Here is a 67,840-nt window from a genome sequence, read left to right on the forward strand (position 1 = left end):
AGTGCTGGAGAGTGGTGTGTGACAGTGGAGTAGAGTGGTGTGTATGACAGTGGTGGAGAGTGGTGTATGACAGTGGTGGGGAGTGGTGTGTGTGACAGTGGTGGAGAGTGGTGTGTGACAGTGGTGGAGAGTGGTGTGTGACAGTGGTGGGGAGTGGTGTGTGTGACAGTGGTGGAGAGTGGTGTGTGTGACAGTGGTGGAGAGTGGTGTGTGACAGTGGTGGAGAGTGGTGTGTGACAGTGGTGGAGAGTGGTGTGTGACAGTGGTGGGGAGTGGTGTATGTGACAGTGGTGGAGAGTGGTGTGTGTGACAGTGGTGGAGAGTGGTGTGTGACAGTGGTGGGGAGTAGTGTGTGTGACAGTGGTGGGGAGTGGTGTGTGTGACAGTGGTGGAGAGTGGTGTGTGACAGTGATGAGGAGTGGTGTGTGTGACAGTGGTGGGGAGTGGTGTGTGTGACAGTGGTGGAGAGTGGAGTGTGACAGTGGTGGGGAGTGGTGTGTGACAGTGGTGGAGAGTGGTGTGTATGACAGTGGTGGGGAGTGGTGTGTGACAGTGGTGGAGAGTGGTGTGTGACAGTGGTGGGGAGTGGTGTGTATGACAGTGGTGGAGAGTGGTGTGTGTGACAGTGGTGGAGATTGGTGTGTGTGACAGTGGTTGAGAGTGGTGTGTGTGACAGTGGTGGAGTGTGGTTTGTGTGACAGTGGTGGAGAGTGGTGTGTGACAGTCGTGGGGAGTGGTGTGTGTGACAGTGATGGGGAGTGGTGTGTGTGACAGTGGTGGAGAGTGGTGTGTGACAGTGGTGGAGAGTGGTGTGTGACAGTAGTGGAGAGTGGTGTGTGACAGTGGTGGAGAGTGGTGTGTGACAGTGGTGGAGAGTGGTGTGTGACAGTGGTGGAGAGTGGTGTGTGTGACAGTGGTGGAGAGTGGTGTGTGACAGTGGTGGGGAGTGGTGTGTGTGACAGTGGTGGAGAGTGGTGTGTGTGACAGTGGTGGAGAGTGGTGTGTGACAGTGGTGGGGAGTGGTGTGTGTGACAGTGGTGGAAAGTTGTGTGTGACAGTGGTGGAGAGTGGTGTGTGGCAGTGGTGGGGAGTGGTGATTGTGACAGTGGTCGAGAGTGGTGTGTGACAGTGGTGGAGAGTGGTGTGTGACAGTGGTGGAGAGTGGTGTGTGACAGTGGTGGGGAGTGGTGTGTGTGACAGTCGTGGAGAGTGGTGTGTGACAGTGGTGGAGAGTGGTGTGTGGCAGTGGTGGGGAGTGGTGTGTGACAGTGGTGGGGAGTGGTGTGTGTGACAGTGGTGGAGAGTGGTGTGTGTGACAGTGGTGAAGAGTGGTGTGTGTGACAGTGGTGGAGAGTGGTGTGTGACAGTAGTGGAGAGTGGTATGTGTGACAGTGGTGTAGAGTGGTGTGTGACAGTGGTGGCGAGTGGTGTGTGTGACAGTGGTGGAGAGTGGTGTGTGGCAGTGGTGGGGAGTGGTGTGTGACAGTGGTGGGGAGTGGTGTGTGTGACAGTGGTGGAGAGTGGTGTGTGACAGTGGTGGGGAGTGGTGTGTGTGACAGTGGTGGAGAGTGGTGTGTGACAGTGGTGGGGAGTGGTGTGTGTGACAGTGGTGGAGAGTGGTGTGTGACAGTGGTGGGGAGTGGTGTGTGTGACAGTGGTGGAGAGTGGTGTGTGACAGTGGTGGAGAGTGGTGTGTGACAGTGGTGGGGAGTGGTGTACAATACAATACAATACAATTTTATTTAGGTAAGGTACATACATACAATAAATTTTTACAAGGATTGGTTGACTTATAGGTAGAGCTAGTACATACAATGCCTAAAGCCACTATTACGCAAAGCGTTTCGGGCATATGTGTGTGTGTGACAATGGTGGAGAGTGGTGTGTGACAGTGGTGGGGAGTGGTGTGTGTGACAGTGGTGGAGAGTGGTGTGTGTGACAGTGGTGGAGAGTGGTGTGTGACAGTGGTGGAGAGTGGTGTGTGACAGTGGTGGAGAGTGGTGTGTGACAGTAGTGGGGAGTGGTGTGTGTGACAGTGGTGGAGAGTGGTGTGTGACAGGGGTGGAGAGTGGTGTGTGACAGTGGTGGAGAGTGGTGTGTGACAGTGGTGGCGAGTGGTGTGTGACAGTGGTGGAGAGTGGTGTGTGACAGTGGTGGAGAGTGGTGTTTGTGACAGTGGTGGAGAAAGGTGTGTGACAGTGGTGGGGAGTGGTGTGTGTGACAGTGGTGGGGAGTGGTGTGTGTGACAGTGGTGGAGAGTGGTGTGTGACAGTGGTGGGGAGTGGTGTGTGACAGTGGTGGAGAGTGGTGTGTGTGACAGTGGTGGAGAGTGGTGTGTGTGACAGTGGTGGAGAGTGGTGTGTGTGACAGTGGTGGAGAGTGGTGTGTGTGACAGTGGTGGAGAGTGGTGTGTGTGACAGTGGTGGAGAGTGGTGTGTGTGACAGTGGTGGAGAGTGGTGTGTGGCAGTGGTGGAGAGTGGTGTGTGTGACAGTGGTGGAGATTGGTGTGTGTGACAGTGGTGGAGAGTGGTGTGTGACAGTGGTGGGGAGTGGTGTGTGTGACAGTGGTGGGGAGTGGTGTGTGTAACAGTGGTGAAGAGTGGTGTGTGACAGTGGTGGAGAGTGGTGTGTGACAGTGGTGGAGAGTGGTGTGTGTGACAGTGGTGGAGAGTGGTGTGTGACAGTGGTGGAGAGTGGTGTGTGACAGTGTTGGAGTGTGGTGTGTGACAGTGGTGGGGAGTGGTGTGTGTGACAGTGGTGGAGAGTGGTGTGTGTGACAGTGGTGGAGAGTGGTGTGTGGCAGTGGTGGAGAGTGGTGTGTGTGACAGTGGTGGAGAGTGGTGTGTGTGACAGTGGTGGAGAATGGTGTGTGACAGTGGTGGGGAGTGGTGTGTGTGACAGTGGTGGGGAGTGGTGTGTGTGATAGTGGTGGAGAGTGGTGTGTAACAGTGGTGGAGAGTGGTGTGTGACAGTAGTGGAGAGTGGTGTGTGACAGTGGTGGAGAGTGGTGTGTGACAGTGGTGGGGAGTGGTGTGTGTGACCGTGGTGGAGAGTGGTGTGTGGCAGTGGCGGGGAGTGGTGTGTGACAGTGGTGGGGAGTGGTGTGTGTGTCAGTTTTGGAGAGTGGTGTGTGACAGTGGTGGAGAGTGGTGTGTGACAGTGGTGGAGAGTGGTGTGTGTGACAGTGGTGGAGAGTGGTGTGTGACAGTGGTGGAGAGTGGTGTGTGACAGTGGTGGAGAGTGGTGTGTGACAGTGGTGGGGAGTGGTGTGTGTGACAGTGGTGGAGAGTGGTGTGTGACAGTGGTGGGGAGTGGTGCGTGTGACAGTGCTGGAGAGTGGTGTGTGACAGTGGTGGAGAGTGGTGTGTATGACAGTGGTGGAGAGTGGTGTATGACAGTGGTGGGGAGTGGTGTGTGTGACAGTGGTGGAGAGTGGTGTGTGACAGTGGTGGAGAGTGGTGTGTGACAGTGGTGGGGAGTGGTGTGTGTGACAGTGGTGGAGAGTGGTGTGTGTGACAGTGGTGGAGAGTGGTGTGTGACAGTGGTGGAGAGTGGTGTGTGACAGTGGTGGAGAGTGGTGTGTGACAGTGGTGGGGAGTGGTGTATGTGACAGTGGTGGAGAGTGGTGTGTGTGACAGTGGTGGAGAGTGGTGTGTGACAGTGGTGGGGAGTGGTGTGTGTGACAGTGGTGGGGAGTGGTGTGTGTGACAGTGGTGGAGAGTGGTGTGTGACAGTGATGAGGAGTGGTGTGTGTGACAGTGGTGGGGAGTGGTGTGTGTGACAGTGGTGGAGAGTGGAGTGTGACAGTGGTGGGGAGTGGTGTGTGACAGTGGTGGAGAGTGGTGTGTATGACAGTGGTGGGGAGTGGTGTGTGACAGTGGTGGAGAGTGGTGTGTGACAGTGGTGGGGAGTGGTGTGTATGACAGTGGTGGAGAGTGGTGTGTGTGACAGTGGTGGAGAGTGGTGTGTGTGACAGTGGTGGAGAGTGGTGTGTGTGACAGTGGTGGAGTGTGGTTTGTGTGACAGTGGTGGAGAGTGGTGTGTGACAGTCGTGGGGAGTGGTGTGTGTGACAGTGATGGGGAGTGGTGTGTGTGACAGTGGTGGAGAGTGGTGTGTGACAGTGGTGGAGAGTGGTGTGTGACAGTAGTGGAGAGTGGTGTGTGACAGTGGTGGAGAGTGGTGTGTGACAGTGGTGGAGAGTGGTGTGTGACAGTGGTGGAGAGTGGTGTGTGTGACAGTGGTGGAGAGTGGTGTGTGACAGTGGTGGGGAGTGGTGTGTGTGACAGTGGTGGAGAGTGGTGTGTGTGACAGTGGTGGAGAGTGGTGTGTGACAGTGGTGGGGAGTGGTGTGTGTGACAGTGGTGGAAAGTTGTGTGTGACAGTGGTGGAGAGTGGTGTGTGGCAGTGGTGGGGAGTGGTGATTGTGACAGTGGTCGAGAGTGGTGTGTGACAGTGGTGGAGAGTGGTGTGTGACAGTGGTGGAGAGTGGTGTGTGACAGTGGTGGGGAGTGGTGTGTGTGACAGTCGTGGAGAGTGGTGTGTGACAGTGGTGGAGAGTGGTGTGTGGCAGTGGTGGGGAGTGGTGTGTGACAGTGGTGGGGAGTGGTGTGTGTGACAGTGGTGGAGAGTGGTGTGTGTGACAGTGGTGAAGAGTGGTGTGTGTGACAGTGGTGGAGAGTGGTGTGTGACAGTAGTGGAGAGTGGTATGTGTGACAGTGGTGTAGAGTGGTGTGTGACAGTGGTGGCGAGTGGTGTGTGTGACAGTGGTGGAGAGTGGTGTGTGGCAGTGGTGGGGAGTGGTGTGTGACAGTGGTGGGGAGTGGTGTGTGTGACAGTGGTGGAGAGTGGTGTGTGACAGTGGTGGGGAGTGGTGTGTGTGACAGTGGTGGAGAGTGGTGTGTGACAGTGGTGGGGAGTGGTGTGTGTGACAGTGGTGGAGAGTGGTGTGTGACAGTGGTGGGGAGTGGTGTGTGTGACAGTGGTGGAGAGTGGTGTGTGACAGTGGTGGAGAGTGGTGTGTGACAGTGGTGGGGAGTGGTGTACAATACAATACAATACAATTTTATTTAGGTAAGGTACATACATACAATAAATTTTTACAAGGATTGGTTGACTTATAGGTAGAGCTAGTACATACAATGCCTAAAGCCACTATTACGCAAAGCGTTTCGGGCATATGTGTGTGTGTGACAATGGTGGAGAGTGGTGTGTGACAGTGGTGGGGAGTGGTGTGTGTGACAGTGGTGGAGAGTGGTGTGTGTGACAGTGGTGGGAGTGGTGTGTGACAGTGGTGGAGAGTGGTGTGTGACAGTGGTGGAGAGTGGTGTGTGACAGTAGTGGGGAGTGGTGTGTGTGACAGTGGTGGAGAGTGGTGTGTGACAGGGGTGGAGAGTGGTGTGTGACAGTGGTGGAGAGTGGTGTGTGACAGTGGTGGAGAGTGGTGTGTGACAGTGGTGGAGAGTGGTGTGTGACAGTGGTGGAGAGTGGTGTTTGTGACAGTGGTGGAGAAAGGTGTGTGACAGTGGTGGGGAGTGGTGTGTGTGACAGTGGTGGGGAGTGGTGTGTGTGACAGTGGTGGAGAGTGGTGTGTGACAGTGGTGGGGAGTGGTGTGTGACAGTGGTGGAGAGTGGTGTGTGTGACAGTGGTGGAGAGTGGTGTGTGTGACAGTGGTGGAGAGTGGTGTGTGTGACAGTGGTGGAGAGTGGTGTGTGTGACAGTGGTGGAGAGTGGTGTGTGTGACAGTGGTGGAGAGTGGTGTGTGTGACAGTGGTGGAGAGTGGTGTGTGGCAGTGGTGGAGAGTGGTGTGTGTGACAGTGGTGGAGATTGGTGTGTGTGACAGTGGTGGAGAGTGGTGTGTGACAGTGGTGGGGAGTGGTGTGTGTGACAGTGGTGGGGAGTGGTGTGTGTAACAGTGGTGAAGAGTGGTGTGTGACAGTGGTGGAGAGTGGTGTGTGACAGTGGTGGAGAGTGGTGTGTGTGACAGTGGTGGAGAGTGGTGTGTGACAGTGGTGGAGAGTGGTGTGTGACAGTGGTGGAGAGTGGTGTGTGACAGTGGTGGGGAGTGGTGTGTGTGACAGTGGTGGAGAGTGGTGTGTGACAGTGGTGGGGAGTGGTGTGTGTGACAGTGGTGGAGAGTGGTGTGTGACAGTGGTGGGGAGTGGTGTGTGTGACAGTTGTGGAGAGTGGTGTGTGACAGTGGTGGAGAGTGGTGTGTGACAGTGGTGGAGAGTGGTGTGTGACAGTGGTGGGGAGTGGTGTGTGTGACAGTGGTGGAGAGTGGTGTGTGACAGTGGTGGAGAGTGGTGTGTGACAGTGGTGGGGAGTGGTGTACAATACAATACAATACAATTTTATTTAGGTAAGGTACATACATACAATAAATTTTTACAAGGATTGGTTGACTTATAGGTAGAGCTAGTACATACAATGCCTAAAGCCACTATTACTCAAAGCGTTTCGGGCATATGTGTGTGTGTGACAATGGTGGAGAGTGGTGTGTGTGACAGTGGTGGAGAGTGGTGTGTGTGACAGTGGAGGAGAGTGGTGTGGGACAGTGGTGGAGAGTGGTGTGTGACAGTGGTGGAGAGTGGTGTGTGACAGTGGTGGGGAGTGGTGTATGTGACAGTGGTGGAGAGTGGTGTGTGTGACAGTGGTGGAGAGTGGTGTGTGACAGTGGTGGGGAGTGGTGTGTGTGACAGTGGTGGGGAGTGGTGTGTGTGACAGTGGTGGGGAGTGGTGTGTGACAGTGGTGGAGAGTGGTGTGTGTGACAGTGGTGGAGAGTGGTGTGTGACAGTGGTGGAGAGTGGTGTGTGACATTGGTGGAGAGTGGTGTGTGACAGTGGTGGGGAGTGGTGTGTGTGACAGTGGTGGAGAGTGGAGTGTGTGACAGTGGTGGAGAGTGGTGTGTGACAGTGGTGGGGAGTGGTGTGTGTGACAGTGGTGGGGAGTGGTGTGTGTGACAGTGGTGGAGAGTGGAGTGTGACAGTGGTGGGGAGTGGTGTGTGACAGTGGTGGGGAGTGGTGTATGTGACAGTGGTGGAGAGTGGTGTGTATGACAGTGGTGGGGAGTGGTGTGTGACAGTGGTGGAGAGTGGTGTGTGACAGTGGTGGGGAGTGGTGTGTGTGACAGTGGTGGAGAGTGGTGTGTGTGACAGTGGTGGAGAGTGGTGTGTGTGACAGTGGTGGAGAGTGGTGTGTGTGACAGTGGTGGACAGTGGTTTGTGTGACAGTGGTGGAGAGTGGTGTGTGACAGTGGTGGGGAGTGGTGTGTGTGACAGTGGTGGGGAGTGGTGTGTGTGACAGTGGTGGAGAGTGGTGTGTGACAGTGGTGGAGAGTGGTGTGTGACAGTAGTGGAGAGTGGTGTGTGACAGTGGTGGAGAGTGGTGTGTGACAGTGGTGGGGAGTGGTGTACAATACAATACAATACAATTTTATTTAGGTTAGGTACATACATACAATAAATTTTTACAAGGATTGGTTGACTTATAGGTAGAGCTAGTACATACAATGCCTAAACCCACTATTACTCAAAGCGTTTCGGGCATATGTGTGTGTGTGACAATGGTGGAGAGTGGTGTGTGTGACAGTGGTGGAGAGTGGTGTGTGTGACAGTGGTGGAGAGTGGTGTGTGACAGTGGTGGAGAGTGGTGTGTGACAGTGGTGTGTGACAGTGGTGGGGAGTGGTGTATGTGACAGTGGTGGAGAGTGGTGTGTGTGACAGTGGTGGAGTGTGGTGTGTGACAGTGGTGGGGAATGGTGTGTGTGACAGTGGTGGGGAGTGGTGTGTGTGACAGTGGTGGGGAGTGGTGTGTGACAGTGGTGGAGAATGATGTGTGTGACAGTGGTGGAGAGTGGTGTGTGACAGTGGTGGAGAGTGGTGTGTGACAGTGGTGGAGAGTGGTGTGTGACAGTGGTGGGGAGTGGTGTGTGTGACAGTGGTGGAGAGCGGTGTGTGTGACAGTGGTGGAGAGTGGTGTGTGACAGTGGTGGGGAGTGGTGTGTGTGACAGTGGTGGGGAGTGGTGTGTGACAGTGGTGGAGAGTGGTGTGTGTGACAGTGGTGGGGAGTGGTGTGTGTGACAGTGGTGGGGAATGGTGTGTGACAGTGGTGGAGAGTGGTGTGTGACAGTGGTGGGGAGTGGTGTGTGTGACAGTGGTGGAGAGTGGTGTGTGTGACAGTGGTGGAGAGTGGTGTGTGTGACAGTGGTGGAGAGTGGTGTGTGTGACAGTGGTGGAGAGTGGTGTGTGACAGTGGTGGGGAGTGTTGTGTGTGACAGTGGTGGGGAGTGGTGTGTGTGACATTGGTGGAAAGTGGTGTGTGACAGTGGTGGAGAGTCGTGTGTGACAGTAGTGGAGAGTGGTGTGTGACAATGGTGGAGAGTGGTGTGTGACAGTGGTGGGGAGTATGTGTGTGTGACAGTGGTGGAGAGTGGTGTCTGGCAGTGGTGGGGAGTGGTGTGTGACAGTGGTGGGGAGTGGTGTGTGTAACAGTGGTGGAGAGTGGTGTGTGACAGTGGTGGAGAGTGGTGTGTGACAGTGGTGGAGAGTGGTGTGTGTGACAGTGGTGGAGAGTGGTGTGTGACAGTGGTGGAGAGTGGTGTGTGACAGTGGTGGAGAGTGGTGTGTGACAGTGGTGGGGAGTGGTGTGTGTGACAGTGGTGGAGAGTGGTGTGTGTGACAGTGGTGGAGAGTGGTGTGTGTGACAGTGGTGGAGAGTGGTGTGTGACAGTGGTGGGGAGTGGTGTGTGTGACAGTGGTGGGGAGTGGTGTGTGTGACAGTGGTGGGGAGTGGTGTGTGACAGTGGTGGAGAATGGTGTGTGTGACAGTGGTGGAGAGTGGTGTGTGACAGTGGTGGAGAGTGGTGTGTGACAGTGGTGGAGAGTGGTGTGTGACAGTGGTGGGGAGTGGTGTGTGTGACAGTGGTGGAGAGTGGTGTGTGTGACAGTGGTGGAGAGTGGTGTGTGACAGTGGTGGGGAGTGGTGTGTGTGACAGTGGTGGGGAGTGGTGTGTGTGACAGTGGTGGAGAGTGGAGTGTGACAGTGGTGGGGAGTGGTGTGTGACAGTGATGAGGAGTGGTGTGTGTGACAGTGGTGGGGAGTGGTGTGTGTGACAGTGGTGGAGAGTGGAGTGTGACAGTGGTGGGGAGTGGTGTGTGACAGTGGTGGAGAGTGGTGTGTATGACAGTGGTGGGGAGTGGTGCGTGACAGTGGTGGAGAGTGGTGTGTGACAGTGGTGGGGAGTGGTGTGTATGACAGTGGTGGAGAGTGGTGTGTGTGACAGTGGTGGAGAGTGGTGTGTGTGACAGTGGTGGAGAGTGGTGTGTGTGACAGTGGTGGAGAGTGGTTTGTGTGACAGTGGTGGAGAGTGGTGTGTGACAGTCGTGGGGAGTGGTGTGTGTGACAGTGGTGGGGAGTGGTGTGTGTGACAGTGGTGGAGAGTGGTGTGTGACAGTGGTGGAGAGTGGTGTGTGACAGTAGTGGAGAGTGGTGTGTGACAGTGGTGGAGAGTGGTGTGTGACAGTGGTGGAGAGTGGTGTGTGACAGTGGTGGAGAGTGGTGTGTGTGACAGTGGTGGAGAGTGGTGTGTGACAGTGGTGGGGAGTGGTGTGTGTGACAGTGGTGGAGAGTGGTGTGTGTGACAGTGGTGGAGAGTGGTGTGTGACAGTGGTGGGGAGTGGTGTGTGTGACAGTGGTGGAAAGTTGTGTGTGACAGTGGTGGAGAGTGGTGTGTGGCAGTGGTGGGGAGTGGTGTGTGTGACAGTGGTGGAGAGTGGTGTGTGACAGTGGTGGGGAGTGGTGTGTGACAGTGGTGGAGAGTGGTGTGTGAAAGTAGTGGAGAGTGGTGTGTGACAGTGGTGGAGAGTGGTGTGTGACAGTGGTGGAGAGTGGTGTGTGACAGTGGTGGAGAGTGGTGTGTGTGACAGTGGTGGAGAGTGGTGTGTGACAGTGGTGGGGAGTGGTGTGTGTGACAGTGGTGGAGAGTGGTGTGTGTGACAGTGGTGGAGAGTGGTGTGTGACAGTGGTGGGGAGTGGTGTGTGTGACAGTGGTGGAAAGTTGTGTGTGACAGTGGTGGAGAGTGGTGTGTGGCAGTGGTGGGGAGTGGTGTGTGTGACAGTGGTCGAGAGTGGTGTGTGACAGTGGTGGAGAGTGGTGTGTGACAGTGGTGGAGAGTGGTGTGTGACAGTGGTGGGGAGTGGTGTGTGTGACAGTCGTGGAGAGTGGTGTGTGACAGTGGTGGAGAGTGGTGTGTGGCAGTGGTGGGGAGTGGTGTGTGACAGTGGTGGGGAGTGGTGTGTGTGACAGTGGTGGAGAGTGGTGTGTGTGACAGTGGTGAAGAGTGGTGTGTGTGACAGTGGTGGAGAGTGGTGTGTGACAGTAGTGGAGAGTGGTGTGTGTGACAGTGGTGTAGAGTGGTGTGTGACAGTGGTGGGGAGTGGTGTGTGTGACAGTGGTGGAGAGTGGTGTGTGGCAGTGGTGGGGAGTGGTGTGTGACAGTGGTGGGGAGTGGTGTGTGTGACAGTGGTGGAGAGTGGTGTGTGACAGTGGTGGGGAGTGGTATGTGTGACAGTGGTGGAGAGTGGTGTGTGACAGTGGTGGGGAGTGGTGTGTGTGACAGTGGTGGAGAGTGGTGTGTGACAGTGGTGGGGAGTGGTGTGTGTGACAGTGGTGGAGAGGGGTGTGTGACAGTGGTGGAGAGTGGTGTGTGACAGTGGTGGGGAGTGGTGTACAATACAATATAATTTTATTTAGGTAAGGTACATACATACAATAAATTTTTACAAGGATTGGTTGACTTATAGGTAGAGAAAGTACAAACAATGCCTAAAGCCACTATTACGCAAAGCGTTTCGGGCATATGTGTGTGTGTGACAATGGTGGAGAGTGGTGTGTGACAGTGGTGGGGAGTGGTGTGTGTGACAGTGGTTGAGAGTGGTGTGTGTGACAGTGGTGGAGAGTGGTGTGTGTGACAGTGGTGGAGAGTGGTGTGTGTGACAGTGGTGGAGAGTGGTGTGTGACAGTGGTGGGGAGTGGTGTGTGTGACAGTGGTGGGGAGTGGTGTGTGTGACAGTGGTGGAGAGTGGTGTGTGACAGTGGTGGAGAGTGGTGTGTGACAGTAGTGGAGAGTGGTGTGTGACAGTGGTGGAGAGTGGTGTGTGACAGTGGTGGGGAGTGGTGTGTGTGACAGTGCTGGAGAGTGGTGTGTGACAGTGGTGGAGAGTGGTGTGTGACAGTGGTGGGGAGTGGTGTGTGTGACAGTGGTGGAGAGTGGTGTGTGACAGTGGTGGGGAGTGGTGTGTGTGACAGTGGTGGAGAGTGGTGTGTGACAGTGGTGGGGAGTGGTGTGTGTGACAGTTGTGGAGAGTGGTGTGTGACAGTGGTGGAGAGTGGTGTGTGACAGTGGTGGAGAGTGGTGTGAGACAGTGGTGGGGAGTGGTGTGTGTGACAGTGGTGGAGAGTGGTGTGTGACAGTGGTGGAGAGTGGTGTGTGACAGTGGTGGGGAGTGGTGTACAATACAATACAATACAATTTTATTTAGGTAAGGTACATACATACAATAAATTTTTACAAGGATTGGTTGACTTATAGGTAGAGCTAGTACATACAATGCCTAAAGCCACTATTACTCAAAGCGTTTCGGGCATATGTGTGTGTGTGACAATGGTGTAGAGTGGTGTGTGTGACAGTGGTGGAGAGTGGTGTGTGTGACAGTGGTGGAGAGTGGTGTGTGACAGTGGTGGAGAGTGGTGTGTGACAGTGGTGGAGAGTGGTGTGTGACAGTGGTGGGGAGTGGTGTATGTGACAGTGGTGGAGAGTGGTGTGTGTGACAGTGGTGGAGAGTGGTGTGTGACAGTGGTGGGGAGTGGTGTGTGTGACAGTGGTGGGGAGTGGTGTGTGTGACAGTGGTGGGGAGTGGTGTGTGACAGTGGTGGAGAATGGTGTGTGTGACAGTGGTGGAGAGTGGTGTGTGACAGTGGTGGAGAGTGGTGTGTGACAGTGGTGGAGAGTGGTGTGTGACAGTGGTGGGGAGTGGTGTGTGTGACAGTGGTGGAGAGTGGTGTGTGTGACAGTGGTGGAGAGTGGTGTGTGACAGTGGTGGGGAGTGGTGTGTGTGACAGTGGTGGGGAGTGGTGTGTGTGACAGTGGTGGAGAGTGGAGTGTGACAGTGGTGGGGAGTTTTGTGTGACAGTGGTGGGGAGTGGTGTATGTGACAGTGGTGGAGAGTAGTGTGTGTGACAGTGGTGGAGAGTGGTGTGTGACAGTGATGAGGAGTGGTGTGTGCGACAGTGGTGGGGAGTGGTGTGTGTGACAGTGGTGGAGAGTGGAGTGTGACAGTGGTGGGGAGTGGTGTGTGACAGTGGTGGAGAGTGGTGTGTATGACAGTGGTGGGGAGTGGTGTGTGACAGTGGTGGAGAGTGGTGTGTGACAGTGGTGTGTATGACAGTGGTGGAGAGTGGTGTGTGTGACAGTGGTGGAGAGTGGTGTGTGTGACAGTGGTGGAGAGTGGTGTGTGTGACAGTGGTGGAGAGTGGTTTGTGTGACAGTGGTGGAGAGTGGTGTGTGACAGTCGTGGGGAGTGGTGTGTGTGACAGTGGTGGGGAGTGGTGTGTGTGACAGTGGTGGAGAGTGGTGTGTGACAGTGGTGGAGAGTGGTGTGTGACAGTGGTGGAGAGTGGTGTGTGACAGTGGTGGAGAGTGGTGTGTGACAGTGGTGGAGAGTGGTGTGTGACAGTGGTGGGGAGTGGTGTGTGTGACAGTGGTGGAGAGTGGTGTGTGTGACAGTGGTGGAGAGTGGTGTGTGACAGTGGTGGGGAGTGGTGTGTGTGACAGTGGTGGGGAGTGGTGTGTGTGACAGTGGTGGAGAGTGGAGTGTGACAGTGGTGGGGAGTGGTGTGTGACAGTGGTGGAGAGTGGTGTGTATGACAGTGGTGGGGAGTGGTGTGTGACAGTGGTGGAGAGTGGTGTGTGACAGTGGTGGGGAGTGGTGTGTATGACAGTGGTGGAGAGTGGTGTGTGTGACAGTGGTGGAGAGTGGTGTGTGTGACAGTGGTGGAGAGTGGTGTGTGTGACAGTGGTGGAGAGTGGTTTGTGTGACAGTGGTGGAGAGTGGTGTGTGACAGTCGTGGGGAGTGGTGTGTGTGACAGTGGTGGGGAGTGGTGTGTGTGACAGTGGTGGAGAGTGGTGTGTGACAGTGGTGGAGAGTGGTGTGTGACAGTAGTGGAGAGTGGTGTGTGACAGTGGTGGAGAGTGGTGTGTGACAGTGGTGGAGAGTGGTGTGTGACAGTGGTGGAGAGTGGTGTGTGTGACAGTGGAGGAGAGTGGTGTGTGACAGTGGTGGGGAGTGGTGTGTGTGACAGTGGTGGAGAGTGGTGTGTGTGACAGTGGTGGAGAGTGGTGTGTGACAGTGGTGGGGAGTGGTGTGTGTGACAGTGGTGGAAAGTTGTGTGTGACAGTGGTGGAGAGTGGTGTGTGGCAGTGGTGGGGAGTGGTGTGTGTGACAGTGGTGGAGAGTGGTGTGTGACAGTGGTGGGGAGTGGTGTGTGACAGTGGTGGAGAGTGGTGTGTGAAAGTAGTGGAGAGTGGTGTGTGACAGTGGTGGAGAGTGGTGTGTGACAGTGGTGGAGAGTGGTGTGTGACAGTGGTGGAGAGTGGTGTGTGTGACAGTGGTGGAGAGTGGTGTGTGACAGTGGTGGGGAGTGGTGTGTGTGACAGTGGTGGAGAGTGGTGTGTGTGACAGTGGTGGAGAGTGGTGTGTGACAGTGGTGGGGAGTGGTGTGTGTGACAGTGGTGGAAAGTTGTGTGTGACAGTGGTGGAGAGTGGTGTGTGGCAGTGGTGGAGAGTGGTGTGTGTGACAGTGGTCGAGAGTGGTGTGTGACAGTGGTGGAGAGTGGTGTGTGACAGTGGTGGAGAGTGGTGTGTGACAGTGGTGGGGAGTGGTGTGTGTGACAGTCGTGGAGAGTGGTGTGTGACAGTGGTGGAGAGTGGTGTGTGGCAGTGGTGGGGAGTGGTGTGTGACAGTGGTGGGGAGTGGTGTGTGTGACAGTGGTGGAGAGTGGTGTGTGTGACAGTGGTGAAGAGTGGTGTGTGTGACAGTGGTGGAGAGTGGTGTGTGACAGTAGTGGAGAGTGGTGTGTGTGACAGTGGTGTAGAGTGGTGTGTGACAGTGGTGGGGAGTGGTGTGTGTGACAGTGGTGGAGAGTGGTGTGTGGCAGTGGTGGGGAGTGGTGTGTGACAGTGGTGGGGAGTGGTGTGTGTGACAGTGGTGGAGAGTGGTGTGTGACAGTGGTGGGGAGTGGTATGTGTGACAGTGGTGGAGAGTGGTGTGTGACAGTGGTGGGGAGTGGTGTGTGTGACAGTGGTGGAGAGTGGTGTGTGACAGTGGTGGGGAGTGGTGTGTGTGACAGTGGTGGAGAGGGGTGTGTGACAGTGGTGGAGAGTGGTGTGTGACAGTGGTGGGGAGTGGTGTACAATACAATATAATTTTATTTAGGTAAGGTACATACATACAATAAATTTTTACAAGGATTGGTTGACTTATAGGTAGAGAAAGTACAAACAATGCCTAAAGCCACTATTACGCAAAGCGTTTCGGGCATATGTGTGTGTGTGACAATGGTGGAGAGTGGTGTGTGACAGTGGTGGGGAGTGGTGTGTGTGACAGTGGTTGAGAGTGGTGTGTGTGACAGTGGTGGAGAGTGGTGTGTGTGACAGTGGTGGAGAGTGGTGTGTGTGACAGTGGTGGAGAGTGGTGTGTGACAGTGGTGGGGAGTGGTGTGTGTGACAGTGGTGGGGAGTGGTGTGTGTGACAGTGGTGGAGAGTGGTGTGTGACAGTGGTGGAGAGTGGTGTGTGACAGTAGTGGAGAGTGGTGTGTGACAGTGGTGGAGAGTGGTGTGTGACAGTGGTGGGGAGTGGTGTGTGTGACAGTGCTGGAGAGTGGTGTGTGACAGTGGTGGAGAGTGGTGTGTGACAGTGGTGGGGAGTGGTGTGTGTGACAGTGGTGGAGAGTGGTGTGTGACAGTGGTGGGGAGTGGTGTGTGTGACAGTGGTGGAGAGTGGTGTGTGACAGTGGTGGGGAGTGGTGTGTGTGACAGTTGTGGAGAGTGGTGTGTGACAGTGGTGGAGAGTGGTGTGTGACAGTGGTGGAGAGTGGTGTGTGACAGTGGTGGGGAGTGGTGTGTGTGACAGTGGTGGAGAGTGGTGTGTGACAGTGGTGGAGAGTGGTGTGTGACAGTGGTGGGGAGTGGTGTACAATACAATACAATACAATTTTATTTAGGTAAGGTACATACATACAATAAATTTTTACAAGGATTGGTTGACTTATAGGTAGAGCTAGTACATACAATGCCTAAAGCCACTATTACTCAAAGCGTTTCGGGCATATGTGTGTGTGTGACAATGGTGTAGAGTGGTGTGTGTGACAGTGGTGGAGAGTGGTGTGTGTGACAGTGGTGGAGAGTGGTGTGTGACAGTGGTGGAGAGTGGTGTGTGACAGTGGTGGAGAGTGGTGTGTGACAGTGGTGGGGAGTGGTGTATGTGACAGTGGTGGAGAGTGGTGTGTGTGACAGTGGTGGGGAGTGGTGTGTGTGACAGTGGTGGGGAGTGGTGTGTGACAGTGGTGGAGAATGGTGTGTGTGACAGTGGTGGAGAGTGGTGTGTGACAGTGGTGGAGAGTGGTGTGTGACAGTGGTGGAGAGTGGTGTGTGACAGTGGTGGGGAGTGGTGTGTGTGACAGTGGTGGAGAGTGGTGTGTGTGACAGTGGTGGAGAGTGGTGTGTGACAGTGGTGGGGAGTGGTGTGTGTGACAGTGGTGGGGAGTGGTGTGTGTGACAGTGGTGGAGAGTGGAGTGTGACAGTGGTGGGGAGTTTTGTGTGACAGTGGTGGGGAGTGGTGTATGTGACAGTGGTGGAGAGTAGTGTGTGTGACAGTGGTGGAGAGTGGTGTGTGACAGTGATGAGGAGTGGTGTGTGCGACAGTGGTGGGGAGTGGTGTGTGTGACAGTGGTGGAGAGTGGAGTGTGACAGTGGTGGGGAGTGGTGTGTGACAGTGGTGGAGAGTGGTGTGTATGACAGTGGTGGGGAGTGGTGTGTGACAGTGGTGGAGAGTGGTGTGTGACAGTGGTGTGTATGACAGTGGTGGAGAGTGGTGTGTGTGACAGTGGTGGAGAGTGGTGTGTGTGACAGTGGTGGAGAGTGGTGTGTGTGACAGTGGTGGAGAGTGGTTTGTGTGACAGTGGTGGAGAGTGGTGTGTGACAGTCGTGGGGAGTGGTGTGTGTGACAGTGGTGGGGAGTGGTGTGTGTGACAGTGGTGGAGAGTGGTGTGTGACAGTGGTGGAGAGTGGTGTGTGACAGTAGTGGAGAGTGGTGTGTGACAGTGGTGGAGAGTGGTGTGTGACAGTGGTGGAGAGTGGTGTGTGACAGTGGTGGAGAGTGGTGTGTGTGACAGTGGTGGAGAGTGGTGTGTGACAGTGGTGGGGAGTGGTGTGTGTGACAGTGGTGGAGAGTGGTGTGTGTGACAGTGGTGGAGAGTGGTGTGTGACAGTGGTGGGGAGTGGTGTGTGTGACAGTGGTGGAAAGTTGTGTGTGACAGTGGTGGAGAGTGGTGTGTGGCAGTGGTGGGGAGTGGTGTGTGTGACAGTGGTCGAGAGTGGTGTGTGACAGTGGTGGAGAGTGGTGTGTGACAGTGGTGGAAAGTGGTGTGTGACAGTGGTGGAGAGTGGTGTGTGTGACAGTGGTGGAGAGTGGTGTGTGTGAGTGGTGGAGAGTGGTGTGTGTGACAGTGGGGGAGAGTGGTGTGTGTGACAGTGGTGGAGAGTGGTGTGTGACAGTGGTGGGGAGTGGTGTGTGTGACAGTGGTGGGGAGTGGTGTGTGTGACAGTGGTGGAGAGTGGTGTGTGACAGTGGTGGAGAGTGGTGTGTGACAGTAGTGGAGAGTGGTGTGTGACAGTGGTGGAGAGTGGTGTGTGACAGTGGTGGGGAGTTGTGTGTGTGACAGTGGTGGAGAGTGGTGTGTGGCAGTGGTGGGGAGTGGTGTGTGACAGTGATGGGGAGTGGTGTGTGTGTAACAGTGGTGGAGAGTGGTGTGTGACAGTGGTGGAGAGTGGTGTGTGACAGTGGTGGAGAGTGGTGTGTGTGACAGTGGTGGAGAGTGGTGTGTGACAGTGGTGGAGAGTGGTGTGTGACTGTGGTGGAGAGTGGTGTGTGACAGTGGTGGGGAGTGGTGTGTGTGACAGTGGTGGAGAGTGGTGTGTGACAGTGGTGGGGAGTGGTGTGTGTGACAGTGGTGGAGAGTGGTGTGTGACAGTGGTGGGGAGTGGTGTGTGTGACAGTTGTGGAGAGTGGTGTGTGACAGTGGTGGAGAGTGGTGTGTGACAGTGGTGGAGAGTGGTGTGTGACAGTGGTGGGGAGTGGTGTGTGTGACAGTGGTGGAGAGTGGTGTGTGACAGTGGTGGAGAGTGGTGTGTGACAGTGGTGGGGAGTGGTGTACAATACAATACAATACAATTTTATTTAGGTAAGGTACTTACATACAATAAATTTTTACAAGGATTGGTTGACTTATAGGTAGAGCTAGTACATACAATGCCTAAAGCCACTATTACTCAAAGCGTTTCGGGCATATGTGTGTGTGTGACAATGGTGGAGAGTGGTGTGTGTGACAGTGGTGGAGAGTGGTGTGTGTGACAGTGGTGGAGAGTGGTGTGTGACAGTGATGGAGAGTGGTGTGTGACAGTGGTGGAGAGTGGTGTGTGACAGTGGTGGGGAGTGGTGTATGTGACAGTGGTGGAGAGTGGTGTGTGTGACAGTGGTGGAGAGTGGTGTGTGACAGTGGTGGGGAGTGGTGTGTGTGACAGTGGTGGGGAGTGGTGTGTGTGACAGTGGTGGAGAGTGGTGTGTGACAGTGGTGGAGAGTGGTGTGTGACAGTGGTGGGGAGTGGTGTGTGTGACAGTGGTGGAGAGTAGTGTGTGTGACAGTGGTGGAGAGTGGTGTGTGACAGTTGTGGGGAGTGGTGTGTGTGACAGTGGTGGGGAGTGGTGTGTGTGACAGTGGTGGAGAGTGGAGTGTGACAGTGGTGGGGAGTGGTGTGTGACAGTGGTGGGGAGTGGTGTATGTGACAGTGGTGGAGAGTAGTGTGTGTGACAGTGGTGGAGAGTGGTGTGTGACTGTGATGAGGAGTGGTGTGTGCGACAGTGGTGGGGAGTGGTGTGTGTGACAGTGGTGGAGAGTGGAGTGTGACAGTGGTGGGGAGTGGTGTGTGACAGTGGTGGAGAGTGGTGTGTATGACAGTGGTGGGGAGTGGTGTGTGACAGTGGTGGAGAGTGGTGTGTGACAGTGGTGGGGAGTGGTGTGTATGACAGTGGTGGAGAGTGGTGTGTGTGACAGTGGTGGAGAGTGGTGTGTGTGACAGTGGTGGAGAGTGGTGTGTGTGACAGTGGTGGAGAGTGGTTTGTGTGACAGTGGTGGAGAGTGGTGTGTGACAGTCGTGGGGAGTGGTGTGTGTGACAGTGGTGGGGAGTGGTGTGTGTGACAGTGGTGGAGAGTGGTGTGTGACAGTGGTGGAGAGTGGTGTGTGACAGTAGTGGAGAGTGGTGTGTGACAGTGGTGGAGAGTGGTGTGTGACAGTGGTGGAGAGTGGTGTGTGACAGTAGTGGAGAGTGGTGTGTGACAGTGGTGGAGAGTGGTGTGTGACAGTGGTGGAGAGTGGTGTGTGACAGTGGTGGAGAGTGGTGTGTGTGACAGTGGTGGAGAGTGGTGTGTGACAGTGGTGGGGAGTGGTGTGTGTGACAGTGGTGGGGAGTGGTGTGTGTGACAGTGGTGGAGAGTGGTGTGTGACAGTGGTGGGGAGTGGTGTGTGACAGTGGTGGAGAGTGGTGTGTGTGACAGTGGTGGAGAGTGGTGTGTGTGACAGTGGTGGAGAGTGGTGTGTGTGACAGTGGTGGAGAGTGGTGTGTGTGACAGTGGTGGAGAGTGGTGTGTGTGACAGTGGTGGAGAGTGGTGTGTGGCAGTGGTGGAGAGTGGTGTGTGTGACAGTGGTGGAGAGTGGTGTGTGTGACAGTGGTGGAGAGTGGTGTGTGACAGTGGTGGGGAGTGGTGTGTGTGACAGTGGTGGGGAGTGGTGTGTGTAACAGTGGTGGAGAGTGGTGTGTGACAGTGGTGGAGAGTGGTGTGTGACAGTGGTGGAGAGTGGTGTGTGTGACAGTGGTGGAGAGTGGTGTGTGACAGTGGTGGAGAGTGGTGTGTGACAGTGGTGGAGAGTGGTGTGTGACAGTGGTGGGGAGTGGTGTGTGTGACAGTGGTGGAGAGTGGTGTGTGACAGTGGTGGGGAGTGGTGTGTGTGACAGTGGTGGAGAGTGGTGTGTGACAGTGGTGGGGAGTGGTGTGTGTGACAGTTGTGGAGAGTGGTGTGTGACAGTGGTGGAGAGTGGTGTGTGACAGTGGTGGAGAGTGGTGTGTGACAGTGGTGGGGAGTGGTGTGTGTGACAGTGGTGGAGAGTGGTGTGTGACAGTGGTGGAGAGTGGTGTGTGACAGTGGTGGGGAGTGGTGTACAATACAATACAATACAATTTTATTTAGGTAAGGTACATACATACAATAAATTTTTACAAGGATTGGTTGACTTATAGGTAGAGCTAGTACATACAATGCCTAAAGCCACTATTACTCAAAGCGTTTCGGGCATATGTGTGTGTGTGACAATGGTGGATAGTAGTGTGTGTGACAGTGGTGGAGAGTGGTGTGTGTGACAGTGGTGGAGAGTGGTGTGTGACAGTGGTGGAGAGTGGTGTGTGACAGTGGTGGAGAGTGGTGTGTGACAGTGGTGGGGAGTGGTGTATGTGACAGTGGTGGAGAGTGGTGTGTGTGACAGTGGTGGAGAGTGGTGTGTGACAGTGGTGGGGAGTGGTGTGTGTGACAGTGGTGGGGAGTGGTGTGTGCGACAGTGGTGGGGAGTGGTGTGTGACAGTGGTGGAGAGTGGTGTGTGTGACAGTGGTGGAGAGTGGTGTGTGACAGTGGTGGAGAGTGGTGTGTGACAGTGGTGGAGAGTGGTGTGTGACAGTGGTGGGGAGTGGTGTGTGTGACAGTCGTGGAGAGTGGTGTGTGTGACAGTGGTGGAGAGAGGTGTGTGACAGTGGTGGGGAGTGGTGTGTGTGACAGTGGTGGGGAGTGGTGTGTGTGACAGTGGTGGAGAGTGGAGTGTGACAGTGGAGGGGAGTGGTGTGTGACAGTGGTGGGGAGTGGTGTATGTGACAGTGGTGGAGAGTGGTGTGTGTGACAGTGGTGGAGAGTGGTGTGTGTGACAGTGGTGGGGAGTGGTGTGTGTGACAGTGGTGGAGAGTGGAGTGTGACAGTGGTGGGGAGTGGTGTGTGACAGTGGTGGGGAGTGGTGTATGTGACAGTGGTGGAGAGTAGTGTGTGTGACAGTGGTGGAGAGTGGTGTGTGACAGTGATGAGGAGTGGTGTGTGCGACAGTGGTGGGGAGTGGTGTGTGTGACAGTGGTGGAGAGTGGAGTGTGACAGTGGTGGGGAGTGGTGTGTGACAGTGGTGGAGAGCGGTGTGTATGACAGTGGTGGGGAGTGGTGTGTGACAGTGGTGGAGAGTGGTGTGTGACAGTGGTGGGGAGTGGTGTGTATGACAGTGGTGGAGAGTGGTGTGTGTGACAGTGGTGGAGAGTGGTGTGTGTGACAGTGGTGGAGAGTGGTGTGTGTGACAGTGGTGGAGAGTGGTTTGTGTGACAGTGGTGGAGAGTGGTGTGTGACAGTCGTGGGGAGTGGTGTGTGTGACAGTGGTGGGGAGTGGTGTGTGTGACAGTGGTGGAGAGTGGTGTGTGACAGTGGTGGAGAGTGGTGTGTGACAGTAGTGGAGAGTGGTGTGTGACAGTGGTGGAGAGTGGTGTGTGACAGTGGTGGAGAGTGGTGTGTGACAGTAGTGGAGAGTGGTGTGTGACAGTGGTGGAGAGTGGTGTGTGACAGTGGTGGAGAGTGGTGTGTGACAGTGGTGGAGAGTGGTGTGTGTGACAGTGGTGGAGAGTGGTGTGTGACAGTGGTGGGGAGTGGTGTGTGTGACAGTGGTAAGGAGTGGTGTGTGTGACAGTGGTGGAGAGTGGTGTGTGACAGTGGTGGGGAGTGGTGTGTGACAGTGGTGGAGAGTGGTGTGTGTGACAGTGGTGGAGAGTGGTGTGTGTGACAGTGGTGGAGAGTGGTGTGTGTGACAGTGGTGGAGAGTGGTGTGTGTGACAGTGGTGGAGAGTGGTGTGTGTGACAGTGGTGGAGAGTGGTGTGTGGCAGTGGTGGAGAGTGGTGTGTGTGACAGTGGTGGAGAGTGGTGTGTGTGACAGTGGTGGAGAGTGGTGTGTGACAGTGGAGGAGAGTGGTGTGTGTGACAGTGGTGGAGAGTGGTGTGTGACAGTGGTGGAGAGTGGTGTGTGATAGTGGTGGAGAGTGGTGTGTGACAGTGGTGGGGAGTGGTGTGTGTGACAGTGGTGGAGAGTGGTGTGTGACAGTGGTGGGGAGTGGTGTGTGTGACAGTGGTGGAGAGTGGTGTGTGACAGTGGTGGGGAGTGGTGTGTGTGACAGTTGTGGAGAGTGGTGTGTGACAGTGGTGGAGAGTGGTGTGTGACAGTGGTGGAGAGTGGTGTGTGACAGTGGTGGGGAGTGGTGTGTGTGACAGTGGTGGAGAGTGGTGTGTGACAGTGGTGGAGAGTGGTGTGTGACAGTGGTGGGGAGTGGTGTACAATACAATACAATACAATTTTATTTAGGTAAGGTACATACATACAATAATTTTTTACAAGGATTGGTTGACTTATAGGTAGAGCTAGTACATACAATGCCTAAAGCCACTATTACTCAAAGCGTTTCGGGCATATGTGTGTGTGTGACAATGGTGGATAGTGGTGTGTGTGACAGTGGTGGAGAGTGGTGTGTGTGACAGTGGTGGAGAGTGGTGTGTGACAGTGGTGGAGAGTGGTGTGTGACAGTGGTGGAGAGTGGTGTGTGACAGTGGTGGGGAGTGGTGTATGTGACAGTGGTGGAGAGTGGTGTGTGTGACAGTGGTGGAGAGTGGTGTGTGACAGTGGTGGGGAGTGGTGTGTGTGACAGTGGTGGGGAGTGGTGTGTGTGACAGTGGTGGGGAGTGGTGTGTGACAGTGGTGGAGAGTGGTGTGTGTGACAGTGGTGGAGAGTGGTGTGTGACAGTAGTGGAGAGTGGTGTGTGACAGTGGTGGAGAGTGGTGTGTGACAGTGGTGGGGAGTGGTGTGTGTGACAGTCGTGGAGAGTGGTGTGTGTGACAGTGGTGGAGAGAGGTGTGTGACAGTGGAGGGGAGTGGTGTGTGACAGTGGTGGGGAGTGGTGTATGTGACAGTGGTGGAGAGTGGTGTGTGTGACAGTGGTGGAGAGTGGTGTGTGTGACAGTGGTGGGGAGTGGTGTGTGTGACAGTGGTGGAGAGTGGAGTGTGACAGTGGTGGGGAGTGGTGTGTGACAGTGGTGGGGAGTGGTGTATGTGACAGTGGTGGAGAGTAGTGTGTGTGAAAGTGGTGGAGAGTGGTGTGTGACAGTGATGAGGAGTGGTGTGTGCGACAGTGGTGGGGAGTGGTGTGTGTGACAGTGGTGGAGAGTGGAGTGTGACAGTGGTGGGGAGTGGTGTGTGACAGTGGTGGAGAGTGGTGTGTATGACAGTGGTGGGGAGTGGTGTGTGACAGTGGTGGAGAGTGGTGTGTGACAGTGGTGGGGAGTGGTGTGTATGACAGTGGTGGAGAGTGGTGTGTGTGACAGTGGTGGAGAGTGGTGTGTGTGACAGTGGTGGAGAGTGGTGTGTGTGACAGTGGTGGAGAGTGGTTTGTGTGACAGTGGTGGAGAGTGGTGTGTGACAGTCGTGGGGAGTGGTGTGTGTGACAGTGGTGGGGAGTGGTGTGTGTGACAGTGGTGGAGAGTGGTGTGTGACAGTGGTGGAGAGTGGTGTGTGACAGTAGTGGAGAGTGGTGTGTGACAGTGGTGGAGAGTGGTGTGTGACAGTAGTGGAGAGTGGTGTGTGACAGTGGTGGAGAGTGGTGTGTGACAGTGGTGGAGAGTGGTGTGTGACAGTGGTGGGGAGTGGTGTATGTGACAGTGGTGGAGAGTAGTGTGTGTGAAAGTGGTGGAGAGTGGTGTGTGACAGTGATGAGGAGTGGTGTGTGCGACAGTGGTGGGGAGTGGTGTGTGTGACAGTGGTGGAGAGTGGAGTGTGACAGTGGTGGGGAGTGGTGTGTGACAGTGGTGGAGAGTGGTGTGTATGACAGTGGTGGGGAGTGGTGTGTGACAGTGGTGGAGAGTGGTGTGTGACAGTGGTGGGGAGTGGTGTGTATGACAGTGGTGGAGAGTGGTGTGTGTGACAGTGGTGGAGAGTGGTGTGTGTGACAGTGGTGGAGAGTGGTGTGTGTGACAGTGGTGGAGAGTGGTTTGTGTGACAGTGGTGGAGAGTGGTGTGTGACAGTCGTGGGGAGTGGTGTGTGTGACAGTGGTGGGGAGTGGTGTGTGTGACAGTGGTGGAGAGTGGTGTGTGACAGTGGTGGAGAGTGGTGTGTGACAGTAGTGGAGAGTGGTGTGTGACAGTGGTGGAGAGTGGTGTGTGACAGTGGTGGAGAGTGGTGTGTGACAGTAGTGGAGAGTGGTGTGTGACAGTGGTGGAGAGTGGTGTGTGACAGTGGTGGAGAGTGGTGTGTGACAGTGGTGGAGAGTGGTGTGTGTGACAGTGGTGGAGAGTGGTGTGTGACAGTGGTGGGGAGTGGTGTGTGTGACAGTGGTGGGGAGTGGTGTGTGTGACAGTGGTGGAGAGTGGTGTGTGACAGTGGTGGGGAGTGGTGTGTGACAGTGGTGGAGAGTGGTGTGTGTGACAGTGGTGGAGAGTGGTGTGTGTGACAGTGGTGGAGAGTGGTGTGTGTGACAGTGGTGGAGAGTGGTGTGTGTGACAGTGGTGGAGAGTGGTGTGTGTGACAGTGGTGGAGAGTGGTGTGTGGCAGTGGTGGAGAGTGGTGTGTGTGACAGTGGTGGAGAGTGGTGTGTGTGACAGTGGTGGAGAGTGGTGTGTGACAGTGGTGGGGAGTGGTGTGTGTGACAGTGGTGGGGAGTGGTGTGTGTAACAGTGGTGGAGAGTGGTGTGTGACAGTGGTGGAGAGTGGTGTGTGACAGTGGAGGAGAGTGGTGTGTGACAGTGGTGGAGAGTGGTGTGTGACAGTGGTGGGGAGTGGTGTGTGTGACAGTGGTGGAGAGTGGTGTGTGACAGTGGTGGGGAGTGGTGTGTGTGACAGTGGTGGAGAGTGGTGTGTGACAGTGGTGGGGAGTGGTGTGTGTGACAGTTGTGGAGAGTGGTGTGTGACAGTGGTGGAGAGTGGTGTGTGACAGTGGTGGAGAGTGGTGTGTGACAGTGGTGGGGAGTGGTGTGTGTGACAGTGGTGGAGAGTGGTGTGTGACAGTGGTGGAGAGTGGTGTGTGACAGTGGTGGGGAGTGGTGTACAATACAATACAATACAATTTTATTTAGGTAAGGTACATACATACAATAAATTTTTACAAGGATTGGTTGACTTATAGGTAGAGCTAGTACATACAATGCCTAAAGCCACTATTACTCAAAGCGTTTCGGGCATATGTGTGTGTGTGACAATGGTGGATAGTGGTGTGTGTGACAGTGGTGGAGAGTGGTGTGTGTGACAGTGGTGGAGAGTGGTGTGTGACAGTGGTGGAGAGTGGTGTGTGACAGTGGTGGGGAGTGGTGTATGTGACAGTGGTGGAGAGTGGTGTGTGTGACAGTGGTGGAGAGTGGTGTGTGACAGTGGTGGGGAGTGGTGTGTGTGACAGTGGTGGGGAGTGGTGTGTGTGACAGTGGTGGGGAGTGGTGTGTGACAGTGGTGGAGAGTGGTGTGTGTGACAGTGGTGGAGAGTGGTGTGTGACAGTGGTGGAGAGTGGTGTGTGACAGTGGTGGAGAGTGGTGTGTGACAGTGGTGGGGAGTGGTGTGTGTGACAGTCGTGGAGAGTGGTGTGTGTGACAGTGGTGGAGAGAGGTGTGTGACAGTGGTGGGGAGTGGTGTGTGTGACAGTGGTGGGGAGTGGTGTGTGTGACAGTGGTGGAGAGTGAAGTGTGACAGTGGAGGGGAGTGGTGTGTGACAGTGGTGGGGAGTGGTGTATGTGACAGTGGTGGAGAGTGGTGTGTGTGACAGTGGTGGAGAGTGGTGTGTGACAGTGATGAGGAGTGGTGTGTGTGACAGTGGTGGGGAGTGGTGTGTGTGACAGTGGTGGAGAGTGGAGTGTGACAGTGGTGGGGAGTGGTGTGTGACAGTGGTGGAGAGTGGTGTGTATGACAGTGGTGGGGAGTGGTGTGTGACAGTGGTGGAGAGTGGTGTGTGACAGTGGTGGGGAGTGGTGTGTGTGACAGTGGTGGGGAGTGGTGTGTGTGACAGTGGTGGAGAGTGGTGTGTGTGACAGTGGTGGAGAGTGGTTTGTGTGACAGTGGTGGAGAGTGGTGTGTGACAGTGGTGGGGAGTGGTGTGTGTGACAGTGGTGGGGAGTGGTGTGTGTGACAGTGGTGGAGAGTGGTGTGTGACAGTGGTGGAGAGTGGTGTGTGACAGTAGTGGAGAGTGGTGTGTGACAGTGGTGGAGAGTGGTGTGTGACAGTGGTGGAGAGTGGTGTGTGACAGTGGTAGAGAGTGGTGTGTGTGACAGTGGTGGATAGTGGTGTGTGACAGTGGTGGGGAGTGGTGTGTGTGACAGTGGTGGAGAGTGGTGTGTGTGACAGTGGTGGAGAGTGGTGTGTGACAGTGGTGGGGAGTGGTGTGTGTGACAGTGGTGGAAAGTTGTGTGTGACAGTGGTGGAGAGTGGTGTGTGGCAGTGGTGGGGAGTGGTGTGTGTGACAGTGGTCGAGAGTGGTGTGTGACAGTAGTGGAGAGTGGTGTGTGACAGTGGTGGAGAGTGGTGTGTGACAGTGGTGGGGAGTGGTGTGTGTGACAGTGGTGGAGAGTGGTGTGTGACAGTGGTGGAGAGTGGTGTGTGGCAGTGGTGGGGAGTGGTGTGTGACAGTGGTGGGGAGTGGTGTGTGTGACAGTGGTGGAGAGTGGTGTGTGTGACAGTGGTGAAGAGTGGTGTGTGTGACAGTGGTGGAGAGTGGTGTGTGACAGTAGTGGAGAGTGGTGTGTGTGACAGTGGTGGAGAGTGGTGTGTGGCAGTGGTGGGGAGTGGTGTGTGTGACAGTGGTCGAGAGTGGTGTGTGACAGTGGTGGAGAGTGGTGTGTGACAGTGGTGGAGAGTGGTGTGTGACAGTGGTGGGGAGTGGTGTGTGTGACAGTCGTGGAGAGTGGTGTGTGACAGTGGTGGAGAGTGGTGTGTGGCAGTGGTGGGGAGTGGTGTGTGACAGTGGTGGGGAGTGGTGTGTGTGACAGTGGTGGAGAGTGGTGTGTGTGACAGTGGTGAAGAGTGGTGTGTGTGACAGTGGTGGAGAGTGGAGTGTGACAGTAGTAGAGAGTGGTGTGTGTGACAGTGGTGTAGAGTGGTGTGTGACAGTGGTGGGGAGTGGTGTGTGTGACAGTGGTGGAGAGTGGTGTGTGGCAGTGGTGGAGAGTGGTGTGTGACAGTGGTGGGGAGTGGTGTGTGTGACAGTGGTGGAGAGTGGTGTGTGACAGTGGTGGGGAGTGGTGTGTGTGACAGTTGTGGAGAGTGGTGTGTGACAGTGGTGGAGAGTGGTGTGTGACAGTGGTGGAGAGTGGTGTGTGACAGTGGTGGGGAGTGGTGTGTGTGACAGTGGTGGAGAGTGGTGTGTGACAGTGGTGGAGAGTGGTGTGTGACAGTGGTGGGGAGTGGTGTACAATACAATACAATACAATTTTATTTAGGTAAGGTACATACATACAATAAATTTTTACAAGGATTGGTTGACTTATAGGTAGAGCTAGTACATACAATGCCTAAAGCCACTATTACTCAAAGCGTTTCGGGCATATGTGTGTGTGTGACAATGGTGGAGAGTGGTGTGTGTGACAGTGGTGGAGAGTGGTGTGTGTGACAGTGGTGGAGAGTGGTGTGTGACAGTGGTGGAGAGTGGTGTGTGACAGTGGTGGAGAGTGGTGTGTGACAGTGGTGGGGAGTGGTGTATGTGACAGTGGTGGAGAGTGGTGTGTGTGACAGTGGTAGAGAGTGGTGTGTGACAGTGGTGGGGAGTGGTGTGTGTGACAGTGGTGGGGAGTGGTGTGTGTGACAGTGGTGGGGAGTGGTGTGTGACAGTGGTGGAGAGTGGTGTGTGTGACAGTGGTGGAGAGTGGTGTGTGACAGTGGTGGAGAGTGGTGTGTGACAGTGGTGGAGAGTGGTGTGTGACAGTGGTGGGGAGTGGTGTGTGTGACAGTGGTGGAGAGTGGTGTGTGTGACAGTGGTGGAAAGTGGTGTGTGACAGTGGTGGGGAGTGGTGTGTGTGACAGTGGTTGGGAGTGGTGTGTGTGACAGTGGTGGAGAGTGGAGTGTGACAGTGGTGGGGAGTGGTGTGTGACAGTGGTGGGGAGTGGTGTATGTGACAGTGGTGGAGAGTGGTGTGTGTGACAGTGGTGGAGAGTGGTGTGTGACAGTGATGAGGAGTGGTGTGTGTGACAGTGGTGGGGAGTGGTGTGTGTGACAGTGGTGGAGAGTGGAGTGTGACAGTGGTGGGGAGTGGTGTGTGACAGTGGTGGAGAGTGGTGTGTATGACAGTGGTGGGGAGTGGTGTGTGACAGTGGTGGAGAGTGGTGTGTGACAGTGGTGGGGAGTGGTGTGTGTGACAGTGGTGGAGAGTGGTGTGTGTGACAGTGGTGGAGAGTGGTGTGTGTGACAGTGGTGGAGAGTGGTGTGTGTGACAGTGGTGGAGAGTGGTTTGTGTGACAGTGGTGGAGAGTGGTGTGTGACAGTGGTGGGGAGTGGTGTGTGTGACAGTGGTGGGGAGTGGTGTGTGTGACAGTGGTGGAGAGTGGTGTGTGACAGTGGTGGAGAGTGGTGTGTGACAGTAGTGGAGAGTGGTGTGTGACAGTGGTGGAGAGTGGTGTGTGACAGTGGTGGGGAGTGGTGTACAATACAATACAATACAATTTTATTTAGGTTAGGTACATACATACAATAAATTTTTACAAGGATTGGTTGACTTATAGGTAGAGCTAGTACATACAATGCCTAAAGCCACTATTACTCAAAGCGTTTCGGGCATATGTGTGTGTGTGACAATGGTGGAGAGTGGTGTGTGTGACAGTGGTGGAGAGTGGTGTGTGTGACAGTGGTGGAGAGTGGTGTGTGACAGTGGTGGAGAGTGGTGTGTGACAGTGGTGGAGAGTGGTGTGTGACAGTGGTGGGGAGTGGTGTATGTGACAGTGGTGGAGAGTGGTGTGTGTGACAGTGGTGGAGAGTGGTGTGTGACAGTGGTGGGGAGTGGTGTGTGTGACAGTGGTGGGGAGTGGTGTGTGTGACAGTGGTGGGGAGTGGTGTGTGACAGTGGTGGAGAGTGATGTGTGTGACAGTGGTGGAGAGTGGTGTGTGACAGTGGTGGAGAGTGGTGTGTGACAGTGGTGGAGAGTGGTGTGTGACAGTGGTGGGGAGTGGTGTGTGTGACAGTGGTGGAGAGCGGTGTGTGTGACAGTGGTGGAGAGTGGTGTGTGACAGTGGTGGGGAGTGGTGTGTGTGACAGTGGTGGGGAGTGGTGTGTGACAGTGGTGGAGAGTGGTGTGTGTGACAGTGGTGGAGAGTGGTGTGTGTGACAGTGGTGGGGAATGGTGTGTGACAGTGGTGGAGAGTGGTGTGTGACAGTGGTGGGGAGTGGTGTGTGTGACAGTGGTGGAGAGTGGAGTGTGACAGTGGTGGGGAGTGGTGTGTGACAGTGGTGGGGAGTGGTGTATGTGACAGTGGTGGAGAGTGGTGTGTGTGACAGTGGTGGAGAGTGGTGTGTGACAGTGATGAGGAGTGGTGGGGAGTGGTGTGTGTGACAGTGGTGGAGAGTGGAGTGTGACAGTGGTGGGGAGTGGTGTGTGACAGTGGTGGAGAGTGGTGTGTATGACAGTGGTGGGGAGTGGTGTGTGACAGTGGTGGAGAGTGGTGTGTGTGACAGTGGTGGAAAGTTGTGTGTGACAGTGGTGGAGAGTGGTGTGTGGCAGTGGTGGGGAGTGGTGTGTGTGACAGTGGTGGAGAGTGGTGTGTGACAGTGGTGGGGAGTGGTGTGTGACAGTGGTGGAGAGTGGTGTGTGACAGTAGTGGAGAGTGGTATGTGACAGTGGTGGAGAGTGGTGTGTGACAGTGGCGGAGAGTGGTGTGTGACAGTGGTGGAGAGTGGTGTGTGTGACAGTGGTGGAGAGTGGTGTGTGACAGTGGTGGGGAGTGGTGTGTGTGACAGTGGTGGAGAGTGGTGTGTGTGACAGTGGTGTAGAGTGGTGTGTGACAGTGGTGGGGAGTGGTGTGTGTGACAGTGGTGGAAAGTTGTGTGTGACAGTGGTGGAGAGTGGTGTGTGGCAGTGGTGGGGAGTGGTGTGTGTGACAGTGGTCGAGAGTGGTGTGTGACAGTAGTAGAGAGTGGTGTGTGACAGTGGTGGAGAGTGGTGTGTGACAGTGGTGGGGAGTGGTGTGTGTGACAGTCGTGGAGAGTGGTGTGTGACAGTGGTGGAGAGTGGTGTGTGGCAGTGGTGGGGAGTGGTGTGTGACAGTGGTGGGGAGTGGTGTGTGTGACAGTGGTGGAGAGTGGTGTGTGTGACAGTGGTGAAGAGTGGTGTGTGTGACAGTGGTGGAGAGTGGTGTGTGACAGTAGTGGAGAGTGGTGTGTGTGACAGTGGTGTAGAGTGGTGTGTGACAGTGGTGGGGAGTGGTGTGTGTGACAGTGGTGGAGAGTGGTGTGTGGCAGTGGTGGGGAGTGGTGTGTGACAGTGGTGGGGAGTGGTGTGTGTGACAGTGGTGGAGAGTGGTGTGTGTGACAGTGGTGAAGAGTGGTGTGTGTGACATTGGTGGAGAGTGGTGTGTGACAGTAGTGGAGAGTGGTGTGTGTGACAGTGGTGTAGAGTGGTGTGTGACAGTGGTGGGGAGTGGTGTGTGTGACAGTGGTGGAGAGTGGTGTGTGGCAGTGGTGGGGAGTGGTGTGTGACAGTGGTGGGGAGTGGTGTGTGTGACAGTGGTGGAGAGTGGTGTGTGACAGTGGTGGGGAGTGGTGTGTGTGACAGTGGTGGAGAGTGGTGTGTGACAGTGGTGGGGAGTGGTGTGTGTGACACTGGTGGAGAGTGGTGTGTGACAGTGGTGGGGAGTGGTGTGTGTGACAGTGGTGGAGAGTGGTGTGTGACAGTGGTGGAGAGTGGTGTGTGACAGTGGTGGGGAGTGGTGTACAATACAATACAATTTTATTTAGGTAAGGTACATACATACAATAAATTTTTACAAGGATTGGTTGACTTATAGGTAGAGCTAGTACATACAATGCCTAAAGCCACTATTACGCAAAGCGTTTCGGGCATATGTGTGTGTGTGACAATGGTGGAGAGTGGTGTGTGACAGTGGTGGGGAGTGGTGTGTGTGACAGTGGTGGAGAGTGGTGTGTGTGACAGTGGTGGAGAGTGGTGTGTGTGACAGTGGTGGAGAGTGGTGTGTGTGACAGTGGTGGAGAGTGGTGTGTGACAGTGGTGGGGAGTGGTGTGTGTTACAGTGGTGGGGAGTGGTGTGTGTGACAGTGGTGGAGAGTGGTGTGTGACAGTGGTGGAGAGTGGTGTGTGACAGTAGTGGAGAGTGGTGTGTGACAGTGGTGGAGAGTGGTGTGTGACAGTGGTGGGGAGTGGTGTGTGTGACAGTGCTGGAGAGTGGTGTGTGACAGTGGTGGAGAGTGGTGTGTGACAGTGGTGGGGAGTGGTGTGTGTGACAGTGGTGGAGAGTGGTGTGTGACAGTGGTGGGGAGTGGTGTGTGTGACAGTGGTGGAGAGTGGTGTGTGACAGTGGTGGGGAGTGGTGTGTGTGACAGTTGTGGAGAGTTGTGTGTGACAGTGGTGGAGAGTGGTGTGTGACAGTGGTGGAGAGTGGTGTGTGACAGTGGTGGGGAGTGGTGTGTGTGACAGTGGTGGAGAGTGGTGTGTGACAGTGGTGGAGAGTGGTGTGTGACAGTGGTGGGGAGTGGTGTACAATACAATACAATACAATTTTATTTAGGTAAGGTACATACATACAATAAATTTTTACAAGGATTGGTTGACTTATAGGTAGAGCTAGTACATACAATGCCTAAACCCACTATTACTCAAGGCGTTTCGGGCATATGTGTGTGTGTGACAATGGTGGAGAGTGGTGTGTGTGACAGTGGTGGAGAGTGGTGTGTGTGACAGTGGTGGAGAGTGGTGTGTGACAGTGGTGGAGAGTGGTGTGTGACAGTGGTGGAGAGTGGTGTGTGACAATGGTGGGGAGTGGTGTATGTGACAGTGGTGGAGAGTGGTGTGTGTGACAGTGGTGGAGAGTGGTGTGTGACAGTGGTGGGGAGTGGTGAGTGTGACAGTGGTGGGGAGTGGTGTGTGTGACAGTGGTGGGGAGTGGTGTGTGACAGTGGTGGAGAATGGTGTGTGTGACAGTGGTGGAGAGTGGTGTGTGACAGTGGTGGAGAGTGGTGTGTGACAGTGGTGGAGAGTGGTGTGTGACAGTGGTGGGGAGTGGTGTGTGTGACAGTGGTGGAGAGTGGTGTGTGTGACAGTGGTGGAGAGTGGTGTGTGACAGTGGTGGGGAGTGGTGTGTGTGACAGTGGTGGGGAGTGGTGTGTGTGACAGTGGTGGAGAGTGGAGTGTGACAGTGGTGGGGAGTGGTGTGTGACAGTGGTGGGGAGTGGTGTATGTGACAGTGGTGGAGAGTAGTGTGTGTGACAGTGGTGGAGAGTGGTGTGTGACAGTGATGAGGAGTGGTGTGTGCGACAGTGGTGGGGAGTGGTGTGTGTGACAGTGGTGGAGAGTGGAGTGTGACAGTGGTGGGGAGTGGTGTGTGACAGTGGTGGAGAGTGGAGTGTGACAGTGGTGGGGAGTGGTGTGTGACAGTGGTGGGGAGTGGTGTATGTGACAGTGGTGGAGAGTAGTGTGTGTGACAGTGGTGGAGAGTGGTGTGTGACAGTGATGAGGAGTGGTGTGTGCGACAGTGGTGGGGAGTGGTGTGTGTGACAGTGGTGGGGAGTGGTGTGTGACAGTGGTGGAGAATGGTGTGTGTGACAGTGGTGGAGAGTGGTGTGTGACAGTGGTGGAGAGTGGTGTGTGACAGTGGTGGAGAGTGGTGTGTGACAGTGGTGGGGAGTGGTGTGTGTGACAGTGGTGGAGAGTGGTGTGTGTGACAGTGGTGGAGAGTGGTGTGTGACAGTGGTGGGGAGTGGTGTGTGTGACAGTGGTGGGGAGTGGTGTGTGTGACAGTGGTGGAGAGTGGAGTGTGACAGTGGTGGGGAGTGGTGTGTGACAGTGGTGGAGAGTGGTGTGTATGACAGTGGTGGGGAGTGGTGTGTGACAGTGGTGGAGAGTGGTGTGTGACAGTGGTGGGGAGTGGTGTGTATGACAGTGGTGGAGAGTGGTGTGTGTGACAGTGGTGGAGAGTGGTGTGTGTGACAGTGGTGGAGAGTGGTGTGTGTGACAGTGGTGGAGAGTGGTTTGTGTGACAGTGGTGGAGAGGGGTGTGTGACAGTCGTGGGGAGTGGTGTGTGTGACAGTGGTGGGGAGTGGTGTGTGTGACAGTGGTGGAGAGTGGTGTGTGACAGTAGTGGAGAGTGGTGTGTGACAGTAGTGGAGAGTGGTGTGTGACAGTGGTGGAGAGTGGTGTGTGACAGTGGTGGAGAGTGGTGTGTGACAGTGGTGGAGAGTGGTGTGTGTGACAGTGGTGGAGAGTGGTGTGTGACAGTGGTGGGGAGTGGTGTGTGTGACAGTGGTGGAGAGTGGTGTGTGTGACAGTGGTGGAGAGTGGTGTGTGACAGTGGTGGGGAGTGGTGTGTGTGACAGTGGTGGAAAGTTGTGTGTGACAGTGGTGGAGAGTGGTGTGTGGCAGTGGTGGGGAGTGGTGTGTGTGACAGTGGTCGAGAGTGGTGTGTGACATTTGTGGAGAGTGGTGTGTGACAGTGGTGGAGAGTGGTGTGTGACAGTGGTGGGGAGTGGTGTGTGTGACAGTGGTGGAGAGTGGTGTGTGTGACAGTGGTGGAGAGTGGTGTGTGTGACAGTGGTGGAGAGTGGTGTGTGTGACAGTGGTGGAGAGTGGTGTGTGACAGTGGTGGGGAGTGGTGTGTGTGACAGTGGTGGGGAGTGGTGTGTGTGACAGTGGTGGAGAGTGGTGTGTGACAGTGGTGGAGAGTGGTGTGTGACAGTAGTGGAGAGTGGTGTGTGACAGTGGTGGAGAGTGGTGTGTGACAGTGGTGGGGAGTGGTGTGTGTGACAGTGGTGGAGAGTGGTGTGTGGCAGTGGTGGGGAGTGGTGTGTGACAGTGGTGGGGAGTGGTGTGTGTAACAGTGGTGGAGAGTGGTGTGTGACAGTGGTGGAGAGTGGTGTGTGACAGTGGTGGAGAGTGGTGTGTGTGACAGTGGTGGAGAGTGGTGTGTGACAGTGGTGGAGAATGGTGTGTGACAGTGGTGGAGAGTGGTGTGTGACAGTGGTGGGGAGTGGTGTGTGTGACAGTGGTGGAGAGTGGTGTGTGACAGTGGTGGGGAGTGGTGTGTGTGACAGTGGTGGAGAATGGTGTGTGGCAGTGGTGGGGAGTGGTGTGTGTGATAGTTGTGGAGAGTGGTGTGTGACAGTGGTGGAGAGTGGTGTGTGACAGTGGTGGAGAGTGGTGTGTGACAGTGGTGGGGAGTGGTGTGTGTGACAGTGGTGGAGAGTGGTGTGTGACAGTGGTGGAGAGTGGTGTGTGACAGTGGTGGGGAGTGGTGTACAATACAATACAATACAATTTTATTTAGGTAAGGTACATACATACAATAAATTTTTACAAGGATTGGTTGACTTATAGGTAGAGCTAGTACATACAATGCCTAAAGCCACTATTACTCAAAGCGTTTCGGGCATATGTGTGTGTGTGACAATGGTGGAGAGTGGTGTGTGTGACAGTGGTGGAGAGTGGTGTGTGTGACAGTGGTGGAGAGTGGTGTGTGAAAGTGGTGGAGAGTGGTGTGTGACAGTGGTGGAGAGTGGTGTGTGACAGTGGTGGGGAGTGGTGTATGTGACAGTGGTGGAGAGTGGTGTGTGTGACAGTGGTGGAGAGTGGTGTGTGTGACAGTGGTGGGGAGTGGTGTGTGTGACAGTGGTGGGGAGTGGTGTGTGTGAGTGGTGGGGAGTGGTGTGTCACAGTGGTGGAGAATGGTGTGTGTGACAGTGGTGGAGAGTGGTGTGTGACAGTGGTGGAGAGTGGTGTGTGACAGTGGTGGAGAGTGGTGTGTGACAGTGGTGGGGAGTGGTGTGTGTGACAGTGGTGGAGAGTAGTGTGTGTGACAGTGGTGGAGAGTGGTGTGTGACAGTGGTGGGGAGTGGTGTGTGTGACAGTGGTGGGGAGTGGTGTGTGTGACAGTGGTGGAGAGTGGAGTGTGACAGTGGTGGGGAGTGGTGTGTGACAGTGGTGGGGAGTGGTGTATGTGACAGTGGTGGAGAGTAGTGTGTGTGACAGTGGTGGAGAGTGGTGTGTGACAGTGATGAGGAGTGGTGTGTGCGACAGTGGTGGGGAGTGGTGTGTGTGACAGTGGTGGAGAGTGGAGTGTGACAGTGGTGGGGAGTGGTGTGTGACAGTGGTGGAGAGTGGTGTGTATGACAGTGGTGGGGAGTGGTGTGTGACAGTGGTGGAGAGTGGTGTGTGACAGTGGTGGGGAGTGGTGTGTATGACAGTGGTGGAGAGTGGTGTGTGTGATAGTGGTGGAGAGTGGTGTGTGTGACAGTGGTGGAGAGTGGTGTGTGTGACAGTGGTGGAGAGTGGTTTGTGTGACAGTGGTGGAGAGTGGTGTGTGACAGTCGTGGGGAGTGGTGTGTGTGACAGTGGTGGGGAGTGGTGTGTGTGACAGTGGTGGAGAGTGGTGTGTGATAGTGGTGGAGAGTGGTGTGTGACAGTAGTGGAGAGTGGTGTGTGACAGTGGTGGAGAGTGGTGTGTGACAGTGGTGGAGAGTGGTGTGTGACAGTGGTGGAGAGTGGTGTGTGTGACAGTGGTGGAGAGTGGTGTGTGACAGTGGTGGGGAGTGGTGTGTGTGACAGTGGTGGAGAGTGGTGTGTGTGACAGTGGTGGAGAGTGGTGTGTGACAGTGGTGGGGAGTGGTGTGTGTGACAGTGGTGGAAAGTTGTGTGTGACAGTGGTGGAGAGTGGTGTGTGGCAGTGGTGGGGAGTGGTGTGTGTGACAGTGGTCGAGAGTGGTGTGTGACAGTGGTGGAGAGTGGTGTGTGACAGTGGTGGAGAGTGGTGTGTGACAGTGGTGGGGAGTGGTGTGTGACAGTGGTGGGGAGTGGTGTGTGACAGTGGTGGAGAGTGGTGTGTGTGACAGTGGTGAAGAGTGGTGTGTGTGACAGTGGTGGAGAGTGGTGTGTGACAGTAGTGGAGAGTGGTGTGTGTGACAGTGGTGTAGAGTGGTGTGTGACAGTGGTGGGGAGTAGTGTGTGTGACAGTGGTGGAGAGTGGTGTGTGGCAGTGGTGGGGAGTGGTGTGTGACAGTGGTGGGGAGTGGTGTGTGTGACAGTGGTGGAGAGTGGTGTGTGACAGTGGTGGGGAGTGGTGTGTGTGACAGTGGTGGAGAGTGGTGTGTGACAGTGGTGGGGAGTGGTGTGTGTGACAGTGGTGGAGAGTGGTGTGTGACAGTGGTGGGGAGTGGTGTGTGTGACAGTGGTGGAGAGTGGTGTGTGACAGTGGTGGAGAGTGGTGTGTGACAGTGGTGGGGAGTGGTGTACAATACAATACAATACAATTTTATTTAGGTAAGGCACATACATACAATAAATTTTTACAAGGATTGGTTGACTTATAGGTAGAGCTAGTACATACAATGCCTAAAGCCACTATTACGCAAAGCGTTTCGGGCATATGTGTGTGTGTGACAATGGTGGAGAGTGGTGTGTGACAGTGGTGGGGAGTGGTGTGTGTGACAGTGGTGGAGAGTGGTGTGTGTGACAGTGGTGGAGAGTGGTGTGTGACAGTGGTGGAGAGTGGTGTGTGACAGTGGTGGAGAGTGGTGTGTGACAGTAGTGGGGAGTGGTGTGTGTGACAGTGGTGGAGAGTGGTGTGTGACAGGGGTGGAGAGTGGTGTGTGACAGTGAGAAGAGTGGTGTGTGACAGTGGTGGAGAGTGGTGTGTGACAGTGGTGGAGAGTGGTGTGTGTGACAGTGGTAGAGAAAGGTGTGTGACAGTGGTGGGGAGTGGTGTGTGTGACAGTGGTGGGGAGTGGTGTGTGTGACAGTGGTGAAGAGTGGTGTGTGACAGTGGTGGGGAGTGGTGTGTGACAGTGGTGGAGAGTGGTGTGTGTGACAGTGGTGGAGAGTGGTGTGTGTGACAGTGGTGGAGAGTGGTGTGTGTGACAGTGGTGGAGAGTGGTGTGTGTGTGACAGTGGTGGAGAGTGGTGTGTGTGACAGTGGTGGAGAGTGGTGTGTGGCAGTGGTGGAGAGTGGTGTGTGTGACAGTGGTGGAGAGTGGTGTGTGTGACAGTGGTGGAGAGTGGTGTGTGACAGTGGTGGGGAGTGGTGAGTGTGACAGTGGTGGGGAGTGGTGTGTGTAACAGTGGTGGAGAGTGGTGTGTGACAGTGGTGGAGAGTGGTGTGTGACAGTGGAGGAGAGTGGTGTGTGTGACAGTGGTGGAGAGTGGTGTGTGACAGTGGTGGAGAGTGGTGTGTGACAGTGGTGGAGAGTGGTGTGTGACAGTGGTGGGGAGTGGTGTGTGTGACAGTGGTGGAGAGTGGTGTGTGACAGTGGTGGGGAGTGGTGTGTGTGACAGTGGTGGAGAGTGGTGTGTGACAGTGGTGGGGAGTGGTGTGTGTGACAGTTGTGGAGAGTGGTGTGTGACAGTGGTGGAGAGTGGTGTGCGACAGTGGTGGAGAGTGGTGTGTGACAGTGGTGGGGAGTGGTGTGTTTGACAGTGGTGGAGAGTGGTGTGTGACAGTGGTGGAGAGTGGTGTGTGACAGTGGTGGGGAGTGGTGTACAATACAATACAATACAATTTTATTTAGGTAAGGTACATACATACAATAAATTTTTACAAGGATTGGTTGACTTATAGGTAGAGCTAGTACATACAATGCCTAAAGCCACTATTACTCAAAGCGTTTCGGGCATATGTGTGTGTGTGACAATGGTGGATAGTGGTGTGTGTGACAGTGGTGGAGAGTGGTGTGTGTGACAGTGGTGGAGAGTGGTGTGTGACAGTGGTGGAGAGTGGTGTGTGACAGTGGTGGAGAGTGGTGTGTGACAGTGGTGGGGAGTGGTGTATGTGACAGTGGTGGAGAGTGGTGTGTGTGACAGTGGTGGAGAGTGGTGTGTGAGAGTGGTGGGGAGTGGTGTGTGTGACAGTGGTGGGGAGTGGTGTGTGTGACAGTGGTGGATAGTGGTGTGTGACAGTGGTGGAGAGTGGTGTGTGTGACAGTGGTGGAGAGTGGTGTGTGACAGTGGTGGAGAGTGGTGTGTGACAGTGGTGGAGAGTGGTGTGTGACAGTGGTGGGGAGTGGTGTGTGTGACAGTGGTGGAGAGTGGTGTGTGTGACAGTGGTGGAGAGTGGTGTGTGACAGTGGTGGGGAGTGGTGTGTGTGACAGTGGTGGGGAGTGGTGTGTGTGACAGTGGTGGAGAGTGGAGTGTGACAGTGGTGGGGAGTGGTGTGTGACAGTGGTGGGGAGTGGTGTATGTGACAGTGGTGGAGAGTGGTGTGTGTGACAGTGGTGGAGAGTGGTGTGTGACAGTGATGAGGAGTGGTGTGTGTGACAGTGGTGGGGAGTGGTGTGTGTGACAGTGGTGGAGAGTGGAGTGTGACAGTGGTGGGGAGTGGTGTGTGACAGTGGTGGAGATTGGTGTGTATGACAGTGGTGGGGAGTGGTGTGTGACAGTGGTGGAGAGTGGTGTGTGACAGTGGTGGGGAGTGGTGTGTGTGACAGTGGTGAAGAGTGGTGTGTGTGACAGTGGTGGAGAGTGGTGTGTGTGACAGTGGTGGAGAGTGGTGTGTGTGACAGTGGTGGAGAGTGGTTTGTGTGACAGTGGTGGAGAGTGGTGTGTGACAGTGGTGGGGAGTGGTGTGTGTGACAGTGGTGGAGAGTGGTGTGTGTGACAGTGGTGGAGAGTGGTGTGTGACAGTGGTGGAGAGTGGTGTGTGACAGTAGTGGAGAGTGGTGTGTGACAGTGGTGGAGAGTGGTGTGTGACAGTGGTGGAGAGTGGTGTGTGACAGTAGTAGAGAGTGGTGTGTGTGACAGTGGTGGAGAGTGGTGTGTGACAGTGGTGGGGAGTGGTGTGTGTGACAGTGGTGGAGAGTGGTGTGTGTGACAGTGGTGGAGAGTGGTGTGTGACAGTGGTGGGGAGTGGTGTGTGTGACAGTGGTGGAAACTTGTGTGTGACAGTGGTGGAGAGTGGTGTGTGGCAGTGGTGGGGAGTGGTGTGTGTGACAGTGGTCGAGAGTGGTGTGTGACAGTGGTGGAGAGTGGTGTGTGACAGTGGTGGAGAGTGGTGTGTGACAGTGGTGGGGAGTGGTGTGTGTGACAGTGGTGGAGAGTGGTGTGTGACAGTGGTGGAGAGTGGTGTATGGCAGTGGTGGGGAGTGGTGTGTGACAGTGGTGGGGAGTGGTGTGTGTGACAGTGGTGGAGAGTGGTGTGTGTGACAGTGGTGAAGAGTGGTGTGTGTGACAGTGGTGGAGAGTGGTGTGTGACAGTAGTGGAGAGTGGTGTGTGTGACAGTGGTGTAGAGTGGTGTGTGACAGTGGTGGGGAGTGGTGTGTGTGACAGTGGTGGGGAGTGGTGTGTGTGACAGTGGTGGAGAGTGGTGTGTGACAGTGGTGGAGAGTGGTGTGTGACAGTGGTGGGGAGTGGTGTACAATACAATACAATACAATTTTATTTAGGTAAGGTACATACATACAATAAATTTTTACAAGGATTGGTTGACTTATAGGTAGAGCTAGTACATACAATGCCAAAAGCCACTATTACGCAAAGCGTTTCGGGCATATGTGTGTGTGTGACAATGGTGGAGTGTGGTGTGTGACAGTGGTGGGGAGTGGTGTGTGTGACAGTGGTGGAGAGTGGTGTGTGTGACAGTGGTGGAGAGTGGTGTGTGACAGTGGTGGAGAGTGGTGTGTGACAGTGGTGGAGAGTGGTGTGTGACAGTAGTGGGGAGTGGTGTGTGTGACAGTGGTGGAGAGTGGTGTGTGACAGTGGTGGAGAGTGGTGTGTGACAGTGGTGGAGAGTGGTGTGTGACAGTGGTGGAGAGTGGTGTGTGACAGTGGTGGAGAGTGGTGTGTGACAGTGGTGGAGAGTGGTGTATGACAGTGGTGGAGAGTGGTGTGTGTGACAGTGGTGGAGAAAGGTGTGTGACAGTGGTGGGGAGTAGTGTGTGTGACAGTGGTGGGGAGTGGTGTGTGTGACAGTGGTGGAGAGTGGTGTGTGACAGTGGTGGGGAGTGGTGTGTGACAGTGGTGGAGAGTGGTGTGTGTGACAGTGGTGGAGAGTGGTGTGTGTGACAGTGGTGGAGAGTGGTGTGTGTGACAGTGGTGGAGAGTGGTGTGTGTGACAGTGGTGGAGAGTGGTGTGTGTGACAGTGGTGGAGAGTGGTGTGTGGCAGTGGTGGAGAGTGGTGTGTGTGACAGTGGTGGAGAGTGGTGTGTGACAGTGGTGGAGAGTGGTGTGTGGCAGTGGTGGGGAGTGGTGTGTGTGACAGTGGTGGGGAGTGGTGTGTGTGACAGTGGTGGAGAGTGGTGTGTGACAGTAGTGGAGAGTGGTGTGTGACAGTGGTGGAGAGTGGTGTGTGACAGTGGTGGGGAGTGGTGTGTGTGACAGTGGTGGGGAGTTGTGTGTGTGACAGTGGTGGAGAGTGGTGTGTGACAGTGGTGGAGAGTGGTGTGTGACAGTGGTGGAGAGTGGTGTGTGTGACAGTGGTGGAGAGTGGTGTGTGACAGTGGTGGGGAGTGGTGTGTGTGACAGTGGTGGAGAGTGGTGTGTGTGACAGTGGTGGAGAGTGGTGTGTGACAGTGGTGGGGAGTGGTGTGTGTGACAGTGGTGGAAAGTTGTGTGTGACAGTGGTGGAGAGTGGTGTGTGGCAGTGGTGGGGAGTGGTGTGTGTGACAGTGGTCGAGAGTGGTGTGTGACAGTGGTGGAGAGTGGTGTGTGACAGTGGTGGAGAGTGGTGTGTGACAGTGGTGGGGAGTGGTGTGTGTGACAGTGGTGGAGAGTGGTGTGTGACAGTGGTGGACAGTGGTGTATGGCAGTGGTGGGGAGTGGTGTGTGACAGTGGTGGGGAGTGGTGTGTGTGACAGTGGTGGAGAGTGGTGTGTGTGACAGTGGTGAAGAGTGGTGTGTGTGACAGTGGTGGAGAGTGGTGTGTGACAGTAGTGGAGAGTGGTGTGTGTGACAGTGGTGTAGAGTGGTGTGTGACAGTGGTGGGGAGTGGTGTGTGTGACAGTGGTGGGGAGTGGTGTGTGTGACAGTGGTGGAGAGTGGTGTGTGACAGTGGTGGAGAGTGGTGTGTGACAGTGGTGGGGAGTGGTGTACAATACAATACAATACAATTTTATTTAGGTAAGGTACATACATACAATAAATTTTTACAAGGATTGGTTGACTTATAGGTAGAGCTAGTACATACAATGCCAAAAGCCACTATTACGCAAAGCGTTTCGGGCATATGTGTGTGTGTGACAATGGTGGAGAGTGGTGTGTGACAGTGGTGGGGAGTGGTGTGTGTGACAGTGGTGGAGAGTGGTGTGTGTGACAGTGGTGGAGAGTGGTGTGTGACAGTGGTGGAGAGTGGTGTGTGACAGTGGTGGGGAGTGGTGTGTGACAGTAGTGGAGAGTGGTGTGTGTGACAGTGGTGGAGAGTGGTGTGTGTGACAGTGGTGGAGAGTGGTGTGTGTGACAGTGGTGGAGAGTGGTGTGTGTGACAGTGGTGGAGAGTGGTGTGTGTGACAGTGGTGGAGAGTGGTGTGTGGCAGTGGTGGAGAGTGGTGTGTGTGACAGTGGTGGAGAGTGGTGTGTGACAGTGGTGGAGAGTGGTGTGTGGCAGTGGTGGGGAGTGGTGTGTGTGACAGTGGTGGGGAGTGGTGTGTGTGACAGTGGTGGAGAGTGGTGTGTGACAGTAGTGGAGAGTGGTGTGTGACAGTGGTGGAGAGTGGTGTGTGACAGTGGTGGGGAGTGGTGTGTGTGACAGTGGTGGAGAGTGGTGTGTGTGACAGTGGTGGGGAGTGGTGTGTGGCAGTGGTGGGGAGTGGTGTGTGTGACAGTGGTGGGGAGTGGTGTGTGTGACAGTGGTGGAGAGTGGTGTGTGACAGTGGTGGAGAGTGGTGTGTGACAGTGGTGGAGAGTGGTGTGTGTGACAGTGGTGGAGAGTGGTGTGTGACAGTGGTGGGGAGTGGTGTGTGTGACAGTGGTGGAGAGTGGTGTGTGTGACAGTGGTGGAGAGTGGTGTGTGACAGTGGTGGAGAGTGGTGTGTGACAGTGGTGGGGAGTGGTGTGTGTGACAGTGGTGGAGAGTGGTGTGTGTGACAGTGGTGGGGAGTGGTGTGTGGCAGTGGTGGGGAGTGGTGTGTGTGACAGTGGTGGGGAGTGGTGTGTGTGACAGTGGTGGAGAGTGGTGTGTGACAGTGGTGGAGAGTGGTGTGTGACAGTGGTGGAGAGTGGTGTGTGTGACAGTGGTGGAGAGTGGTGTGTGACAGTGGTGGAGAGTGGTGTGTGACAGTGGTGGAGAGTGGTGTGTGTGACAGTGGTGGAGAGTGGAGTGTGACAGTGGTGGGGAGTGGTGTGTGACAGTGGTGGGGAGTGGTGTGTGTGACAGTGGTGGAGAGTGGTGTGTGTGACAGTGGTGGAGAGTGGTGTGTGACAGTGATGAGGAGTGGTGTGTGTGACAGTGGTGGGGAGTGGTGTGTGTGACAGTGGTGGGGAGTGGTGTGTGTGACAGTGGTGGAGAGTAGAGTGTGACAGTGGTGGGGAGTGGTGTGTGACAGTGGTGGAGAGTGGTGTGTATGACAGTGGTGGGGAGTGGTGTGTGACAGTGGTGGAGAGTGGTGTGTGACAGTGGTGGGGAGTGGTGTGTGTGACAGTGGTGGAGAGTGGTGTGTGTGACAGTGGTGGAGAGTGGTGTGTGTGACAGTGGTGGAGAGTGGTGTGTGTGACAGTGGTGGAGATTGGTGTGTGTGACAGTGGTGGAGAGTGGTGTGTGACAGTGGTGGGGAGTGGTGTGTGTGACAGTGGTGGGGAGTAGTGTGTGTGACAGTGGTGGAGAGTGGTGTGTGACAGTGGTGGAGAGTGGTGTGTGACAGTAGTGGAGAGTGGTGTGTGACAGTGGTGGAGAGTGGTGTGTGACAGTGGTGGAGAGTGGTGTGTGACAGTGGTGGAGAGTGGTGTGTGTGACAGTGGTGGAGAGTGGTGTGTGACAGTGGTGGGGAGTGGTGTGTGTGACAGTGGTGGAGAGTGGTGTGTGTGACAGTGGTGGAGAGTGGTGTGTGACAGTGGTGGGGAGTGGTGTGTGTGACAGTGGTGGAAAGTTGTGTGTGACAGTGGTGGAGAGTGGTGTGTGGCAGTGGTGGGGAGTGGTGTGTGTGACAGTGGTCGAGAGTGGTGTGTGACAGTGGTGGAGAGTGTTGTGTGACAGTGGTGGAGAGTGGTGTGTGACAGTGGTGGGGAGTGGTGTGTGTGACAGTGGTGGAGAGTGGTGTGTGACAGTGGTGGAGAGTGGTGTGTGGCAGTGGTGGGGAGTGGTGTGTGACAGTGGTGGGGAGTGGTGTGTGTGACAGTGGTGGAGAGTGGTGTGTGTGACAGTGGTGAAGAGTGGTGTGTGTGACAGTGGTGGAGAGTGGTGTGTGACAGTAGTGGAGAGTGGTGTGTGTGACAGTGGTGTAGAGTGGTGTGTGACAGTGGTGGGGAGTGGTGTGTGTGACAGTGGTGGAGAGTGGTGTGTGGCAGTGGTGGGGAGTGGTGTGTGTGACAGTGGTGGAGAGTGGTGTGTGTGACAGTGGTGGAGAGTGGTGTGTGACAGTGGTGGAGAGTGGTGTGTGACAGTGGTGGAGAGTGGTGTGTGACAGTAGTGGGGAGTGGTGTGTGTGACAGTGGTGGAGAGTGGTGTGTGACAGTGGTGGAGAGTGGTGTGTGACAGTGGTGGAGAGTGGTGTGTGACAGTGGTGGAGAGTGGTGTGTGACAGTGGTGGAGAGTGGTGTGTGACAGTGGTGGAGAGTGGTGTGTGTGACAGTGGTGGAGAAGGTGTGTGACAGTGGTGGGGAGTGGTGTGTGTGACAGTGGTGGGGAGTGGTGTGTGTGACAGTGGTGGAGAGTGGTGTGTGACAGTGGTGGGGAGTGGTGTGTGACAGTGGTGGAGAGTGGTGTGTGTGACAGTGGTGGAGAGTGGTGTGTGTGACAGTGGTGGAGAGTGGTGTGTGTGACAGTGGTGGAGAGTGGTGTGTGTGACAGTGGTGGAGAGTGGTGTGTGTGACAGTGGTGGAGAGTGGTGTGTGGCAGTGGTGGAGAGTGGTGTGTGTGACAGTGGTGGAGAGTGGTGTGTGTGACAGTGGTGGAGATTGGTATGTGACAGTGGTGGGGAGTGGTGTGTGTGACAGTGGTGGGGAGTGGTGTGTGTGACAGTGGTGGAGAGTGGTGTGTGACAGTGGTGGAGAGTGGTGTGTGACAGTAGTGGAGAGTGGTGTGTGACAGTGGTGGAGAGTGGTGTGTGACAGTGGTGGGGAGTGGTGTGTGTGACAGTGGTGGAGAGTGGTGTGTGGCAGTGGTGGGGAGTGGTGTGTGACAGTGGTGGGGAGTGGTGTGTGTGACAGTGGTGGAGAGTGGTGTGTGACAGTGGTGGAGAGTGGTGTGTGACAGTGGTGGAGAGTGGTGTGTGTGACAGTGGTGGAGAGTGGTGTGTGACAGTGGTGGAGAGTGGTGTGTGACAGTGGTAGAGAGTGGTGTGTGACAGTGGTGGGGAGTGGTGTGTGTGACAGTGGTGGAGAGTGGTGTGTGACAGTGGTGGAGAGTGGTGTGTGACAGTGGTGGAGAGTGGTGTGTGACATGTGGTAGAGAGTGGTGTGTGACAGTGGTGGGGAGTGGTGTGTGTGACAGTGGTGGAGAGTGGTGTGTGACAGTGGTGGAGAGTGGTGTGTGTGACAGTGGTGGAGAGTGGTGTGTGACAGAAGTGGAGAGTGGTATGTGACAGTGGTGAGGAGTGGTGTGTGTGACAGTGGTGGAGAGTGGTGTGTGACAGTGGTGGAGATTGGTATGTGACAGTGGTGGAGAGTGGTGTGTGACAGTAGTGGAGAGTGGTGTGTGACAGTGGTGGAGAGTGGTGTGTGACAGTGGTGGGGAGTGGTGTGTGTGACAGTGGTGGAGAGTGGTGTGTGGCAGTGGTGGGGAGTGGTGTGTGACAGTGGTGGGGAGTGGTGTGTGTGACAGTGGTGGAGAGTGGTGTGTGACAGTGGTGGAGAGTGGTGTGTGACAGTGGTGGAGAGTGGTGTGTGTGACAGTGGTGGAGAGTGGTGTGTGACAGTGGTGGAGAGTGGTGTGTGACAGTGGTAGAGAGTGGTGTGTGACAGTGGTGGGGAGTGGTGTGTGTGACAGTGGTGGAGAGTGGTGTGTGACAGTGGTGGAGAGTGGTGTGTGACAGTGGTGGAGAGTGGTGTGTGACTGTGGTAGAGAGTGGTGTGTGACAGTGGTGGGGAGTGGTGTGTGTGACAGTGGTGGAGAGTGGTGTGTGACAGTGGTGGAGAGTGGTGTGTGTGACAGTGGTGGAGAGTGGTGTGTGACAGAAGTGGAGAGTGGTATGTGACAGTGGTGAGGAGTGGTGTGTGTGACAGTGGTGGAGAGTGGTGTGTGACAGTGGTGGAGAGTGGTGTGTGACAGTGGTGGGGAGTGGTGTGTGTGACAGTGGTGGAGAGTGGTGTGTGACAGTGGTGGAGAGTGGTGTGTGACAGTGGTGGGGAGTGGTGTACAATACAATACAATACAATTTTATTTAGGTAAGGTACATACATACAATAAATTTTTAGAAGGATTGGTTGACTTATAGGTAGAGCTAGTACATACAATGCCTAAAGCCACTTTTACTCAAAGCGTTTCGGGCATATGTGTGTGTGTGACAATGGTGGAGAGTGGTGTGTGTGACAGTTGTGGAGAGTGGTGTGTGTGACAGTGGTGGAGAGTGGTGTGACAGTAGTGGAGAGTGGTGTGTGACAGTGGTGGGGAGTGGTGTATGTGACAGTGGTGGAGAGTGGTGTGTGTGACAGTGGTGGAGAGTGGTGTGTGACAGTGGTGGGGAGTGGTGTGTGTGACAGTGGTGGGGAGTGGTGTGTGACAGTGGTGGAGAGTGGTGTGTGTGACAGTGGTGGAGAGTGGTGTGTGACAGTGGTGGAGAGTGGTGTGTGACAGTGGTGGAGAGTGGTGTGTGACAGTGGTGGGGAGTGGTGTGTGTGACAGTGGTGGAGAGTGGTGTGTGTGACAGTGGTGGAGAGTGGTGTGTGACAGTGGTGGGGAGTGGTGTGTGTGACAGTGGTGGGAGTGGTGTGTGTGACAGTGGTGGGGAGTGTGTGTGACAGTGGTGGGGAGTGGTGTGTGACAGTGGTGGAGAGTGGTGTGTGTGACAGTGGTGGAGAGTGGTGTGTGACAGTGGTGGAGAGTGGTGTGTGACAGTGGTGGAGAGTGGTGTGTGACAGTGGTGGGGAGTGGTGTGTGTGACAGTGGTGGAGAGTGGTGTGTGACAGTGGTGGGGAGTGGTGTGTGTGACAGTGGTGGAGAGTGGTGTGTGTGACAGTGGTGGAGAGTGGTGTGTGACAGTGGTGGGGAGTGGTGTGTGTGACAGTGGTGGAGAGTGGTGTGTGACAGTGGTGGAGAGTGGTGTGTGACAGTGGTGGAGAGTGGTGTGTGACATGTGGTAGAGAGTGGTGTGTGACAGTGGTGGGGAGTGGTGTGTGTGACAGTGGTGGAGAGTGGTGTGTGACAGTGGTGGAGAGTGGTGTGTGTGACAGTGGTGGAGAGTGGTGTGTGACAGAAGTGGAGAGTGGTATGTGACAGTGGTGAGGAGTGGTGTGTGTGACAGTGGTGGAGAGTGGTGTGTGACAGTGGTGGAGAGTGGTGTGTGACAGTGGTGGGGAGTGGTGTGTGTGACAGTGGTGGAGAGTGGTGTGTGACAGTGGTGGAGAGTGGTGTGTGACAGTGGTGGGGAGTGGTGTACAATACAATACAATACAATTTTATTTAGGTAAGGTACATACATACAATAAATTTTTAGAAGGATTGGTTGACTTATAGGTAGAGCTAGTACATACAATGCCTAAAGCCACTTTTACTCAAAGCGTTTCGGGCATATGTGTGTGTGTGACAATGGTGGAGAGTGGTGTGTGTGACAGTTGTGGAGAGTGGTGTGTGTGACAGTGGTGGAGAGTGGTGTGACAGTAGTGGAGAGTGGTGTGTGACAGTGGTGGGGAGTGGTGTATGTGACAGTGGTGGAGAGTGGTGTGTGTGACAGTGGTGGAGAGTGGTGTGTGACAGTGGTGGGGAGTGGTGTGTGTGACAGTGGTGGGGAGTGGTGTGTGACAGTGGTGGAGAGTGGTGTGTGTGACAGTGGTGGAGAGTGGTGTGTGACAGTGGTGGAGAGTGGTGTGTGACAGTGGTGGAGAGTGGTGTGTGACAGTGGTGGGGAGTGGTGTGTGTGACAGTGGTGGAGAGTGGTGTGTGTGACAGTGGTGGAGAGTGGTGTGTGACAGTGGTGGGGAGTGGTGTGTGTGACAGTGGTGGGGAGTGGTGTGTGTGACAGTGGTGGGGAGTGTGTGTGACAGTGGTGGGGAGTGGTGTGTGACAGTGGTGGAGAGTGGTGTGTGTGACAGTGGTGGAGAGTGGTGTGTGACAGTGGTGGAGAGTGGTGTGTGACAGTGGTGGAGAGTGGTGTGTGACAGTGGTGGGGAGTGGTGTGTGTGACAGTGGTGGAGAGTGGTGTGTGACAGTGGTGGGGAGTGGTGTATGTGACAGTGGTGGAGAGTGGTGTGTGTGACAGTGGTGGAGAGTGGTGTGTGACAGTGGTGGGGAGTGGTGTGTGTGACATTGGTGGGGAGTGGTGTGTGACAGTGGTGGAGAGTGGTGTGTGTGACAGTGGTGGAGAGTGGTGTGTGACAGTGGTGGAGAGTGGTGTGTGACAGTGGTGGAGAGTGGTGTGTGACAGTGGTGGGGAGTGGTGTGTGTGACAGTGGTGGAGAGTGGTGTGTGTGACAGTGGTGGAGAGTGGTGTGTGACAGTGGTGGGGAGTGGTGTGTGTGACAGTGGTGGGGAGTGGTGTGTGTGACAGTGGTGGGGAGTGGTGTGTGACAGTGGTGGAGAGTGGTGTGTGTGACAGTGGTGGAGAGTGGTGTGTGACAGTGGTGGAGAGTGGTGTGTGACAGTAGTGGAGAGTGGTGTGTGAGAGTGGTGGGGAGTGGTGTGTGTGACAGTGGTGGAGAGTGGTGTGTGTGACAGTGGTGGAGAGTGGTGTGTGACAGTGGTGGGGAGTGGTGTGTGTGACAGTGGTGGGGAGTGGTTTGTGTGACAGTGGTGGAGAGTGGAGTGTGACAGTGGTGGGGAGTGGTGTGTGACAGTGGTGGAGAGTGGTGTGTATGAGAGTGGTGGGGAGTGGTGTGTGACAGTGGTGGAGAGTGGTGTGTGACAGTGGTGGGGAGTGGTGTGTGTGACAGTGGTGGAGAGTGGTGTGTGTGACAGTGGTGGAGAGTGGTGTGTGTGACAGTGGTGGAGAGTGGTGTGTGTGACAGTGGTGGAGAGTGGTGTGTGACAGTGGTGATGAGTGGTGTGTGTGACAGTGGTGGAGAGTGGTGTGTGACAGTGGTGGGGAGTGGTGTGTGTGACAGTGGTGGGGAGTGGTGTGTGTGACAGTAGGTGGAGAGTGGTGTGTGACAGTGGTGGGGAGTGGTGTGTGTGACAGTGGTGGAGAGTGGTGTGTGTGACAGTGGTGGAGAGTGGTGTGTGACAGTGGTGGGAGTGGTGTGTGTGACAGTGGTGGGGAGTGGTTTGTGTGACAGTGGTGGAGAGTGGAGTGTGACAGTGGTGGGGAGTGGTGTGTGACAGTGGTGGAGAGTGGTGTGTATGACAGTGGTGGGGAGTGGTGTGTGACAGTGGTGGAGAGTTGTGTGTGACAGTGGTGGGGAGTGGTGTGTGTGACAGTGGTGGAGAGTGGTGTGTGTGACAGTGGTGGAGAGTGGTGTGTGTGACAGTGGTGGAGAGTGGTGTGTGTGACAGTGGTGGAGAGTGGTGTGTGGACAGTGGTGGAGAGTGGTGTGTGACAGTGGTGGATGAGTGGTGTGTGTGACAGTGGTGGAGAGTGGTGTGTGACAGTGGTGGGGAGTGGTGTGTGTGACAGTGGTGGAGAGTGGTGTGTGTGACAGTGGTGGAGAGTGGTGTGTGACAGTGGTGGAGAGTGGTGTGTGACAGTAGGTGGAGAGTGGTGTGTGACAGTGGTGGAGAGTGGTGTGTGACAGTGGTGGAGAGTGGTGTGTGACAGTGGTGGAGAGTGGTGTGTGTGACAGTGGTGGAGAGTGGTGTGTGACAGTGGTGGGGAGTGGTGTGTGTGACAGTGGTGGAGAGTGGTGTGTGACAGTGGTGGGGAGTGGTGTGTGACAGTGGTGGAGAGTGGTGTGTGTGACAGTGGTGGAGAGTGGTGTGTGACAGTGGTGGAGAGTGGTGTGTGACAGTGGTGGAGAGTGGTGTGTGACAGTGGTGGGGAGTGGTGTGTGTGACAGTGGTGGAGAGTGGTGTGTGACAGTGGTGGGGAGTGGTGTATGTGACAGTGGTGGAGAGTGGTGTGTGTGACAGTGGTGGAGAGTGGTGTGTGACAGTGGTGGGGAGTGGTGTGTGTGACAGTGGTGGGGAGTGGTGTGTGACAGTGGTGGAGAGTGGTGTGTGTGACAGTGGTGGAGAGTGGTGTGTGACAGTGGTGGAGAGTGGTGTGTGACAGTGGTGGAGAGTGGTGTGTGACAGTGGTGGGGAGTGGTGTGTGTGACAGTGGTGGAGAGTGGTGTGTGTGACAGTGGTGGAGAGTGGTGTGTGACAGTGGTGGGGAGTGGTGTGTGTGACAGTGGTGGGGAGTGGTGTGTGTGACAGTGGTGGGGAGTGGTGTGTGACAGTGGTGGAGAGTGGTGTGTGTGACAGTGGTGGAGAGTGGTGTGTGACAGTGGTGGAGAGTGGTGTGTGACAGTAGTGGAGAGTGGTGTGTGAGAGTGGTGGGGAGTGGTGTGTGTGACAGTGGTGGAGAGTGGTGTGTGTGACAGTGGTGGAGAGTGGTGTGTGACAGTGGTGGGGAGTGGTGTGTGTGACAGTGGTGGGGAGTGGTTTGTGTGACAGTGGTGGAGAGTGGAGTGTGACAGTGGTGGGGAGTGGTGTGTGACAGTGGTGGAGAGTGGTGTGTATGAGAGTGGTGGGGAGTGGTGTGTGACAGTGGTGGAGAGTTGTGTGTGACAGTGGTGGGGAGTGGTGTGTGTGACAGTGGTGGAGAGTGGTGTGTGTGACAGTGGTGGAGAGTGGTGTGTGTGACAGTGGTGGAGAGTGGTGTGTGTGACAGTGGTGGAGAGTGGTGTGTGACAGTGGTGATGAGTGGTGTGTGTGACAGTGGTGGAGAGTGGTGTGTGACAGTGGTGGGGAGTGGTGTGTGTGACAGTGGTGGGGAGTGGTGTGTGTGACAGTAGTGGAGAGTGGTGTGTGAGAGTGGTGGGGAGTGGTGTGTGTGACAGTGGTGGAGAGTGGTGTGTGTGACAGTGGTGGAGAGTGGTGTGTGACAGTGGTGGGGAGTGGTGTGTGTGACAGTGGTGGGGAGTGGTTTGTGTGACAGTGGTGGAGAGTGGAGTGTGACAGTGGTGGGGAGTGGTGTGTGACAGTGGTGGAGAGTGGTGTGTATGAGAGTGGTGGGGAGTGGTGTGTGACAGTGGTGGAGAGTTGTGTGTGACAGTGGTGGGGAGTGGTGTGTGTGACAGTGGTGGAGAGTGGTGTGTGTGACAGTGGTGGAGAGTGGTGTGTGTGACAGTGGTGGAGAGTGGTGTGTGTGACAGTGGTGGAGAGTGGTGTGTGGCAGTGGTGGAGAGTGGTGTGTGACAGTGGTGATGAGTGGTGTGTGTGACAGTGGTGGAGAGTGGTGTGTGACAGTGGTGGGGAGTGGTGTGTGTGACAGTGGTGGGGAGTGGTGTGTGTGACAGTGGTGGAGAGTGGTGTGTGACAGTGGTGGAGAGTGGTGTGTGACAGTAGTGGAGAGTGGTGTGTGACAGTGGTGGAGAGTGGTGTGTGACAGTGGTGGAGAGTGGTGTTTGACAGTGGTGGAGAGTGGTGTGTGTGACAGTGGTGGAGAGTGGTGTGTGACAGTGGTGGGGAGTGGTGTGTGTGACAGTGGTGGAGAGGTGTGTGTGTGACAGTGGTGGAGAGTGGTGTGTGACAGTGGTGGGGAGTGGTGTGTGTGACAGTGGTGGAAAGTTGTGTGTGACAGTGGTGGAGAGTGGTGTGTGACAGTGGTGGGGAGTGGTGTGTGTGACAGTGGTCGAGAGTGGTGTGTGACAGTGGTGGAGAGTGGTGTGTGACAGTGGTGGAGAGTGGTGTGTGACAGTAGTGGGGAGTGGTGTGTGTGACAGTGGTGGAGAGTGGTGTGTGACAGTGGTGGAGAGTGGTGTGTGGCAGTGGTGGGGAGTGGTGTGTGACAGTGGTGGGGAGTGGTGTGTGTGACAGTGGTGGAGAGTGGTGTGTGTGACAGTGGTGGAGAGTGGTGTGTGTGACAGTGGTGGAGAGTGGTGTGTGACAGTAGTGGAGAGTGGTGTGTGTGACAGTGGTGTAGAGTGGTGTGTGACAGTGGTGGGGAGTGGTGTGTGTGACAGTGGTGGAGAGTGGTGTGTGGCAGTGGTGGGGAGTGGTGTGTGACAGTGGTGGGGAGTGGTGTGTGTGACAGTGGTGGAGAGTGGTGTGTGACAGTGGTGGGGAGTGGTGTGTGTGACAGTGGTGGAGAGTGGTGTGTGACAGTGGTGGGGAGTGGTGTGTGTGACAGTGGTGGAGAGTGGTGTGTGACAGTGGTGGGGAGTGGTGTGTGTGACAGTGGTGGAGAGTGGTGTGTGACAGTGGTGGAGAGTGGTGTGTGACAGTGGTGGGGAGTGGTATGTGTGACAGTGGTGGAGAGTGGTGTGTGACAGTGGTGGAGAGTGGTGTGTGACAGTGGTGGGGAGTGGTGTACAATACAATACAATTTTATTTAGGTAAGGTACATACATACAATAAATTTTTACAAGGATTGGTTGACTTATAGGTAGAGCTAGTACATACAATGCCTAAAGCCACTATTACGCAAAGCGTTTCGGGCATATGTGTGTGTGTGACAATGGTGGAGAGTGGTGTGTGACAGTGGTGGGGAGTGGTGTGTGTGACAGTGGTGGAGAGTGGTGTGTGTGACAGTGATGGAGAGTAGTGTGTGACAGTGGTGGAGAGTGGTGTGTGACAGTGGTGGAGAGTGCTGTGTGACAGTGGTGGGGAGTGGTGTGTGTGACAGTGGTGGAGAGTGGTGTGTGTGACAGTGATGGAGAGTGGTGTGTGACAGTGGTGGAGAGTGGTGTGTGACAGTGGTGGAGAGTGGTGTGTGACAGTGGTGGAGAGTGGTGTGTGTGACAGTGGTGGAGAGTGGTGTGTGACAGTGGTGGAGAGTGGTGTGTGACAGTGGTGGAGAGTGGAGTGTGGCAGTGGTGGGGAATGGTGTGTGTGACAGTGGTGGAGAGTGGTGTGTGACAGTGGTGGAGAGTGGTGTGTGACAGTGGTGGAGAGTGGAGTGTGGCAGTGGTGGGGAGTGGTGTGTGTGACAGAGGTGGAGAGTGGTGTGTGTGACAGTGGTGGAGAGTGGTGTGTGACAGTGGTGGAGAGTGGTGTGTGACAGTGGTGGGGAGTGGTGTGTGTGACAGTGGTGGAGAGTGGTGTGTGACAGTGGTGGAGAGTGGTGTGTGTGACAGTGGTGGAGAGTGGTGTGTGACAGTGGTGGGGAGTGGTGTGTGTGACAGTGGTGGAGAGTGGTGTGTGACAGTAGTGGGGAGTGGTGTGTGTGACATTGGTGGAGAGTGGTGTGTGATAGAGGTGGGGAGTGGTGTGTGTGACAGTTGTGGAGAGTGGTGTGTGACATTGGTGGGGAGTGGTGTGTGTGACAGTAGTGGAGAGTGGTGTGTGTGACAGTGGTGGAGAGTGGTGTGTGTGACAGTGGTGGAGAGTTGTGTGTGATAGTGGTGGGGAGTGGTGTGTGTGACAGTTGTGGAGAGTGGTGTGTGACAGTGGTGGGGAGTGGTGTGTGTGTCAGTGGTGGAGAGTGGTGTGTGTGACAGTGGTGGAGAGTGGTGTGTGACAGTGGTGGAGAGTTGTGTGTGACAGTGATGGAGAGTGTTGTGTGACAGTGGTGGAGAGTGGTGTGTGACAGTGGTGGAGAGAGGTGTGTGACAGTGGTGGGGAGTGGTGTGTGTGGCAGTGGTGGGGAGTGGTGTGTGTGACAGTGGTGGAGAGTGGTGTGTGACAGTGGTGGAGAGTGGTGTGTGACAGTGGTGGAGAGTGGTGTGTGACAGTGGTGGGGCGTGGTGTGTGTGACAGTGGTGGAGAGTGGTGTGTGACAGTGGTGGAGAGTGGTGTGTGTGACAGTGGTGGAGAGTGGTGTGTGTGACAGTGGTGGAGAGTGGTGTGTGACAGTGGTGGAGAGTGGTGTGTGACAGTGGTGGAGAATGGTGTGTGACAGTGGTGGGGAGTGGTGTATGTGACAGTGGTGGAGAGTGGTGTGTGTGACAGTGGTGGAGAGTGGTGTGTGACAGTGGTGGGGAGTGGTGTGTGTGACAGTGGTGGGGAGTGGTGTGTGACAGTGGTGGAGAGTGGTGTGTGTGACAGTGGTGGAGAGTGGTGTGTGACAGTGGTGGAGAGTGGTGTGTGACAGTGGTGGAGAGTGGTGTGTGACAGTGGTGGGGAGTGGTGTGTGTGACAGTGGTGGAGAGTGGTGTGTGTGACAGTGGTGGAGAGTGGTGTGTGACAGTGGTGGGGAGTGGTGTGTGTGACAGTGGTGGGGAGTGGTGTGTGTGACAGTGGTGGGGAGTGGTGTGTGACAGTGGTGGAGAGTGGTGTGTGTGACAGTGGTGGAGAGTGGTGTGTGACAGTGGTGGAGAGTGGTGTGTGACAGTGGTGGAGAGTGGTGTGTGACAGTGGTGGGGAGTGGTGTGTGTGACAGTGGTGGAGAGTGGTGTGTGTGACAGTGGTGGAGAGTGGTGTGTGACAGTGGTGGGGAGTGGTGTGTGTGACAGTGGTGGAGAGTGGTGTGTGTGACAGTGGTGGAGAGTGGTGTGTGACAGTGGTGGGGAGTGGTGTGTGTGACAGTGGTGGGGAGTGGTGTGTGTGACAGTGGTGGGGAGTGGTGTGTGACAGTGGTGGAGAGTGGTGTGTGTGACAGTGGTGGAGAGTGGTGTGTGACAGTGGTGGAGAGTGGTGTGTGACAGTGGTGGAGAGTGGTGTGTGACAGTGGTGGGGAGTGGTGTGTGTGACAGTGGTGGAGAGTGGTGTGTGTGACAGTGGTGGAGAGTGGTGTGTGACAGTGGTGGGGAGTGGTGTGTGTGACAGTGGTGGAGAGTGGTGTGTGTGACAGTGGTGGAGAGTGGTGTGTGTGACAGTGGTGGAGAGTGGTGTGTGTGACAGTGGTGGAGAGTGGTGTGTGTGACAGTGGTGGAGAGTGGTGTGTGGCAGTGGTGGAGAGTGGTGTGTGACAGTGGTGATGAGTGGTGTGTGTGACAGTGGTGGAGAGTGGTGTGTGTGACAGTGGTGGAGAGTGGTGTGTGTGACAGTGGTGGAGAGTGGTGTGTGTGACAGTGGTGGAGAGTGGTGTGTGTGACAGTGGTGGAGAGTGGTGTGTGTGACAGTGGTGGAGAGTGGTGTGTGTGACAGTGGTGGAGAGTGGTGTGTGGCAGTGGTGGAGAGTGGTGTGTGACAGTGGTGATGAGTGGTGTGTGTGACAGTGGTGGGGAGTGGTGTGTGTGACAGTGGTGGAGAGTGGTGTGTGACAGTGGTGGAGAGTGGTGTGTGACAGTAGTGGAGAGTGGTGTGTGACAGTGGTGGAGAGTGGTGTGTGACAGTGGTGGAGAGTGGTGTTTGACAGTGGTGGAGAGTGGTGTGTGTGACAGTGGTGGAGAGTGGTGTGTGACAGTGGTGGGGAGTGGTGTGTGTGACAGTGGTGGAGAGTGGTGTGTGTGACAGTGGTGGAGAGTGGTGTGTGACAGTGGTGGGGAGTGGTGTGTGTGACAGTGGTGGAAAGTTGTGTGTGACAGTGGTGGAGAGTGGTGTGTGACAGTGGTGGGGAGTGGTGTGTGTGACAGTGGTCGAGAGTGGTGTGTGACAGTGGTGGAGAGTGGTGTGTGACAGTGGTGGAGAGTGGTGTGTGACAGTGGTGGGGAGTGGTGTGTGTGACAGTGGTGGAGAGTGGTGTGTGACAGTGGTGGAGAGTGGTGTGTGGCAGTGGTGGGGAGTGGTGTGTGACAGTGGTGGGGAGTGGTGTGTGTGACAGTGGTGGAGAGTGGTGTGTGTGACAGTGGTGGAGAGTGGTGTGTGTGACAGTGGTGGAGAGTGGTGTGTGACAGTAGTGGAGAGTGGTGTGTGTGACAGTGGTGTAGAGTGGTGTGTGACAGTGGTGGGGAGTGGTGTGTGTGACAGTGGTGGAGAGTGGTGTGTGGCAGTGGTGGGGAGTGGTGTGTGACAGTGGTGGGGAGTGGTGTGTGTGACAGTGGTGGAGAGTGGTGTGTGACAGTGGTGGGGAGTGGTGTGTGTGACAGTGGTGGAGAGTGGTGTGTGACAGTGGTGGGGAGTGGTGTGTGTGACAGTGGTGGAGAGTGGTGTGTGACAGTGGTGGGGAGTGGTGTGTGTGACAGTGGTGGAGAGTGGTGTGTGACAGTGGTGGAGAGTGGTGTGTGACAGTGGTGGGGAGTGGTGTGTGTGACAGTGGTGGAGAGTGGTGTGTGACAGTGGTGGAGAGTGGTGTGTGACAGTGGTGGGGAGTGGTGTGTGTGACAGTGGTGGAGAGTGGTGTGTGACAGTGGTGGAGAGTGGTGTGTGACAGTGGTGGGGAGTGGTGTACAATACAATACAATACAATTTTATTTAGGTAAGGTACATACATACAATAAATTTTTACAAGGATTGGTTGACTTATAGGTAGAGCTAGTACATACAATGCCTAAAGCCACTATTACTCAAAGCGTTTCGGGCATATATGTGTGTGTGACAGTGGTGGAGAGTGGTGTGTGTGACATTGGTGGGGAGTGGTGTGTGTGACAGTGGTGGAGAGTGGTGTGTGACAGTGGTGGAGAGTGGTGTGTGACAGTGGTGGAGAGTGGTGTGTGTGTGACAGTGGTGGAGAGTGGTGTGTGACAGTGGTGGGGAGTGGTGTGTGTGACAGTGGTGGAGAGCGGTGTGTGTGACAGTGGTGGAGAGTGGTGTGTGACAGTGGTGGGGAGTGGTGTGTGTGACAGTGGTGGAGAGTGGTGTGTGACAGTGGTGGAGAGTGGTGTGTGGCAGTGGTGGGGAGTGGTGTGTGTGGCAGTGGTGAGGAGTGGTGTGTGTGACAGTGGTGGAGAGCGGTGTGTGTGACAGTGGTGGAGAGTGGTGTGTGACAGTGGAGGAGAGTGGAGTGTGGCATTGGTGGGGAGTGGTGTGTGACAGTGGTGGGGAGTGGTGTGTGTGACAGTGGTGGAGAGTGGTGTGTGACAGTGGAGGAGAGTGGTGTGTGATAGTGGTGGAGAGTAGTGTGTGACAGTGGTAGGAAGTGGTGTGTGTGGCAGTGGTGGAGAGTGGTGTGTGACAGTGGTGGAGAGTGGTGTGTGACAGTGGTGGGGAGTGGTGATATGACAGTGGTGGAGAGTGGTGTGTGACAGTGGTGGGGAGTGGTGTGTGTGACAGTGGTGGAGAGTGGTGTGTGACAGTGGTGGAGAGTGGTGTGTGACAGTGGTAGGGAGTGGTGTGTGTGACAGTGGTGGGGAGTGGTGTGTGTGACAGTGGTGGAGAGTGGTGTGTGTGACAGTGATGGAGAGTAGTGTGTGACAGTGGTGGAGAGTGGTGTGTGACAGTGGTGGAGAGTGGTGTGTGACAGTGGTGGGGAGTGGTGTATGTGACAGTGGTGGAGAGTGGTGTGTGGCAGTGGTGGGGAGTGGTGTGTGACAGTGGTGGAGAGTGGTGTGTGACAGTGGTGGAGAGTGGTGTGTGACAGTGGTGGAGAGTGGTGTGTGACAGTGGTGGGGAGTGGTGTGTGTGACAGTGGTGGGAAGTGGTGTGTGTGACAGTGGTGGAGAGTGGTGTGTGTGACAGTGATGGAGAGTGGTGTGTGACAGTGGTGGAGAGTGGTGTGTGATAGTGGTGGAGAGTGGTGTGTGACAGTGGTGGAGAGTGGTGTGTGTGACAGTGGTGGAGAGTGGTGTGTGACAGTGGTGGAGAGTGGTGTGTGACAGTGGTGGAGAGTGGAGTGTGGCAGTGGTGGGGAATGGTGTGTGTGACAGTGGTGGAGAGTGGTGTGTGACAGTGGTGGAGAGTGGTGTGTGACAGTGGTGGAGAGCGGAGTGTGGCAGTGGTGGGGAGTGGTGTGTGTGACAGAGGTGGAGAGTGGTGTGTGTGACAGTGGTGGAGAGTGGTGTGTGACAGTGGTGGAGAGTGGTGTGTGACAGTGGTGGAGAGTGGTGTGTGACAGTGGTAGGGAGTGGTGTGTGTGACAGTGGTGGGGAGTGGTGTGTGTGACAGTGGTGGAGAGTGGTGTGTGTGACAGTGATGAAGAGTAGTGTGTGACAGTGGTGGAGAGTGGTGTGTGACAGTGGTGGAGAGTGGTGTGTGACAGAGGTGGGGCGTGGTGTGTGACAGTGGTGGGGAGTGGTGTATGTGACAGTGGTGGAGAGTGGTGTGTGGCAGTGGTGGGGAGTGGTGTGTGACAGTGATGGAGAGTGGTGTGTGACAGTGGTGGAGAGTGGTGTGTGACAGTGGTGGAGAGTGGTGTGTGACAGTGGTGGGGAGTGGTGTGTGTGACAGTGGTGGGAAGTGGTGTGTGTGACAGTGGTGGAGAGTGGTGTGTGTGACAGTGATGGAGAGTGGTGTGTGACAGTGGTGGAGAGTGGTGTGTGACAGTGGTGGAGAGTGGTGTGTGACAGTGGTGGAGAGTGGTGTGTGTGACAGTGGTGGAGAGTGGTGTGTGACAGTGGTGGAGAGTGGTGTGTGACAGTGGTGGAGAGTGGAGTGTGGCAGTGGTGGGGAATGTTGTGTGTGACAGTGGTGGAGAGTGGTGTGTGACAGTGGTGGAGAGTGGTGTGTGACAGTGGTGGAGAGTGGAGTCTGGCAGTGGTGGGGAGTGGTGTGTGTGACAGAGGTGGAGAGTGGTGTGTGTGACAGTGGTGGAGAGTGGTGTGTGACAGTGGTGGAGAGTGGTGTGTGACAGTGGTGGGGAGTGGTGTGTGTGACAGTGGTGGAGAGTGGTGTGTGACAGTGGTGGAGAGTGGTGTGTGTGACAGTGGTGGAGAGTGGTGTGTGACAGTGGTGGGGAGTGGTGTGTGTGACAGTGGTGGAGAGTGGTGTGTGACAGTAGTGGGGAGTGGTGTGTGTGACAGTGGTGGAGAGTGGTGTGTGATAGAGGTGGGGAGTGGTGTGTGTGACAGTTGTGGAGAGTGGTGTGTGACATTGGTGGGGAGTGGTGTGTGTGACAGTGGTGGAGAGTGGTGTGTGTGACAGTGGTGGAGAGTGGTGTGTGTGACAGTGGTGGAGAGTGGTGTGTGATAGTGGTGGGGAGTGGTGTGTGTGACAGTTATGGAGAGTGGTGTGTGACAGTGGTGGGGAGTGGTGTGTGTGTCAGTGGTGGAGAGTGGTGTGTGTGACAGTGGTGGAGAGTGGTGTGTGACAGTGGTGGAGAGTTGTGTGTGACAGTGATGGAGAGTGTTGTGTGACAGTGGTGGAGAGTGGTGTGTGACAGTGGTGGAGAGTGGTGTGTGACAGTGGTGGAGAGTGGTGTGTGACAGTGGTGGAGAGTGGTGTGTGACAGTGGTGGGGCGTGGTGTGTGTGACAGTGGTGGACAGTGGTGTGTGACAGTGGTGGAGAGTGGTGTGTGTGACAGTGGTGGAGAGTGGTGTGTGTGACAGTGGTGTAGAGTGGTGTGTGACAGTGGTGGGGAGTGGTGTGTGTGACAGTGGTGGAGAGTGGTGTGTGGCAGTGGTGGGGAGTGGTGTGTGACAGTGGTGGGGAGTGGTGTGTGTGACAGTGGTGGAGAGTGGTGTGTGACAGTGGTGGGGAGTGGTGTGTGTGACAGTGGTGGAGAGTGGTGTGTGACAGTGGTGGGGAGTGGTGTGTGTGACAGTGGTGGAGAGTGGTGTGTGACAGTGGTGGGGAGTGGTGTGTGTGACAGTGGTGGAGAGTGGTGTGTGACAGTGGGGGAGAGTGGTGTGTGACAGTGGTGGGGAGTGGTGTGTGTGACAGTGGTGGAGAGTGGTGTGTGACAGTGGTGGAGAGTGGTGTGTGACAGTGGTGGGGAGTGGTGTGTGTGACAGTGGTGGAGAGTGGTGTGTGACAGTGGTGGAGAGTGGTCTGTGACAGTGGTGGGGAGTGGTGTACAATACAATACAATACAAATTTATTTAGGTAAGGTACATAAATACAATAAATTTTTACAAGGATTGGTTGACTTATAGGTAGAGCTAGTACATACAATGCCTAAAGCCACTATTACGCAAAGCGTTTCGGGAATATGTGTGTGTGTGACAATGGTGGAGAGTGGTGTGTGACAGTGGTGGGGAGTGGTGTGTGTGACAGTGGTGGAGAGTGGTGTGTGTGACAGTGGTGGAGAGTGGTGTGTGACAGTGGTGGAGAGTGGTGTGTGACAGTGGTGGAGAGTGGTGTTTGACAGTAGTGGGGAGTGGTGTGTGTGACAGTGGTGGAGAGTGGTGTGACAGTGGTGGAGAGTGGTGTGTGACAGTGGTGGAGAGTGGTGTGTGACAGTGGCGGACAGTGGTGTGTGACAGTGGTGGAGAGTGGTGTGTGACAGTGGTGGAGAGTGGTGTGTGACAGTGGTGGAGAGTGGTGTGTGACAGTGGTGGAGAGTGGTGTGTGTGTGACAGTGGTGGAGAGTGGTGTGTGACAGTGGTGGGGAGTGGTGTGTGTGACAGTGGTGGAGAGCGGTGTGTGTGACAGTGGTGGAGAGTGGTGTGTGACAGTGGTGGGGAGTGGTGTGTGTGACAGTGGTGGAGAGTGGTGTGTGACAGTGGTGGAGAGTGGTGTGTGGCAGTGGTGGGGAGTGGTGTGTGTGGCAGTGGTGAGGAGTGGTGTGTGTGACAGTGGTGGAGAGCGGTGTGTGTGACAGTGGTGGAGAGTGGTGTGTGACAGTGGAGGAGAGTGGAGTGTGGCATTGGTGGGGAGTGGTGTGTGACAGTGGTGGGGAGTGGTGTGTGTGACAGTGGTGGAGAGTGGTGTGTGACAGTGGAGGAGAGTGGTGTGTGATAGTGGTGGAGAGTAGTGTGTGACAGTGGTAGGAAGTGGTATGTGTGGCAGTGGTGGAGAGTGGTGTGTGACAGTGGTGGAGAGTGGTGTGTGACAGTGGTGGGGAGTGGTGATATGACAGTGGTGGAGAGTGGTGTGTGACAGTGGTGGGGAGTGGTGTGTGTGACAGTGGTGGAGAGTGGTGTGTGACAGTGGTGGAGAGTGGTGTGTGACAGTGGTAGGGAGTGGTGTGTGTGACAGTGGTGGGGAGTGGTGTGTGTGACAGTGGTGGAGAGTGGTGTGTGACAGTGGTGGGGAGTGGTGATATGACAGTGGTGGAGAGTGGTGTGTGACAGTGGTGGGGAGTGGTGTGTGTGACAGTGGTGGAGAGTGGTGTGTGACAGTGGTGGAGAGTGGTGTGTGACAGTGGTGGGGAGTGGTGTGTGACAGTGGTGGGGAGTGGTGTATGTGACAGTGGTGGAGAGTGGTGTGTGGCAGTGGTGGGGAGTGGTGTGTGACAGTGGTGGAGAGTGGTGTGTGACAGTGGTGGAGAGTGGTGTGTGACAGTGGTGGAGAGTGGTGTGTGTGACAGTGGTGGAGAGTGGTGTGTGACAGTGGTGGAGAGTTGTGTGTGACAGTGGTGGAGAGTGGTGTGTGACACTAGTGGGGAGTGGTGTGTGTGACAGTGGTGGAGAGTGGTGTGTGACAGTGGTGGAGAGTGGTGTGTGACAGTGGTGGAGAGTGGTGTGTGTGGCAGTGGTGAGGAGTGGTGTGTGTGACAGTGGTGGAGAGCGGTGTGTGTGACAGTGGTGGAGAGTGGTGTGTGACAGTGGAGGAGAGTGGAGTGTGGCATTGGTGGGGAGTGGTGTGTGACAGTGGTGGGGAGTGGTGTGTGTGACAGTGGTGGAGAGTGGTGTGTGACAGTGGAGGAGAGTGGTGTGTGATAGTGGTGGAGAGTAGTGTGTGACAGTGGTAGGAAGTGGTGTGTGTGGCAGTGGTGGAGAGTGGTGTGTGACAGTGGTGGAGAGTGGTGTGTGACAGTGGTGGGGAGTGGTGATATGACAGTGGTGGAGAGTGGTGTGTGACAGTGGTGGGGAGTGGTGTGTGTGAAAGTGGTGGAGAGTGGTGTGTGACAGTGGTGGAGAGTGGTGTGTGACAGTGGTAGGGAGTGGTGTGTGTGACAGTGGTGGGGAGTGGTGTGTGTGACAGTGGTGGGGAGTGGTGTGTGTGACAGTGATGGAGAGTAGTGTGTGACAGTGGTGGAGAGTGGTGTGTGACAGTGGTGGAGAGTGGTGTGTGACAGTGGTGGGGAGTGGTGTGTGACAGTGGTGGGGAGTGGTGTATGTGACAGTGGTGGAGAGTGGTGTGTGGCAGTGGTGGGGAGTGGTGTGTGACAGTGGTGGAGAGTGGTGTGTGACAGTGGTGGAGAGTGGTGTGTGACAGTGGTGGAGAGTGGTGTGTGACAGTGGTGGGGAGTGGTGTGTGTGACAGTGGTGGGAAGTGGTGTGTGTGACAGTGGTGGAGAGTGGTGTGTGTGACAGTGATGGAGAGTGGTGTGTGACAGTGGTGGAGAGTGGTGTGTGACAGTGTTGGAGAGTGGTGTGTGACAGTGGTGGAGAGTTGTGTGTGTGACAGTGGTGGAGAGTGGTGTGTGACAGTGGTGGGGAGTGGTGTGTGACAGTGGTGGAGAGTGGAGTGTGGCAGTGGTAGGGAATGGTGTGTGTGACAGTGGTGGAGAGTGGTGTGTGACAGTGGTGGAGAGTGGTGTGTGACAGTGGTGGAGAGTGGAGTGTGGCAGTGGTGGGGAGTGGTGTGTGTGACAGAGGTGGAGAGTGGTGTGTGTGACAGTGGTGGAGAGTGGTGTGTGACAGTGGTGGAGAGTGGTGTGTGACAGTGGTGGAGAGTGGTGTGTGACAGTGGTAGGGAGTGGTGTGTGTGACAGTGGTGGGGAGTGGTGTGTGTGACAGTGGTGGAGAGTGGTGTGTGTGACAGTGATGGAGAGTAGTGTGTGACAGTGGTGGAGAGTGGTGTGTGACAGTGGTGGAGAGTGGTGTGTGACAGTGGTGGGGAGTGGTGTGTGACAGTGGTGGGGAGTGGTGTATGTGACAGTGGTGGGGAGTGGTGTGTGACAGTGGTGGAAAGTGGTGTGTGACAGTGGTGGAGAGTGGTGTGTGACAGTGGTGGAGAGTGGTTTGACAGTGGTGGGGAGTGGTGTGTGTGACAGTGGTGGGAAGTGGTGTGTGTGACAGTGGTGGAGAGTGGTGTGTGTGACAGTGATGGAGAGTGGTGTGTGACAGTGGTGGAGAGTGGTGTGTGACAGTGGTGGAGAGTGGTGTGTGACAGTGGTGGAGAGTGGTGTGTGTGACAGTGGTGGAGAGTGGTGTGTGACAGTGGTGGAGAGTGGTGTGTGACAGTGGTGGGGCGTGGTGTGTGTGACAGTGGTGGAGAGTGGTGTGTGACAGTGGTGGAGAGTGGTGTGTGTGACAGTGGTGGAGAGTGGTGTGTGTGACAGTGGTGTAGAGTGGTGTGTGACAGTGGTGGGGAGTGGTGTGTGTGACAGTGGTGGAGAGTGGTGTGTGGCAGTGGTGGGGAGTGGTGTGTGACAGTGGTGGGGAGTGGTGTGTGTGACAGTGGTGGAGAGTGGTGTGTGACAGTGGTGGGGAGTGGTGTGTGTGACAGTGGTGGAGAGTGGTGTGTGACAGTGGTGGGGAGTGGTGTGTGTGACAGTGGTGGAGAGTGGTGTGTGACAGTGGTGGGGAGTGGTGTGTGTGACAGTGGTGGAGAGTGGTGTGTGACAGTGGTGGAGAGTGGTGTGTGACAGTGGTGGGGAGTGGTGTGTGTGACAGTGGTGGAGAGTGGTGTGTGTGACAGTGATGGAGAGTGGTGTGTGACAGTGGTGGAGAGTGGTGTGTGACAGTGGTGGAGAGTGGTGTGTGACAGTGGTGGAGAGTGGTGTGTGTGACAGTGGTGGAGAGTGGTGTGTGACAGTGGTGGAGAGTGGTGTGTGTGACAGTGGTGGAGAGTGGTGTGTGACAGTGGTGGAGAGTGGTGTGTGACAGTGGTGGAGAGTGGAGTGTGGCAGTGGTGGGGAATGGTGTGTGTGACAGTGGTGGAGAGTGGTGTGTGACAGTGGTGGAGAGTGGTGTGTGACAGTGGTGGAGAGTGGAGTGTGGCAGTGGTGGGGAGTGGTGTGTGTGACAGAAGTGGAGAGTGGTGTGTGTGACAGTGGTGGAGAGTGGTGTGTGACAGTGGTGGAGAGTGGTGTGTGACAGTGGTGGGGAGTGGTGTGTGTGACAGTGGTGGAGAGTGGTGTGTGACAGTGGTGGAGAGTGGTGTGTGTGACAGTGGTGGAGAGTGGTGTGTGACAGTGGTGGGGAGTGGTGTGTGTGACAGTGGTGGAGAGTGGTGTGTGACAGTAGTGGGGAGTGGTGTGTGTGACAGTGGTGGAGAGTGGTGTGTGATAGAGGTGGGGAGTGGTGTGTGTGACAGTTGTGGAGAGTGGTGTGTGACATTGGTGGGGAGTGGTGTGTGTGACAGTGGTGGAGAGTGGTGTGTGTGACAGTGGTGGAGAGTGGTGTGTGTGACAGTGGTGGAGAGTGGTGTGTGATAGTGGTGGGGAGTGGTGTGTGTGACAGTTGTGGAGAGTGGTGTGTGACAGTAGTGGGGAGAGTGGTGGTACATACATACAATAAATTTTTACAAGGATTGGTTGATTTATAGGTAGAGCTAGTACATACAATGCCTAAAGCCACTATTACGCAAAGCGTTTCGGGCATATGTGTGTGTGTGACAGTGGTGGGGAGTGGAGTGTGTGACAGTTGTGGGGAGTGGTGTGTGTGACAGTGGTGGGGAGTGGTGTGTGTGTCAGTGGTGGAGAGTGGTGTGTGTGACAGTGGTGGAGAGTGGTGTGTGACAGTGGTGGAGAGTTGTGTGTGACAGTGATGGAGAGTGTTGTGTGACAGTGGTGGAGAGTGGTGTGTGACAGTGGTGGAGAGTGGTGTGTGGCAGTGGTGGGGAGTGGTGTGTGTGGCAGTGGTGGGGAGTGGTGTGTGTGACAGTGGTGAAGAGTGGTGTGTGACAGTGGTGGAGAGTGGTGTGTGACAGTGGTGGAAAGTGGTGTGTGACAGTGGTGGAGAGTGGTGTGTGACAGTGGTGGGGAGTGGTGTGTGTGACAGTGGTGGAGAGTGGTGTGTGTGACAGTGATGGAGAGTGGTGTGTGACAGTGGTGGTGTGTGACAGTGGTGGAGAGTGGTGTGTGACAGTGGTGGAGAGTGGTGTGTGTGACAGTGGTGGAGAGTGGTGTGTGACAGTGGTGGAGAGTGGTGTGTGTGACAGTGGTGGAGAGTGGTGTGTGACAGTGGTGGAGAGTGGTGTGTGACAGTGGTGGAGAGTGGAGTGTGGCAGTGGTGGGGAATGGTGTGTGTGACAGTGGTGGAGAGTGGTGTGTGACAGTGGTGGAGAGTGGTGTGTGACAGTGGTGGAGAGTGGAGTGTGGCAGTGGTGGGGAGTGGTGTGTGTGACAGAAGTGGAGAGTGGTGTGTGTGACAGTGGTGGAGAGTGGTGTGTGACAGTGGTGGAGAGTGGTGTGTGACAGTGGTGGGGAGTGGTGTGTGTGACAGTGGTGGAGAGTGGTGTGTGACAGTGGTGGAGAGTGGTGTGTGTGACAGTGGTGGAGAGTGGTGTGTGACAGTGGTGGGGAGTGGTGTGTGTGACAGTGGTGGAGAGTGGTGTGTGACAGTAGTGGGGAGTGGTGTGTGTGACAGTGGTGGAGAGTGGTGTGTGATAGAGGTGGGGAGTGGTGTGTGTGACAGTTGTGGAGAGTGGTGTGTGACATTGGTGGGGAGTGGTGTGTGTGACAGTGGTGGAGAGTGGTGTGTGTGGCAGTGGTGGAGAGTGGTGTGTGTGACAGTGGTGGAGAGTGGTGTGTGATAGTGGTGGGGAGTGGTGTGTGTGACAGTTGTGGAGAGTGGTGTGTGACAGTGGTGGGGAGTGGTGTGTGTGTCAGTGGTGGAGAGTGGTGTGTGTGACAGTGGTGGAGAGTGGTGTGTGACAGTGGTGGAGAGTTGTGTGTGACAGTGATGGAGAGTGTTGTGTGACAGTGGTGGAGAGTGGTGTGTGACAGTGGTGGAGAGTGGTGTGTGGCAGTGGTGGGGAGTGGTGTGTGTGGCAGTGGTGGGGAGTGGTGTGTGTGACAGTGGTGGAGAGTGGTGTGTGACAGTGGTGGAGAGTGGTGTGTGACAGTGGTGGAGAGTGGTGTGTGACAGTGGTGGGGCGTGGTGTGTGTGACAGTGGTGGAGAGTGGTGTGTGACAGTGGTGGAGAGTGGTGTGTGTGACAGTGGTGGAGAGTGGTGTGTGTGACAGTGGTGTAGAGTGGTGTGTGACAGTGGTGGGGAGTGGTGTGTGTGACAGTGGTGGAGAGTGGTGTGTGGCAGTGGTGGGGAGTGGTGTGTGACAGTGGTGGGGAGTGGTGTGTGTGACAGTGGTGGAGAGTGGTGTGTGACAGTGGTGGGGACTGGTGTGTGTGACAGTGGTGGAGAGTGGTGTGTGACAGTGGTGGGGAGTGGTGTGTGTGACAGTGGTGGAGAGTGGTGTGTGACAGTGGTGGGGAGTGGTGTGTGTGACAGTGGTGGAGAGTGGTGTGTGACAGTGGTGGAAAGTGGTGTGTGACAGTGGTGGGGAGTGGTGTGTGTGACAGTGGTGGAGAGTGGTGTGTGACAGTGGTGGAGAGTGGTGTGTGACAGTGGTGGGGAGTGGTGTGTGTGACAGTGGTGGAGAGTGGTGTGTGACAGTGGTGGAGAGTGGTGTGTGACAGTGGTGGGGAGTGGTGTACAATACAATACAATACAATTTTATTTAGGTAAGGTACATACATACAATAAATTTTTACAAGGATTGGTTGATTTATAGGTAGAGCTAGTACATACAATGCCTAAAGCCACTATTACGCAAAGCGTTTCGGGCATATGTGTGTGTGTGACAATGGTGGAGAGTGGTGTGTGACAGTGGTGGGGAGTGGTGTGTGTGACAGTGGTGGAGAGTGGTGTGTGTGACAGTGGTGGAGAGTGGTGTGTGACAGTGGTGGAGAGTGGTGTGTGACAGTGGTGGAGAGTGGTGTGTGACACTAGAGGGGAGTGGTGTGTGTGACAGTGGTGGAGAGTGGTGTGTGACAGTGGTGGAGAGTGGTGTGTGACAGTGGTGGAGAGTGGTGTGTGACAGTGGCGGACAGTGGTGTGTGACAGTGGTGGAGAGTGGTGTGTGACAGTGGTGGAGAGTGGTGTGTGTGACAGTGGTGGAGAAAGATGTGTGACAGTGGTGGGGAGTGGAGTGTGTGACAGTTGTGGGGAGTGGTGTGTGTGACAGTGGTGGAGAGTGGTGTGTGACAGTGGTGGAGAGTGGTGTGTGACAGTGGTGGAGAGTGGTGTGTGACAGTGGTGGAGAGTGGTGTGTGTGTGACAGTGGTGGAGAGTGGTGTGTGACAGTGGTGGGGAGTGGTGTGTGTGACAGTGGTGGAGAGCGGTGTGTGTGACAGTGGTGGAGAGTGGTGTGTGACAGTGGTGGGGAGTGGTGTGTGTGACAGTGGTGGAGAGTGGTGTGTGACAGTGGTGGAGAGTGGTGTGTGGCAGTGGTGGGGAGTGGTGTGTGTGGCAGTGGTGAGGAGTAGTGTGTGTGACAGTGGAGGAGAGCGGTGTGTGTGACAGTGGTGGAGAGTGGTGTGTGACAGTGGAGGAGAGTGGAGTGTGGCAGTGGTGGGGAGTGGGGTGTGTGACAATGGTGGAGAGTGGTGTGTGACAGTGGTGGGGAGTGGTGTGTGTGACAGTGGTGGAGAGTGGTGTGTGACAGTGGTGGAGAGTGGTGTGTGATAGTGGTGGAGAGTAGTGTGTGACAGTGGTAGGAAGTGGTGTGTGTGGCAGTGGTGGAGAGTGGTGTGTGACAGTGGTGGAGAGTGGTGTGTGACAGTGGTGGGGAGTGGTGATATGACAGTGGTGGAGAGTGGTGTGTGACAGTGGTGGGGAGTGGTGTGTGTGAATGTGGTGGAGAGTGGTGTGTGACAGTGGTGGAGAGTGGTGTGTGACAGTGGTAGGGAGTGGTGTGTGTGACAGTGGTGGGGAGTGGTGTGTGTGACAGTGGTGAAGAGTGGTGTGTGTGACAGTGATGGAGAGTGGTGTGTGACAGTGGTGGAGAGTGGTGTGTGACAGTGGTGGAGAGTGGTGTGTGACAGTGGTGGGGAGTGGTGTGTGACAGTGGTGGGGAGTGGTGTATGTGACAGTGGTGGAGAGTGGTGTGTGGCAGTGGTGGGGAGTGGTGTGTGACAGTGGTGGAGAGTGGTGTGTGACAGTGGTGGAGAGTGGTGTGTGACAGTGGTGGGGCGTGGTGTGTGTGACAGTGGTGGAGAGTGGTGTGTGACAGTGGTGGAGAGTGGTGTGTGTGACAGTGGTGGAGAGTGGTGTGTGTGACAGTGGTGTAGAGTGGTGTGTGACAGTGGTGGGGAGTGGTGTGTGTGACAGTGGTGGAGAGTGGTGTGTGGCAGTGGTGGGGAGTGGTGTGTGACAGTGGTGGGGAGTGGTGTGTGTGACAGTGGTGGAGAGTGGTGTGTGACAGTGGTGGGGACTGGTGTGTGTGACAGTGGTGGAGAGTGGTGTGTGACAGTGGTGGGGAGTGGTGTGTGTGACAGTGGTGGAGAGTGGTGTGTGACAGTGGTGGGGAGTGGTGTGTGTGACAGTGGTGGAGAGTGGTGTGTGACAGTGGTGGAGAGTGGTGTGTGACAGTGGTGGGGAGTGGTGTGTGTGACAGTGGTGGAGAGTGGTGTGTGTGACAGTGATGGAGAGTGGTGTGTGACAGTGGTGGAGAGTGGTGTGTGACAGTGGTGGAGAGTGGTGTGTGACAGTGGTGGAGAGTGGTGTGTGTGACAGTGGTGGAGAGTGGTGTGTGACAGTGGTGGAGAGTGGAGTGTGGCAGTGGTGGGGAGTGGTGTGTGTGACAGAAGTGGAGAGTGGTGTGTGTGACAGTGGTGGAGAGTGGTGTGTGACAGTGGTGGAGAGTGGTGTGTGACAGTGGTGGGGAGTGGTGTGTGTGACAGTGGTGGAGAGTGGTGTGTGACAGTGGTGGAGAGTGGTGTGTGTGACAGTGGTGGAGAGTGGTGTGTGACAGTGGTGGGGAGTGGTGTGTGTGACAGTGGTGGAGAGTGGTGTGTGACAGTAGTGGGGAGTGGTGTGTGTGACAGTGGTGGAGCGTGGTGTGTGATAGAGGTGGG

This window comes from Procambarus clarkii, unplaced genomic scaffold (assembly GCF_040958095.1).
Source record: "Procambarus clarkii isolate CNS0578487 unplaced genomic scaffold, FALCON_Pclarkii_2.0 HiC_scaffold_113, whole genome shotgun sequence".
NCBI classification, from domain to species: Eukaryota; Metazoa; Arthropoda; class Malacostraca; order Decapoda; family Cambaridae; genus Procambarus; species Procambarus clarkii.